The following is a 72,089-nucleotide window of genomic DNA, read 5'->3' as shown; positions in this document are numbered from 1 at the left end:
GAATAACACCTTAAACAATGGGTATACGCATGTGCTTTCTACTTGTAAGCATGTGTTGCTCCACTGGTGAAAATCATCGTGCTATTTATACACTATCTAATTCCTTAAATAATTGAATGCTTCTTTTTGAAATTTATTTTGGCGTAAAATCGTTGACCGAAGTACATTTTGTATGAAGCGTCATTCCATTGAAAAACGCAGGGTCAACGCTTTTACAACCCCTTTAAATTCAATAAAGGAAGCATTCAATACTAGTAACTACAGATGTTTGCTAGGAATATAAAACACGAGTTCTATCAAGTTTTTCCTTCATGTTCTTTATTGCGGAAGCTCTTGTCATCATTATGGTTACATTTCATTTTGAAATGATTACATGCATTTATGTTTCATTCTTATACGTTATTTTGATTGGCCTACAGCAATCTCGCATCCTTCTGAAATTAACATTCATTACACAATGAAATGTAACACTCATGATGACACGAGTTCACACGATAAAGTGCACAAGTAAATTATAGACAAAAACTGTATAGAAATCGTGTTTCCATGATCTACGTAAAAATGTAATCATAAGTATTGTTTGTATCTTTTAGTAATTTCATAGGGTTGTAAAAGCGTTGACTGTTCGTGAATATTTAGAATGAAGCTTCAACACTTTATACAAAATGTACGTCTGTCAACGCGTTAACACGCTAATGAATTTTCAAAAAGAAGCATACAATTCTTAATTGAATGTTAATTTCACAATGATCCAGTATTACTGTTAGCCAATCAAAATAACGTATCATAATGCATTCTGTACATTGCCTTCCCATAAACCTCTTCATGAAATAATAGTACTTTAGTCCACTGCTAATTAGAAGTCTCTACTATCAGACTTTGAGTTATATATTGAAAACGTTGACAAAGTAACGTTTCAATATAAAGCTCGAAGTATGATCGATGGTAGGGATATTGAGTTTATAGTCTGTTGTAAAAAGTAAATTAACAAAAATCCCGAACTCTCATGAAATTTCAAATCGGAAAGTCCCTGGTTAAATTACACACCATAAGCCCAAACAAAAAACGAAGTGAATATTATTCTAAGTATGTTCACGGACATGATAAAAAAATTCAAATTCCATTTCTTCATGAAGACGAAGAAGTTAAATAATTTTGATTAGCGGTGAAGTCGAATGTTTTAAACCACTGCATGAGAAAAAATAGATGTAAGTACTATTACAGATTTATATATAAGGTTATGCATACCAATTAACAAACCAACAATATTACATTTTTGTAAGGAAGTGTATTCGTCTGGATATTCATTGGGGTAAAGGAACATCAAATTCAACTTTTAAATACTCAAAGGTATAAGTTGAAGAGAATTCGTTCAGTTTAATTTAGAAATAAAATATTGATTTTTGGAATTAAGTTTTAAATATCAAACTGTATATAAAGATGCTATATCAAAAATAAAATCAATTGTATACAGTAAATAATGTATACATAATAAATACCTGATATTGTCGAAGAAACCAAGAGATAAATGACCACTGTAATCGAATAACAAAAGAAAGTCTTAAAATTCATTCTGAATATCTCAGTTGAGAAATCTCATCTGGCTGACGAAATGTAACCAGACAAGTATTTTATACCATATGAGACACTCACTATGGTCGGAGTTCAAAGGTGAATCTCACCATATGTTGACAGAACTCAACATGTGTTTTGAATAATAAGTTTGTTATTAGTATGAAGGTAAATATATGAATAAGACTGTTACATATTTGTCGAAGAAAACTTAAGAAAGAAAAACAAGCATAAACCTTAGGTGAAAGCTTTCCCGCTGGATAAATGTGTTAAACGATTTTAATGTTATTTGATAACTTTATGAGTAAAAAATCAACTCAGCCAAGGAAAAAGTCGGTTTAAAGTTTAAGTTTGGTTCACTGACATATTTCTTAATTTGGGTTAACTGACATATCTGTTTTTGTAAGATATGCTGAGTGCTTTAAAAATATTCAAACGAAATTAAATTTTATTTATTTTTTTCCATGGGGTAATTTAATTTGATGTCTCTTCTATCAGACTTTGGGATATATATATGAAAAAAACCAGGTTGTCACACCAAGATGCATTGTAGTGTTTTAGTTTTATCGCTCGAAGTATGATGGCAGAAATATCAAGTAGTTTATTATTGTAGTATGTCGTGAAAAGAAAAGAAAAATAATGATATCTTAGGAAAATTTAAATCGGAAAAAAATCGATCAAATGACTAAATCTAGACTGAGACATTAAACAAATAGAAAACTTGCTTGATGAGGGTAAAAATACATTAAGTTGTAATACTCTTACAGATTCTTTTGAATATTTCTACAGCTGACGCTTACAGTATGTTCTTTCATAGTTAGTTTAAAGGTCGCTTTTGATTTGTGACATGCAAAAGATGCTTACAACTTCAAACGAGTTTTTGAATACAATTTTACAGACCTAGAAATATAGCATTTACTTAAGGGAAAATATTAATTCTTTTACTGTGAAGGAACACCAAAATTTGACATCATTAGTTAAAAATTCAAAGGAACGTCGTTGACAAAATTCATTTGGTTAGGTTTAAAATCAAAACTCTATGAAACCTTTAATCTAAAAAAACGGAAATCATTTATATACAGTAAATAGTTATATATAACACAACAAGTCACATGTTACTGTCGAAAACACCAAGAGTTAAATGACAACTGTCATCGACTTATAAAGGTAAATCTTGAAACTCATTCGAAATGTCTCTATAGATAAATCTCATCTGAATTAAGGAATGTCATCAGGAAAATTTGTATACCATAAGTTACACTCACCATTATCGGAGTTCAAAGGTGAATCTAACCATATTTTGGCAGATGTTAACAAGTTTTTTTTTAAATAGAACACATAAAAATAAAAATTGTAACTCACACTATAATCGTAGTTCAAGGATATATTGCACCATATGTTGACAGATGTCTACATATTTAAAAAAAAAATGTTTTTATCATTAGTGTAAAAATAAAAATATGAAGAATGATGCTTTTTTTGCGACGGAAAATTAAGAAACGAAACATTCATTAAACGATAAAAATGACAGTTGATAACATAAGCAACTGAGTATTTGAAGAAATATCAATTCATCTATAAAACAAATCAGTTTGACGTGAAAAGATCTTAATATTCGATCACTTAAATTAAAAGGTTACTCTCAGATTTTAAAAACATTTAAAAAAACGTAAGGCAATATATACTACGGAACGTTTAAAATGTTTCTTAAAACATTGCATTGACGTCATTCTTTTCTTTTACCTGTTCTTTATTTCAGTGATTGGACTATCATTTACCTGTAAGAATCCATTATGTTACATTTAGCTCTCCAATATCTTTCAAAATAGCCCTCTTCTTTCGTAAAAATATTGGACAGCTAAAGAAAGCATATCTGGTTCTGACTGGTAAATGATAGTTCAATCACTGTAATGAAAAAAAATGTTAATTTTCTTAAGGGCATATCATACAGTTTATTTTTGACGGTGATAAATTTTCCCTTAAAGATATTTCATTCTTCCATTGACAGAGAATAAAATTTTGCCAAACAAAATATATGCCGTCGATTTTGATTTGGCAAAAACATTTTTGGAAGAAACAGAGGTTTTTTGATAAAAAAAAATAAATATGATTTTTTAATAAACATATACTGATATAATGGGGATCAAATTGAAGCAAAATATTTCGAGATGGTTTGAAAAATCTAACTTTACCATTTAAAGAATTGATTCTTACTAAAAAAAGAGCCATAAACGTTATAATTTCCCCCCAAAACAGCAAGAAATGAACATTTGAAATGCACATTTTAGATTTTTTTTAAAATATTTTAAACGGTGTAGATTTGACCAATGTAAGATGTGTTATTCTGTGATAAAAAGGAACGTCATAACGTTTTACAACATATTTGTCACCATACTTGTTTATAAGAAAAATGGAGTAAGGTTGCTGTCGTATTAATCACATTAAGGTATACATCTTAAATCTTTTTCATAAAAAAAGAATTGATTGGGTATAGAAATATTGCGACCGGTTAGCTGCTCGGATGTATACATTTGCAGCCTCGTTTAGTCGAAATAAATAATTGACACAGTATTTGTCCATCTAAACGAGCCTGACTGCCGTGGTTTTACACTTGAAAATATATGAGTTATTGCATATATGCACAATGGAGATTGTTTTCTGTTCTACTGCCCTCTACATAGTTTGGCTGCATACAATGTAACCACTGATGTAGACTACTATATTATTATTGATTGACAAACAAATGAATTCAAAGAGAAAGATGCGGAAAGAAATTCTCTAAAATTTAAAAAATAAAATATAAAATAAAAATAAAATACCAAAACTGGAAAACTGTTTGAGACAATTAGCAGTTGAGAACTGATGGTTATGTATCACTATATGAAACTGATGAATTGATTGCTTCCGTGCTCCAGTGGCAAGTATATCACGCATATTTACGACGAGGCAAAAGTGGATCTGAAATAAATGATGGATACACTATCAAGATATAAAGAGTTTGCTAGCGGTAAAACGTATGCCGTACTAGATTAAGTTGAATTATGATCAAAATCTAGAATTAAGCTATTAGCCCCCTACCCCTATTTCCATTGCTGGTTTTTTTCTATCCTCAAGAAGGCGTGTCTAGTATGTCAAGACCTACATTTTTTTTTGTTAAATTATATATTTGTTTCCTCATACATACGTAAACACCAACATCGTCAGTGTATATATTACAATGTTTACCAATTTCAATATTTTTTTATTACTGTGTCATCTTTTGTTTTACATTGTTTACCGGTTAGAGGTCGTATTCATTTAAAGAGCTACTGTAAATATTAGCACTTCAACGCACAGCTAGATGCATGATAAATGTAAGTTTACGCCGTATTTAATTTTCCCCAAGAAACCATTTTTGTCATCTTTTTCATGAAAAACCAAACTTTGAGTTTTCTATCCTGAATGACAAAATCTCGGAAAAGTTTGGTAAAGAACTAATTACAGTTTGTGTTCTAATGCAATCATAAATCATTACGTATTTGCTTTCGTTGTTTTCTACTGTATTGAAGATAATTTTAATAAAACGGAAACTTAAGTGAGTATGGTCCAGTAATGATCAAGATAATTGCAGTTCTTTTATAAGAGACCAAGAGGACAAAGATATCTTAAGTTTTAAGTTCTAGTTCTGTTAATATTCTGTATGAGTTTTTTGCCGATTCCTTTCGTGTCCTTTCTATTGAGGAAAGAAACCGCCCGTTCCAGACGGTAATCATGACGTCGTTGAAACACCGTGAAATTACGGGAAACTGTTGGATATGCACTTGTAGACAATTTCTCTCTACATTGAAGACCTGTTGGTGACCTTCTGCTGTTGTTTTTTTATTTGGTCGGGTTGTTGTCTCTTTGACACATTCCCCATTTCCATTCTCAATTTTACTTAACTGTTTTCATCATGTATAGAATTAATTTTATATTAAAGTCAAGCTTCAATACAATAATTTTGTCACTCATCAAAACTGTTTCTTGAGGAAAAATCACTTTCAAATTGATTTTTTTTCTCTTGGATTTCAGAAACAGAATTGTAATATACGCGTCTTCCGTCATTGCTAAATATTCCATAAGTCTCGTGGGAAAAAGTTACAGTTTACGACAACGTGACCTTTTTGATAGATAAGGATGAAAAAAGTATCACATTAGGTGCAATTCGGGACCCTCGCGTTACATTGGTGCTGATAACGTCTATACAAAGCAATTTTTTTAAATCGATAAATTGAATTATGAAACAAATATCTATGTCATTCAATACTTAAACAAGAAAGTACGATGCCCAATTTAAAAACAAATATCTGGAAAAATTACTAAGTACACAACAAATCACTAAACTGAATTTTTAGGATGTGTAGTTAATCTTAAGCGCAGTTTATGTACTTCTGATAACTGATTCTTTGATCGTTTGCGGATGGTACAAAACAATGTTTTTGATTCAGTGTAACTTAAAAATTTAATCTCTTGATTATATAGTGTATACATCTACTAAAAACAGAACGGTATGTTATCTATTATTTTTAGATAGATAAGCATGGAAAAACTGTCACATTAGGTGCATTTCGGGAACCCTTACGTTACACTGGTGCTTAAAACAGAATTTGAGACAACATATTTATGTTATTTGACTGAAAACCACAAAAAAGAAATCTCTAACTTTTAGCCAAATATTCACACAATTTTTTTTTACATAAATGTGTTCAACGCAAACTTAAAACTTGACAAAACAAATGTCAACCTGTGTCATAATATTTTTTTGTGGACACATGTTTTCTTTTTATTCAAAAGATTTGATTGCAATGACTGATTGTTTGTTATTATGCAAGTGGTATCTTCCTATTTGTTGTTTCATTTGAAAAAGGAATAGATATCATCAAATCAAATATCGATATCAACACATGTAAATGGATAGAGATTTTTTTTATAAAAAGTAGGAAGGTAATAAAGAGTCATCAGCAACTTATAGTAGAATAAAGAAAGAAAAAAACAAGACGGAACAAAAAAAGATGCAAGATAAGAAAAGAAAAACAGAACTAAGAAAACCAGTCGACACCCCAAATCTTCTCAATTTCGGTTTGATCCTTGCATTTTTTACAAAAAGTTTTCCCTTAAATTAAATCGTATCTTAATATAAAAAAAAGCTTATACTAATAAACAAAATGTAAATTCTTGTAGATCTACATCTTGTCTAGACACACTTTTAGCATTTTACAGGATCATGCTTTTCTCGAACTGCTTATGACGTCCTTAAAGTAATCCCTCAGATGTGTACTAATTCATATTTAAGTTCGAAAATATTTTTTATCTTATAAGATGAAATAAAATATGCACCAGATTTTAATATCTTCGTCCTTATCATTTCGTTGTTAACCGTTACATATCTCCTTATTCCTATAGATATGGAATGTTCAGTGCGATGGGAATTTTTTTACAATATTTCAAAAAGTCAAAAGGAAGCTGAAATCGATAAATATTTTATATACAGGATAAAGCTGTCGCCCGTTCTCTTCTATCCAGCAGTGTAATTACTGATAAAATAAGTTTGTTCGGTTGTGTGGCATGTATAATTACAGTCGGTGTTTTGGTCGTATAATCCGATCCTTCGTGTAAGGAGACTGTCCCTATAAAACACATACTTTTTTAAAAATCAGTCTGAGTTTATTGTCGCCTATTTTCATGGACCTACATGATGAACTTTGAATCAATTACTCATTTGTTTTCGTCCATACCATTCGTGAAATATTCGTCCATGGATTTTGGGAAAATTCCGATCAAACATCGAACTAACATTAAATTTAAAGACTGATTAGATCCAAATAATAATGAATGATATATTTTAGAAGTTGATGGAAAAAATGGGGTTCACACGTTTGAAAACATAAACAACGTATGAGAACACAAACACTTTACAACCAAAAGTTAAAATATAAATCTTTACTCTTATTGAAGATAATTTGTGACAGAATAAGACTTCACTTGCCTGTTTAAATGACAATTTTTTTCACAATAAACACTGAAACTGGCAAACTAATTATTTTCACATCATCAACATAGCTCAATGGGAAGCAGAATATTTTTAACCTGTTTTTTTTTTATGTCGAAAGCTCTAATGAGGCTATCTAAAATAACACAAAGAAATTAACTAACGCGGTTATGAGGACCCATAGGAAATTATGTGTAATTATCTCTGGATAATAACAATTTATCAATGGTTTATGGGGGTAAATAACAGAATAAAGAAAGCATTAACATTTAAGGGCACTTAGATTTTTGCATTCGATGCATTAGAAAACGTATCAATTCTTAAGTAAGGTTACGTGTATTCGTTGAAGTGGTGTCAAGATATACATTTTACAGTAAAACCTGACAGGTTTGTACCTCGAGAAAAGCTCGGGATCAAACTTATTATTATAAGTGCTTGTAAGACTTCATATTCAAGTACCATTATTAATATTTATAGTGACGGGTAAATGTATTTTTTCGAAATTCTTAATTCTTGATTAACATCCTTCTGTCAAATGTTATAGATAATAATGAATTGGAAAAACTTTGAATTACCAAGCAAAATAGTGCAGCATAAACAGCTTAAAAACTTATTAAACCGTTGTTTTATTATCTCAAACTGTTCTAGCGTGATTGCCAACTTTCTGTCAGATGCTAACGTTTATAAGCAGCACATTGATTAGCTTCCATTAGACAGGTTTATTGATATATAACACAATTTGTCTAAAACAATTCTGATGATTGCTACATGACCTTGTACTGTACCATTATTCATTTTGTAAAAACTGGTTTTTTTTTACATTATCTAATATATATTTTATCACAAATTAAAACATCAACTACGCGAAAATCCAATAATACGCCTACACATATAATATGCTACTTCTTTACGACGACAGCCCTATACTAATCAAAGAAAGCATCAATATGTTACCAGTCTGAATTATAATAATTTTCAGAATTTGATTTCTGTCAATCATAAACTCATATGGAAATAATACGATGTATATATACATATGTTCACACGGGAACATGTAAGTGAATAAGATTCAATCATTATAATTATGCATTGCATGTCATTCAACAAATGGCAAAGCAAAGGTAAAAAAACATTAGCCGAATTGACAACAGCTGTCTTATTCCTGTCCTTGGTAGGCATTTTCTTATTCAGAAAATGGCAGATTAAATTTTGTTTTAAAGCTTGCGAAACCTCTTACTTGTATGAAGGTTGCCAATTATGTGTGAACAAAACAAACATACATTATAGGTAAAAATGTCAAAAATAAGGTTGTAGCAGTAAACATTGTGCTATAATTTTAAACACTACTGATTTACTAATTTTCACATCATCACTATGATCCACGTGGATCTTAACACACTTTGCTTTTTAATATTTGAATTCCGTATGGGGAATCTCTATTTCAAACAAACTAATTAACCAACGCGGTCATGAGAACATTTAAAGACCAAAAGGAATGTATGTGTAATTATATCTGGATAATACAATTCAATTTACAAATGTTTTATGAGGCAAAGCACAGAATACAGAGAGCATTAGTGATTAGGGACATCTAGGTCTTCGCACTCGAAGCATTATGAAACTTATCTATTCGAAAGTAATGTTGGATTTATTCGTGTAAGTGGTGTCATATTAAACAGTTATACCTTACAGGACTATCACTTGGGAAAAGGTCGGGATCAAATATAAAACTAACCAACTATAATACTCAAAGCAATTAATTAGACGGGTCTATATATTTACAATGCAATAGCAGTTTTATGTATAACTGGACGGGTTTTATTCAAAGTTGCACTTCGAATAACGGATAAAAACGTTTTAAATTACTGAGAAAAAAAGATACTAGTAATTAACATATCAGTGTTGGTTTCGCATTTTTTTTAACAAATATCCAAATAATACTCAGACTAATATTTATCCAATAGGTGGTTCGCAGCGGATATAGAAATAGTGTGAATTTCGAATACCACACAGACAAATGTAAAATCACAAAAATGCTGAAAATTCAAAATGGAAAGACAATAATCAAAAAGCATATTCAAAAGCACAAACGGACCAAACAAAAAGTACTTACAAGTGTGATATGGTTAATTTAAAGGCTATATTATATAGTTCATCTGATTTCAGAAACAAATAGAAAGTGTCCCAGGTATTCATATTTTTTGTGCACTTATTTGAAAGAGACAAATGCATCACTACTGGTGAAGACGATCTTAATACTGTTTCAAAATTATCTTTATGATCTTCTTTAAATATAATATGGTTATGCTCCTTTTCAGTCATTAACCATTAACATGTAAACAAAATCCCAGTTTGAGTGGAGAGCCTGTGAGTATTTAACAAACCAGGGTTACATCTTGAAAAAAGTGCGTTGTCACGGCAAAGGGATTCGATTAGAACGGGGTAACAACCAGAGATTTTTCGACATTAGATTAAGAATTTAAAGTTTTTTTGTAATTTTATTGGAGTTTAATTGCATATTAAACAGTCATTCAGACACATATTTACAATTAAGTATTATGGAGTGTTTCATCAAATAATAAATCTTATGATAACCAGATTATAACCATGGAACTATATGATGATACTACTATGTTTATGTTGACAGTCCTCAACTATATCAAGGAAAGCGTCAATATATCATAAAATTAGCAGTCTTCAGGCTAATTGGGACTTTCCATAAAGAGCGTTGGATTTCTGTCAATTCAAAATTTTCAAAGGACGATATATAAATGTAACGACTGTCTTGAATTCTTCATGCACATATACAAAGTTAAATTACAGAAGGACTCCCCATTTATATATATATTGAAAGGTGTTATTTCGTTTTAACTACAGAAGCATGGATCTAAACATGCATATGGTATCGTTCGGTTTATGTTTACTAGTGGTAATATGTCGTTTTATTTAGTTAAGCCATTTCAATTGATATTGTATGGTGTGTATTTCTATGTTGTGATGTTACACTCTGGTTTCAGATAAGGATGAAGGTTGGTACCTATTGAAACGTTTAAACCAGCTGAATTTGTTTGCACCTTAATCAGGGATAATATAATTTTGATGCACGGTAGATTTATTATTCATCCGATACGATTAAGATATAACAGATTTAAATCCATTAAATATAGAACTTTCCAGATCACATAAACTTAAAGAACATGAACAGAACAACCAAAGGCCCTTTTTGAAGTTGGTCATCCCAAACAAACAACCGAAAACAATTTCAGGTTTGAAGAACATGATTAGATTACTGCCATAAGTTGTAATTGGCTTTGAATTAGTTTTAGGTAACTGCAAATATAATTACACTTATATAGATAGAGACTGTGTGTCTATTGTCTTTATGTGAGGTGTCTTGTGCCTAGTACCGATCTTTTAAGTTAAGAGAATTGCTACTAAATTAAATGTTTGAAGTGTATTCTTTTGTTCTTATAACGTGACTCTGTACTGTAAAAGATCCCTTTAGTATGATATTGTTCTATTATATGGTATTATGGTATATTTCTATTATGAATTACAATATACGTTGAACCACGAACGTCAAAATCATTCAATCGCGTAGTGGAATCAACTATTTTTGGATTCTTAATATAAAGTCTAAATATAACTTTTGGACTAGTTTAAATCTCGGTCTATTTCTGAAATTTATTCTTACATACTTTTGATTTTTTAACCCTGTATGCTAATATTGGTTATGTAAATTTTAAAATTGTTTATATGCACATTGAACGACAAATGTATGTATAAAACATTTTCTGACGTCAGACACTCAAATCAATCAATGTGTTCGTAGATAGCAGACGTTTTTGTGTTCTGTTAGATTGTTCCTTTTGGAATTGTTGTACGATGATGACTGATATGCCCGTATTTTGACTTTTTTATTTATTGTGTATGTTTATTTAACGCATCAATGTAAATATAACGGAATTTGATGAGACTGTCATTAAAGTGAGAGGGTTAGCGCTATAGAACCAGGTTTTATCCACCATTTTTTACATTTGAAAATGCCTGGTCCCAGTCAGGAATAAGACAGTTCTTGTCCATTCGTTTTTGATGCGTTTTGTTATTTGATTTTGCCATGTGATTGTGGACTTTCCGAATTGATTTTCCTCTATGTTCAGTATTTTTCGTAATTTTACTTTTTTCTTATGTTATGCTGTTACCCCATTCTTCACTGTTGGTGTTGCAAAGATGTTTTATTGATCAAATCCTGTATGTGCCTTTCCCAAGTCAGAAGCTAGTAGTTCGGTGGCTGACAATAGTTCAGATCTGTCGTTCCAGTAATTGTTTTTTTTCTGAAACTGTTTTGTTATACATGCTATAAATGAAACTGACATTTTTCTTTTTAACTATGTCAACTGTTCATGTAGAGAACCTTTATTGCCGACTTTACGTTTTTTCTTCTTCTCACTGTTGAAGGTCATATGAATGATTATAATTGCTTACATCAACTTCATATATGAACTCTAGTTGATAGTTGTCTCATTGATATTCATGCCACATCTTCCCATTTAATCAAAAGATTAACGGACAAGGTGACAACAAATAAAATTAAAATAGAAATGCTAATTGCCAGTTTAAAAAAATGTTCTCCAGACCTAAAAAAAAAAAAAGAAATCCGTCAACTTCAGAACCATTTCGATTTAATTTTTTTTGTTTATAATAGAGCATAATCTTAGCTCATTAAATGTATATTTATGGCATTATAAATACATTGACCATAGTATATGTTTTATGAAACAAAATTCAAATCAATTCTTGTTAATTTCTTTTTTGATAGGATAAGGTATATTTCATGTTACAGACATACATGTATATCCAGATGTTAATGGGAAAATGAATTTGATAACTAGTATGCTGATGAGATGTTTGAATTTAAAAAAACGACCTTTGCTTTACGACGTCAATATACTATGAAAAAAACAGTGTATGGCTTATTTTGAGAAAAGTAACTGATTCAGAATTTAATAACATTGTTTACAACTACATGCATCAACATTTATACATCTTCTACGAACTTATCTGGATCTAATTACTTATACTAAGTGATATGTGATGCGATTGGTGTAAGTAGTTAACTGCACATATTTGTAAAATGAGCGTTTTCCTTATGTTCAGTGGAAAATATTACAGTTACTGTAACATATAAAAATTATTCAAGGATCCAGGTGAAATATTGAATACTAGTATTTTAATTATTGGTAGACAAGAAGGCAAATGGTGCTGATCTTTTACTTATTTATCAATTATTCAAGAGCAATGTGTTTTAATTAAATGTGAGATTATTAATTTTCCCTTTGCATGATGAAGTGCAATATGTCCCACCACAGGTGGCACGGGACCCGTTTGGTGTTAAGAGATGTATTATAAATGAAATATCTTTATATTGTTTCTTTAATCAATACCAGGAAATTGTTGAATTCCATGTTCCGAATTCAATATTGATAATTTTAGGAGGTTTTTCTATATGAATGGGATCTTGATTAAATAAGCATATTCACCTACGGAAAACGTATATTTACCGCGCAAAACGTCGCCGGCTTTTGCGTGCATAAGGTTGGTTAAAAACATTGATGATCAATTGGTCTTGGTAATGCCCGCGTCACACTGTCCCGAATTTAACGCCGATGACAACACGATTATGGAAATTTTCAAAATCGGGAATGATCGTATCCAGATCAGGCTATTTGTAGTGCCATCTTTAACCATCGTAGAACCATCGGCCACTTTGTCTAGCCTTCGGGGACAACTTCAGGAAGGGTTCTAAATTTTTTAATATGTTAAAAAAAAACCGAAGGTGCGTCCGATGTTGAGGTTCGTATTGAGTTCGTATCACCATTCTCACCATCGTAATGTCACCGGGAATGCATCTTTGAACATCGTATTGCATTCGTGTTTCCATCGTTTTCATCGGGCAGAATGGACATTACGATGTCAACACGAATGAATCACGAAGCTACCCGAAGGTCTAACGATGGCAACACGACTTGACCTCGTAATCCCGTCGTGTTGCCATCGAATAAAAGTACGAAGGCGACAAGATGGAACTACGACGGTAATAAATCCAGCTAAATGTAAGTTAATTTTCGCGCTAAAATACATTTAAAGTGTCACGTGCGATATGCACTGGTCAGTCTTATAAGAGAGTTAAGAAATACGTTCACAAAACATGAAGCTCATATCCTATGATTCTATGAGAACAAGAAAGGCGACAGCGTTGTTTCTATTAATTCAAATGGAACAAGAAGAGCAGTTATTACAGGCTCAGGATTTACTTTTACAAGTAAAATATTATTTTTTGTCAATTTTTCATATCAAGTAACATAGTGAAAATCATAAACGCGCCTCGTATACAAACACTGCAGGTACACGTAAATAGGGAAACCAACTTTTTCTGCATTATTCTGATTTTTTTATGTATCGTCTGAGTTGTTGTCACACAAATGTTGACTCCATAACCTTTTGTTTTTTTATGTCATATTTTGCCGCATTTGTTGCTTTCCCCACATCCTTCCTTTTGTCTATATTATTATGATATTCTCCTGGAAAGAGCTCTTTTTGAAAAAAAGGGATCAACGAACCCATTACCTTACCTTTAGATAGATCAGTAAACATGGGCATAATTACTATGGGTGATTATTCAGACACATTTTACAGTTCAAACAAGGCAATGTCGGGCGTGGCATCTTCTCGTATGTAACATATTTGGGACACATATGGACACTTTATTTGTATATGACACATGCAGATAATGGTAAATTGAATATGCATATTTGATACATTAACTATTTTCCCAGTCCCCCCCTTCTCCCTGATGTTGGTGGCATTATATGCAGAGACTCAGAGTCAAGTTTTACACTTCAAGCTCACGGCCTTCTGTCTTATGATTAAACCAGAAATGAAATGTACAATATAATATATATTCATATTGATCAAACAATTTAAAACGCGTGATGCCTTTGGTATATAATCTAAATGCATCGTAAGCTGTACACGACGTCTTTTAGACATCGTATGGCCATCGCGCCATCATCGTAATCCATCGTGTAGCCCTTGTAATCCATCGTGTAGCCTTCGTGATCCATCGTGTAGCCTTCGTGATCCATCGTGTAGTCTTCGGCTGAGATATGAAGCTTAAATACCCGTCTTCGGATAACCTTCGTATGTTCATCTTTTGCTATCGTATATAATTTCGGCACCATCGTATAGACTTTGTTATTCATCGTACTTTGGTCACTTTTTGGTATTTTAACGAGATCGGGACCAACTTCGTACGAACTTATATTTTTCGCATTCGGGTGTCCATCGTATATACAAATCGGGACAGGGTGACGCGGGCATGAATAATTGCCATTACATACATTGTACATCTGGGAATATGATACTAAACAAATACTGTCTTTTGTTTCGGTAAATATGTGGTTTAATTGAATTTTGAAAAAAAACTGATATTCACTTCGGACGTTAGCCTCAGTGAAAGATTAACCCTTTCCGGATCCTTGAATTCTTTTTTCGAATTTCGGGATGTCGTCGGGATTTAAATTTATTTAAATTCGGGACCTCGGGATTTTGTTTTTTTAAGCCCGGGATTTCGGCATCTGGACCCTCTCACTCCGCCTCTTGAATATCAGTTTTTCAAAAGTCAATAAAACTACGTATTCACCTCATCAAAAGACAGCAATTGTATAATGTTGTTTATTCTTGTATAGAACAAATTATAAATAATATTATGCAACCAATTACAAGGCAGTGACAATTTTAATAATATGATATATTTTACATCCATCCATGTAGGTATTATAGGACACATTACATAGGCGTTGTCGTTTTTGTTTATTGCAGTACAAGATTCTATTTAGACAATGCTCATATGTACACACTCTTTTACCCTTTATTGAATTTTTACAATGCCATTAGTTGGCATCAATTATGTTATTACACGAATCGAAAATAAGCAGGGCACATATCACGTTGCTGTGTGTGTACTTTGATTTTTAGCTAGTGATGTAACTTCTATATACTTAGTTTGTTATATGTAACAGTCAGAGTGACATAGCATCAACTTTTCGCTTAACTTAATGTTATTATTTCGTTATTGACGATCAATACTTAAATTGAGTGTGAGAACTATAATACACTACAATAGCGCATACAAACGGTCGATAATACTATTGAAGCTATAAGTACGTCTCCTCGCAATTAACTACAATTACTGATTCAAGAGGATGGATATAAGTGTTATTATTGTTTTCTTTGTGTGCTTAGTAAATGTAGAACCCAAACTATCAAGGTAAGTTATAATTAATTTAATTATCCAATTATATTGTATTCGATATACGTATAAATGATATACAGTAAATGTAACAGATGTTATGAAAATTACATATAATTATATCTGGAATGTTTGATCCATAATATAATTTACATTTCCTGTTCTTTGCGCTGTAGAATCTATGTGTGTTATGTATGACAAAATTTCACGTCGAATACTGAAAGAGAATTTCACATCTAATAACCAGAATACATATCTAACTTACAATTATAGACATGACTATAGCCTTGAAATATTATATCTATGATAGTAGCTGCTCAAAATATAATAATACCTTTAGCTTGCTTTTTTTTAAATTCTGAAACAAGTCCTAGTATATCGATGAAATATCTGTTATGGAGAAACCCAAAGTTCTTGTATGTTAAAACGAGACAGCAAATTTAAGTGCAGTTTACGTATTCTTTGACAATAATTTACACTTCCTTTCTAAAATTGACTATAATAATTTACCTTCACCAAGTTCATCAAGTCTGTACACCTTGATTTTTTTTAATATGTTTTTTTTAATTTTTTGCTTGAAATATTTTCGAGGAGATGTAAAATTAATTGTATGTAAATAAATCATTAAGTTCGTGTTATGTGAATGAAATACAACAACAATGTGTCCATAGTAGGCAACACACCACAATGTATTCATTTATTAGTTCTTTTTTGTCGCAGAAAAAAAAATCTTTTTTGTTTTTTTGTCAAATATTTTGTGTGTGTAATGTACAGTACAAATTCCAAAACATATCTAACTTTCAGAAAAAAAATGCATGTTTATATCATACAAATTTGGCCAATACACATCCATTCCCCTATAGAGAAGTCAAGAAACGTTCCGAAAACTGTAAATATTCAGTGACCGTTTTGCACCTGGCTTAATCACTCGTTCCATATCTCGATCAGTTAGAATAAAACATTCAAATCTTCATTTCAGCTTTTCTTTTATTTTCATCCCTTAAAAACTAAGAAATGTATTCGAAAGGGAAAGAAAAAAAATATACTTTAATTAAAGGGAACTATATGGACAACGAAAAGCGGTATCATTGATTATTGTGGTCTGATGCCCCACTCACACTATCATTTTCGATGTTCAGTGGACCGTGAAATTGGGATAAAAACTATAATTTGGAATTGATGCATTTAGAAAGATTATATCATAGGGAAATTATGTACCAAGTTTCAAGTTGATTGAACTTCAACTTTATTAAAAGTACCTTGACCAAAAACTTTAACCTGAAAAACTACAGACTAGAGCAGGGCAGACGGACGAACGAACAAACGAATGAACGGACGCCAGACCGAAAAAAACATAATGCCCATATCTTGGACAGAAAAACTGTTGAGATCGGTTTTGATCTCTCTTAAATATAACAGTAGACCATTTCTTATTATACCTTTAACACAGTTTATAACAAGAATGTGTTCCCAGTACACAGATGCCCCACTCCCACTATCATTTTCTATATTAGGTGGACCGTGCAATTGGCGTCAGAACTCTAATTTGGCATTACAATTAGAAGGATCATATCATATTAAGGAACATATATACTAAGTTTCAGGTTGATTGGACTTCAACTTCATCAAAAACTACCTCGACCGAAAACTTTAACCTGAAGTTGGACAGAGGAACGAACGAACGGACGGACGAACGCACGCACAGACCAGAAAACATAATGCCCCTCTACTGTCGTAGGTGGAGCATAAAAATAAGAAGCTGTTTTACACTACAACAGGTTGTAAAAAGTTATCAAAAGTACCAGGATTATAACACTTCCATTCTATAGTCGATTTGACAATCCTACAATGGAACAGATTATTCACGTACTCTCCAAAACGTTTTACTATGATAGTTTTATCTGAAAACAGATAGTCTGGACAGTACTACCATTGTGGACAGTTTTATCCTATATCCAATTCTGACAGATCTACTCCAAAAACAGATTTTGACAGTTGAAGCTAAAAACAGTTAAACTATTCAAAATATTCTGACATGTCCAACCTAGGTAAAATCTTGGAAAAGATCTTATATCTTTTGTATTACAAACTAAACTTATCACCTGTGCTCGCATCAAAATATTTAGAAGGCCAAATCAATAACGAGCATTGGAATGATAATAGAATGTGGGGTTGTCGATTAGGGTATAGAATGTGTTAAAATAGTTATCCGACATATTAATTTAATTGTTCATAAATAATTTATATTTCATGTGCACTAAGGTAACACTATAAGAAAGACATCGCATGACTTTTGTCATTTAAAATGTAAATTATGCATGCATTTATTGCCATCGATCTTCAATCTTTTTCTCAATATAGAAGAGTAATAATGAATATGTTATTTATGCATGAGTCGTCATTTACCTAGATGCATATCGTCAGTGAGCTAAAAAAAAAAAAAGAGAAAAGAACAATAGGAATATCGTCTATTATTTAATAATTATCAGGTTATAAGACAACAAACGTAATCAAAATGTTCAAAGGTACATGTACAACCATCATTTTACATTTGTGAATTTGGGGTATCTATAGCTGACTAATTGGTACGGGCTTCGCTCATTATTGAAGGCCGTACGGTGATCTATAGTTGTTAATGTCTGTGTTACATGGTCTCTTGTTGAGATTTGTCCAATTGGTAATCATACCACATCTTCTTTTTATAAAGAAAAAAAACCACTTAAAATCTCGATAAGAAAGTAATATAAAAAGTCACAAAATTTACCATACATCTGATTTTGGACGCCAGACTTCTGGCAGAATTATCTATAAACGATATGGCAAAACAATTATAACCCTAAAAAAGAGCAATGATTCTAATAATCGTTCAACACAAAAATGCGGAAAATAAAAACGAACTTATAGCTGGTGCCGATATATTTGTTATCAACTCCCTGGGTGACGATGCATGCATTAGAAAAAAAGACGAGCAATGTATATATTTACCCAAATGGGAGCGATGTATTTATTTCTCTCAATCAGTCACAAAATATAGTAAGGCTGATCTCACAATGTTCCATACATAACGTTTCACCCTCCGGGAAATTAACTTTCATTGGTATCAGAATCAATTATAAAATATTACTATTTTGATTTAACATTATATAGACAATACTCGTAAACAATTGGATGCATTTTATATATGACACTTTTTTTTTATTAAAACAGAATGAAATTTGACCTTTCTGTCATTTATTTGTGTTTTTTTTATCGTTTTCATCATGATGATAACAACTGTTACATTGTTCGGAATCATACAAGTACAATGCATTCATAAGTTGATTTGTAAGAGATTTCCAATGTCCGATATCTTAAAGTCTCAATCCAACAACGATTCTAGTACATTTTTGTCGACATGGTATTTTAATTGCCATCCAAACTATCAATTTTCACAGGTTTTCATGTTTACATACTTGATGCATTCCCTTCGCAGTGTCATCATATGCGCTAGAATGGTAACTCCTAGACATTCAAGTTCATTTTTTGAAAGCATGCTGACAAAATTTTGTGTTATTTTTTCTTTATCAAACATTTTCCGCACACAGAACAAGCCAATATTCCGAAGAACTTTCAACATTTTTGATTCTGCCATTTTTCTTTGAGTTTGATCTTTAATCTCTTAATTTCCCATGATTCCCTTATAACAGTTCATGATAATAGAGAAAACCTATCATAAAGAAAAACCTCATCATAATAGAGAAAAAGCTCATCATAATTAAGAAAAAGCTCATAATAATAAAGAAAAAGCTCATCATAATAGAGAAAAAGCTCATCATAATAGAGAAAAAGCTCATCATAATAAAGAAAAATCTCATCATAATAAAGAAAAACCTCATCATAATAAAGAAAAAACCTCATCATAATAGAGAAAAAGCTCATCAAAATAAAGAAAAAGCTCATCTTAATAGAGAAAAAGCTCATCATAATAAAGAAAAAGCTCATCATAATAGAGAAAAAGCTCATCATAATAGAGAAAAACCTCATCATGATAAAGAATGAAGTACCATAAGGCAGTTACGGCGTTCCATAAAGCATACTTATTTTATTTCTTTATATATAAAATGGTTGACTATTTAAAAAACGTGTGAAGTATAAGGATGTCATCATGGTCATACCAAAAATTTATATTTCAACATCACTTACCTACTAAGGTAAAGAAGAGTATAGCACCTTGATTTTTTTATACGACCGTCAAAATTTTGACGAGACATATAATGTTATACAAAATTTTAATGTCCGATGCCCGTCCGTCCGTCCGTCCGTCTGTCGTCTGTCTGTCCGGCGTAAACATGTTGCACCGTAACTTGAGAACGATTTATTAAAATTTCACGAAACTTATCATAGTTGTTTCATATGATGGTCAAATGATCTGTATACTTTTTGGTGAAAATAAGATTAAAACTTTTTGAGTTACGGCACTTTATAACTATGATAGGGGTGTGTTTTTTTTCACATGTCGCACCGTATATTGCTTAAAATTTTACACACTTCTTAGATAAATTAATCTTAAGATCTGTATACTTTTTGGTGATGATTCAAAATTTTATTTTTCAGTTATTTAGTATTTTGTAAAAAAGGGGGAGGGTTTTTTTACATGTCGCGCCGTATCTCAAAAATAATTTATGATTATAGCTTAAATATTTACACTCTTCTTTGTTATATTAATATAAAGATCTGTATACTTTTTGGTTTTGATTTAAAATTTTATTTTGGTAATATTTAGTTTTTTTGAAGACAAAAAAAGAGGAGGGGTTTCATATGTCCTCCGTATCTCAGAAACAATATAATATGGTTATTTCTTAAAACTTGTTCAGAAACTAATTATGATTTTTGCATAAAACTTTCACACAAGACGACGGGCGTATCATGCGCTCGTGACGCAGCTGTTTATTAATTCATTCGGTAGGATTGATTTCTATTATTTTCCGTCACAAGTGATAATACTTTAATTTCATGGTCCTCGTTCGTGGAAAAACTTTTTTTTGGGAAAGATTGTTTCGTCGGCAGCAACTTTACGGAATTATTGCGACGGAACCGACATGACTTATAACATACATTTCGAAACCTTCTATTGAATAGAAAATACTGAAGAAAGTAGTTTCCTCGCATTGTAATTTTATTTACTCTCTTTTATATTATTTTATTGCGAATGCCGCAAACAGAATTAATAAACACATAATTGTTACACATTGATTACAGTGAATATCTATTACAACTGCAAAATAAATGTCTTTTTCTTATCAGGATACAGACATTTTCAATTATCTCCAAAAAGTTCTCAAATGAGTTTCTCAGTTTTATTATATATGATTGATAATTGAGAAAATGTACTCTAGATTTTTATTGGGAAGTCAGTTCTTTTCCTTAAGCGTGTGGTTTAAAAAAATGATTAATGTTAAAAATATTACACAAAACATGTACGTGATATTTCCGTTACAAGGGGTGGCATCCATTGAAGTAACGACAAGGGCTACTATTTGCAAAAAGAAATCGGTTCATTGTAATATAAAGTTTACAGCATTCAACAACTAAATAGAATACATTATTGCTTGTAAACATTTTAAAATGTTACTTGTCCATTTCAATATAGATAAAATGATGTTGGAATGCTTATGTCAAAAGAAAAGCAACTAAACGACCCAAAACTAAAATAAAGCAAGAGATCAGCATTTGCAATAAATATATGTATCTACAATGTATAGTAGGCACGTCTCGACCTGATCATGAAGTATTTGCCACTGGACATTAATTTTATGTAACAAATAATTATTTAATGGCCTTACGTTCTTTTCATAAGCTATCAGATTGTGTCTCTTGTTTTTGTATCAGTAGCTCCTTCTAACATCGATGGGCCTGTATTATGAACTTATTATAATTGAAATTGATTTATAAAGTCTAAAAGATGTAGGTCAGAGTATTTGGCTAGACGAGGCATAATACCATTTAGGTATAATAAACGCGTCAGAGCGACGCTATGTTTCAGTATCTCACATTGCCGCAATCTGAAAATTGCAGAGCGTATAAAATAATTAGTTTATATTAACAAATATAAATAATGACTTTTACCAATAAGCAAAACATTATAAAAGAAATAAATTGTGCACTGACTGCTCTTGTGATAATTGCATTTTTTTCTCTTTGATTTATACAAAATATTATATTGAAAACCCTAAATTACCACAGCTCTGACTGCAAAATGTATAATTGACAAGATAATGATATAAATAGTTGCACAATCTTATTCTGACAAAATAATAGATTTTTAAAACTATATAGCTATGGAGTAAAAATATACAGAGAAAAAAAGTACATAAAATAATTAATTAAAGAGAAACAATAGTAGAAAATTACATGTTTATGTCTAGTTCATGATTTGAAAGAAAAATCTATTTCTTCATATATTGAACACCATCACAAATTGGTTGACCGTTATTGAATATCTTTGTCTAATGACCACGAATATGTTTTCATGAGTGTGACTTCACCCAATGAGACGTAGCGCCGATCGCAAATTGTTGTTTAACACGAGATACATAACAGATGCATATGTGCAGAAGCATTTCTTTCCCTTCCGGAGTACCTCAGATTTACACCAGTTTTAATGAGGTTCTTATTGCTTAGTCATTATGGTTTCTAGGTAGTGTTTTGCGGACTCTATTTTGGATTCGTTTTGAGAGATGACTTTTTAGATTTTTTAGATGAACGTAATGATGCATCTATGTATTACGGGTAAATTATAATGTCAGGGCTTTTTGTTACCACAAATTACTTAAAGCTTTCACTTCATTTTTCCATAAATATAAAACTTTGGTTTTGAAATTCGGTTGTACATGTAGAAAATTAATTTTTCATATCCCATCATATTGTGTGTGGAGATTTTGTTCACCGTGCCTGCAAATTTAGAATCGATCTTGGTAAAGTAATCGATCCTTTAAAAAAACTTTTTCTAAAATGTTACCAAATCAACACTGTCATTAGATCTTTGAATATTGTTTTTATTAATATTAGCAATGGTTTTGTGTTTAGTAAATTAAAAGCAAACTAAACATTATTGTTATGTACATAATTATGCATTTTAATGGATCCAATACAATCTCCCGACTCCTGTATCTGGGCATTGCACAAGGTCGTGCTTTTCTCTGACTGTATATGACGTCTTTGCACTCAATCTATTTAATGTTGGGTGTGTACTTATCAATAATAAAGTCTTGGATGCACGATCTAATAGTCTTTGTTATTGGCTTTGAAATAGCTGTCCGTATATATTTTTATCAATCTGCTGGATCAGGATGTACACCTCTGAGGAGCCATACATTTCTAGAATTCAACTTTTTGTCTTAGCCCGATTTATGGGTTTAACTTAACATGACTGAATTGGTGAAGAAAAAATCATATTGTGGTGCACTTCTTTTTTTACTACAACCCTTTAAAAATACCCAATTTGTGAAAAAATCACAGTTCCACATTTACTTTGTTTCATACTTTCAATAAAGATGAAGTGGACCAATCTGTAATAAGAAAGTGTCGTCATATGTTGAAGTCTTTTTGTGTCAAATTTACTTTGCTGTCAATTTTGTAAATTCGTGATTTTTCAATTTTTTTAGAACAAAATGCATATTATGTATTTCAAGTTTTTTGTTTAAAATGATTGAAATAATATATCTTAGAAATTTAATAAGACAACAATGATATGGAATGTACATGATTCTTGTAAAATCATATTTACCACTTGTATCACATGTTTTGGAAATAATTCTTGAACGAGACCGAAACGTCAGAAGAATACATTCTTAAGGATGTACACCTCTGAGGAGTCAAACATTTCTAGAATTAAACTTTTTCTCTTATTCTCATTTTTAGATTTATAAGACTTTAAAAAAATAATTGGCAAAGAAAAAATCTTATGGAAGTGCACTTCTTTTTGTTGCTACGGCCCTTTGAAAATACTCAATTTTGATGTTTTCTCTATTTTACATTCATTTTTGTATATTTTGGCTATTATCGTAAAAAAATCATAGTTCAACAATTTAACTTGTTTTCATACTTTCAATAAAGATGAAGTGGACCAATCTGAATAAATTTAACTTAAAAAAAATGTTGGTGTAAATATAAGAAAGTTTTATCATATTTTGATGTTTTCTTTTGTCAAATTTGCCATGCTGTCAATTTTGTCAATTTGTGATTTTTCTCAATTTTAAAAACAAAATGCATATTATTTCAACTTTTCTATTATAAATGATTGAAGAAATATGCATCTAAGAAATTTGAAAAGACAAAATTGATATGGGATGTACATGATTCTTGTAAAATAATTTGTTGTACCCCTCACCTATTTTCTCAAAATAATGACTAAAACGACTGACTTGATTGGTCGTAAAATTTGAAAACGGTATTACACAAAAACCATTCATTGTAAATCCACAACTCTTGACAGAGTTATGTTTTATTATAATATTTTTAAAATTCATTGATATTTTTTACTTGTACCACATTTTTTGGAAATAATTCCAGAACAAGATTTCAACGAGACTGAAACGTCAGAAGAATACATTCATAAGGTGGTTCGGGAATCTCCTCCATCTTAGATTTTGAACTTGCAGAGATCATTAGGTCTTTATCTTTGATGAAATGATAGATAACTCCGATAAAGTAAATTTTATAATAGAAAGTGTTGTGAATTTACTTATTTTAATAAATAGAAAGAAAACAAGTTCGCTGACCCCGTTTTTTCAAATTTTTTTTTATCTGAAAGCTTGTTTTAAGTTTGAACTATCTTCTCACATTTTATCGTTAACCTTAACCTCCTTAAAGTTTTCTTTTTATCACACAAAATTGGATTTTACATGAAGAATTCATTTATTTTTGACAACTTTTCACAACCTGTACCGTGAAAAAAGTCCTGTGACTCATACTTTTTATTATATTTTGAAAAAATCATAATTAAACATTCAATTTGACAATTTGATAAAAGAAAACTCATTGATTTTAAATAAGATTTTAATCTCTTTTCAATTAATTGGTGTTACACCACTGTCCCAGATTTAGGGGAGGGGTGGTGGGTCCCACGAAAATGTTTAACCCGCAACGTCTTCTTTGTGTGTGTCTGTCCCAAATCAGGAGTCTGTTATTCAGTAGTTGTCGTTTGTTGCTGTGTTACATAATTATTTTTCGTTCATTTTTTTAAACATTAATTAGGCCGTTATGTGTCTCAATTAAATTGTTTTACACATGGGATTTCGGCGCCTTTACTAGCTGATTATACATTATGGGATTGTCATTGTTGCAGGTCGTATGGTGTCCTTTATAGCTATTACTTTCTGTTTTGTTTAGTCTCTTTTAGAAGTTGACACATTGGCAATCCTACCATACATGTTTTTATCTTCTTTTTTATATTGTCAGTTTCTTTTCGACTGATAAATTTTTAAAGCCTCCTTGATGTTTTTTTTTATTCTTATGGATATACAGAGTTTCTTCGACTCTGGTCACTTTAAAAATTCCATTTGACTTTGACATTTGACTTTTTTATTTCTATTTTGACGTTATGCGAGTTAATTAATTCGTAACAAGTGCATATTGTTCATATAGTGCCTATTATCGAACAATTCCTCCTGAAAAAAAAATTGACCCAGTTCCAATATCGTGACTACTGAAAAGTACTTTCACACATACCAATCTATCAATGTTATTGTACAATTAGTGGTGGAATAATTAATACATGTACACTAAAGACACTGAATCCGAAAAAAATAAAAACAAAAACGAACAATTACCAATTGAAGAAAACCACATGAGTGTAAGGTATCTGAAAGAGCCAACAAATCAGTTTCAGTAAGGAGACATTATTTGTGCATATGGGTATTTGCGTATGTAATTTAATAAATATTTTGAGGTGCGTATAAATGTCAGATATTCATCTATTATTTTTATTATAGAATAACAGATATATAGTCTTTTTCGATTTGTGGATGTTTTGCGTTATTTTGTTTGTTATTTGGTACTTTTCTTTATGTTTTTGTTTGGTGAGATTAATTTTATTTACTGAAAATGATTTATGTGTCTTGTGATTTTTTGTTTTAATTTTGAAGTCCTATAGCTTGATATTTTACAAGCTATGTTCACAGATTTCACATTCGCATGTTTGCTGAATAGGAGAGAGTTGTTTAACCCCTTCGTAATTTGCGTCTGTTCCAAGTCAGAAGCCTGTTGCCTTTGTTTATCTTGTTTGATTTCTAATTTAAGTTCTATTGTATGTTTTCGGGTGATGATTTTCTCATTGTATATCCATTTGTGACTTTTGTCTGTTTTCTGCTCTTTGGTCGGGTGAGTTTCTCTTTGACACATCACCACTTGCGTTAACAATTTTATTTGAACTTTAAACTTATGGTACTGCCGACCTCTCACGTGTGTTTAATCTAATTTGTTTAGATAAAGATAACAGATGGTCAAGGATAAAATAAGTTCATAAGTGTAATGACAGAATGACTGTGTAGACAGCACGCATGTATTAACGTATTGTTTAGCGTTCTTCTCAAATGAAAAAAAAAAATAGTGAAGACTCTAATTGTACAATAATAGGTTTGTAAGAAAAATGAAGAAATTAAATGCTTAAAGCTATATTTTTTTCCAAAATTTGTTTGTTCCTTCCTGAAAGGTTTAACTTAGATGATTCTGACTAATTTATATTAAAATATCTATTGAACAACAGTTTTGTATATGTTGTATACCAGATAAAGTAGTCGATGTTAAAAATTGTATTATATCCCATATTATTTTATTTGTTGTGAATATTTTCATATTTCATATTTTACAAAACTAAGAATACCCTTTTTTATACACGACTAAGATATTTTTTATATTCCAAACATCCAAAGCACCTATTATCTAGTCCTCTTTAGATTCATTTCACTGAGAAACAAACTTCCCAACTGTATATAGTTATTGACTACTGTTATATGAATATTGCTTAGCTAAATACCGAAATCACAGAATCACAGGTATAATTGTAAAATTCAAATTAGAATGGATTGATGATGTAATTGTGTGCATTATTGTTGTGATAACAGAGTCCGGATGATTTTATATTTGAAAATGAATGCATATTTGTTCTCATCCAAGTTTTACAGAAGCATTTTATAAGCCGCACAAAGGTGACCATGGTAACCAGGCTTAACAGTTGTTTAAATAGTTTATTCTATAGTATTAGCCTCTGAATTAAATAAGTATACATGGAACTGCACAAAAAGGTAGTTTTCGAGTAAATTATGTCTAACACTAAAAGGAAAAACTAACGTTATCGAAATTAGAGTGTTCTTTCAAATAAGACAAAATCGTATCCCACGTTAAAAATCTAATATTCAAACTATAATAAGACCGTATGCATATTTAGTTCACTATGTGTGATTTTTAATTCGAATTGTGTGCATTTTGTTATCCATACTGGCTTCTTGGTTAAATGTCACCTGAAACACAGTTGAAACCAGTTAACACTGACGGCTTAAATTCATATTGGACCGGAGATATATAGAGGATAATACATGGCAAAATCCGTATCATATGTCGTATCATCCCGAGACACCAATATCAGCCCAAGGACCTTTAGGCCATGTTTTATACGCTTTATCATATATTTCAATAGGAGAGTATTATATTATATGAACTGTTTTCTGATCCATAACACTAGGTTACCTTCAGTTCTACTTTTGTCTAGTTTCAAAAGCCTTAAAAGAACTGCTAACTTATCCGAAGCACCTGGGTTACCTTACAATTTGTGTGCTGTTGTTTTACAAATTAGGGAAGGGTGTGATAAAGGGTATGCGATTAAGGGTGCGCTTCAAATGTGGCGCGATATGGATTAAACAGCAGGCTATTTTTCAAATATGCAAAACTACTGTATTTACTACTTAACATATGATAAATTGTAATTATCGAGGAAAACAAGAATAAATTTAGAAATATTTCATTCTGTTATACTAGTATCGTAGAATATTTTCATCTTGATCTGTCTGTAAAAATATTTTTGTAGTTCATTAAGATGAAGCCGTGTAAAACAATATGTTTTTTTAAATCTGAAATTATTTCCAGACTAGACGTTCTTTTATTCGTTTTTAATGTGAGACTCTCATAAACAAATTATATGTATTTAATCTTCATCATGAGGACATATTTATAGTTGATTTAGAGTATCATATGTTTAATATACACTCAAGTTTGTCAATTCAAACGGAATTTCAATCATACAGAATTATGGTATTTCATCAGATTGCTGTCCAACTTTGGCATGCATTAATGAATTTACAGCCATACACTTAATGAACGCATATCGTTATAATTGTTTCAGACATTGAAGGCATCACACAACCCTTTGTTATGATTTTATGTTTATTTATTGACAGTTTATGGACTGTCAAATGACGCCATGCGATTATAAACAACTCAAATGAGACTTTGCCAAGTCGAGTTATAAGTTACGCAATATACAACAGTACTTTATATCCTTATGTACCAGGGGAGCACTTATTATTCCATTTAACTTCCAACACACATGGGGTTTAATGTGATAAAAGAATGATGTCAACAAGCATAACAAAACACGAAATATCGAGTCAAGTCTGTATTATAGTTTTCATTGATAGAAGTCACTGTTTGAACACTACATTAATTCATAGACTTTATAAGTTTACTGACAGAAAAGTAAACGAAAGATATAACGTGTTGTTCCTATTATTTTGAAGGGATCTCGATTGCCGAATGGTCTAATTCGTTTTATTATACATCACGTTAACATCTCATATTTTGATTGGCTGATACGAGGGTGTTAGTTTATTCTATCACATGGCTGAGATGGTTACATTTTTTTAATGTAACCGTCTCGTTTAGACCAATCAAAAATCGGTAGTTTAAAGGACAGTGAATTAAATCAACATCAAGTAATTAAAACATATGCTAAAGTAAGTTCTACGTTTTGGCTCATATTTTATTATTTGTCTGTCAAAAAATACAAAAAAAAGCTTTTTTTCTATTACCCGTAACGTTGTTTTGTATGTGACGTCATAGAAAAGACTTTTAAAATAGAATGTATCTGTAAAAGACTATAATGATAGGACATTCAGAACAATAAACTGAATAACACAAAGCTGAGAAGGTGATGGAGAAGATTGATACCCCTTGAAAAAGCATTGTCAACCTTGGCTTCTCGGGTTAACAATCTGCTCTATCACCCTCTCCGATGTGTGCTGTGGCTTCGCCGAGGTTGACAATGTTTTCTTGGGGTAAAAATCTACTCTATATCTATCACCCTCTCCGCTACGTGTTATTTATATAATGTTGCATGATTAGCATGTCAACTCTGAACATGACACAAAGCAAACACGTAAGGTTTTAATCTTAATTACCAAGACAGTTTGACAGCCAAAGGTATTTGGTTCTCTCTTGACACTCCGGTTGCATCAACTTAAATAAGCTGGATACCAATAAATTTTATAGTGACGCGAAACACCAACAGCCAACCATTATCTTGAACGTTTGTTGGTTTGGCATTAAGGTTAATGACCGCTTCTGTAGCCATTTTTTTACGATTTTTTTTTTACTTCAATTGTATCAAAACCACAGAAGAAATTAATAATAGAGATAAACCATTTTGTACATTTACCAAGGGGAAACTTGATGCAAAGCATTCTTATTTATTATGTCATTGCATTTCATAGAAAAACAGTACTTTGTGGCAAATAAACCAATATTTTCATAGAAAATCCACAGTATTTAATACAGAAAATTTGTTACATTTGAAACATAGATTACTCACTTGCTTTTCTATGATGTGCTTGTGTGTATTTTTACCTAAAGTTCTAACCAACCTGTAAATTTTGAAATACCTCGTGCTGAGTCACTCAAGTACAGCGCACCCTAAAAGGTGTACTTGATTTGGTCCAGATTTTAATTTGTTTTAACCAATAGCTAAATTAATAAACTCGTTTTAAGGAAATCAATGCTAGCCCTGCATGCAATAAACTTATATCTAACAGTCCTGCAATTGCCAAATATGAGAGTACAAATATAAATGCTTTGGATTTTTTTTTTTAACATTTTCATATGTTTAGCATTTAATCAACACAAGGGTACATAATCCTTAAACACAAGATAGATGTTAGAGTTTATCGAACACTTTCGATTGTTCGACTGTTCGTTTTCGATAGAATAATTCAAATGTTTGTGACTTGTAATTCAGATCTATGTTTATGTATACGTATTTGCATATGCTCATACTGCAGTTTTTATTGAAAAAAAAAATATAAAAATCAAGCATTACGTACTACAAATCCATGGAAAAATGCGACTTAATTTCAAAATGATGTTGATGAAAGTTGAGCATGAGTTTTCGGAAGTATGCATTACACTTATTTCCAACCACCACATGTATGTGTGGTTATAATGTTACTGTATAGTATACAAAGCTTAAATTATGCTATATATTCTAGAATTTAAACAGAAATTTAGATGTTTAGGTTTTAGACACTTTAAAGCAATAGTAAAGGATCCGAGTTTTTCCTCATTAACAAATATCTTGAAAATCAGTTTTTCATTATAACCACGTTCACGTGAGAATTGCTATATTCTTTCTGAATTTTGGTGAGGTTTGTGTTACTCAGTTTATGTATTGCCATGGCAATGTCATTTTGTATTCGCCTTTAATTACAAAAACCCGTTTTCAGTATGGGAAGTATGAATTAACGAATCAAGGACGGTTGACGTTTATTATGATAGGTTATAAAACAATATCTGAGAATAGTTCTCCTTCAACATGTTTAATGGAGTAATTCATACAAAATTTATATTAAAATGACAAGTGAGTAGCTGGTTGTCCCTGTTAGGTGTCGGTAAAAGATCGCAGATTCAACATTGTTTCGTCAACAACTCATATCTCAATATCACACTACCACCTTCCGAAAATTGTAGATCGTTTACAATGTGTAATAAACATTATTAATGTATAATTAACTCTTTATAATTTGAATACATTTATACAGATGTAAGGCCGATTATAAATGGCTAGACGAGTCATAATTCTATAAGGAATAATGTACGTGTCTGAACAACGCGTTACGTTTGGAAATCACACTACCGCCATCCGAAAATTGCAGAGCGTTTACAATAATTATTTTATCTCATAAATAGTATGTAAACATACGAACTCTAATATAATAATATACCAAAAATAAGATACACTAAATGTCCTAGTGGAAAGTGATCTATTTTCTACTTGATTTTTGTACAAAATATATTTAGAAAAAAAAACTAAATTGACTAAAATGACTCTGCATAGTTGAAAAGATAATGAATTAACTAGTTTATCCTGGAAATTTAAAATAACCCAGGCATAATCTTTATCTGACACATAAAACAGCTATGGAGTAACATTGTATAGAGAAAGAAATGTACATCAAATTATAAATTAGAGATGAAAGTAATTGGGAAATGGTTTTCTTATTCTGCTTACTTAATGATTTGACATAGAATCCATTTCTCTGTATATTGAATGTCATTTCGAGTTAATTGACTGTTATTGAATATCTGTGTCAAATGAGTACTTCGGATATGTTTAAATTGTCGTTCCCACAACTCGGTCTCATTTTTCTGAAGTGTGATTTTACAAATTTAGACTTATCGCTGAATGCGTGCTTACCACTAGGAACATAACAGGTTAATTAGTGCAGCAGTATTTCTTTCCCTTCCGGGGTTCCTAAGAACAAAACAGGGTTTTGATAAGGTTCATGTTGCTTAGTCCTTGGGTTTCTATGTAGTGTTTTGTTGACTTTTGTAATTCCTGTTTTGAGATGGTGTCGTCAATTTCATTTCGACGAAGGATTTGTATAGTAAGAACCTTCTAACTATACAAATCCTTGTTTCGACTGATAAATTTTTATTATTATTAAAAGTCATCTAAAAAACATACAGAAAACTAAAGTTCTGACCACTTTTGAAATTCCATTAAACTGTGTCATTTGATATATAACAGTTTATGATTCAATTCCTATTAATATATTTTTTCAACTTGTTCTGTGACATATCAAGAATTAACAAATTTCGAAACAAGTACAAACTGTTCATGTATTGATTATTATTGAAAAAACACATCCAAGGAAAACAAATCTATCAAAGGGGGATGTAATTGCACAACTAGTAGTGTATTAATGAATAAATCACACTACAGAAACAGATTCTATAAATACCAAAAAGAAACAATGAGCAAACAAAGAAAACAACATAATATTCGTGGAAGGCCAAAACATCATTTTTAATCAGAAGATATTGTTTGTTCAAATGTGTTTTTAACTTGATTTTGATTTGAGTGCATAAACTCGCTGTTTTTTTATTTGTTTTCATATAAGATTTGGGATTATACTTATATGTCTTTCTTTTTGGTGTTGTTGTTTCTTAATTTTTTGTTTGTTCGTTTGTTAATTTGGTATATATATTTGTGTTTTGTCTTGGTTGTTTTCAAATATTGTAGTGTTTTTTGAAGTTGTGTTTAATTAAGATTCCGTAAGTTATTATTTTATAAATGTATGTGTTTTCACTGTTTTTCAAAAACTATTTTTACCAGATTTCATATACACTTGTGCTCTTTGAAATTTGAACGTTTGGCATTGCCGACCTCTCCCAAATGTTTTATTTGTGTAAATAAATATTAAAGAATTTAAAGGAAAATACGCGTACATCTTGCCACTCTTACATTGGTACTGGCATTGTACGGATAACATTTATATCATATACATTGTATATTAGTTTAATCATTCGAAGCTCATGGAAGGTATTTTCACAGATTTCACATTCATATGTGTGGTTTGAACTTTTCATTTTCGATATTTACAATCTCCCATATGTTTGATAAAATATATTAAGTTGAATATAGATAATTTCAAGCATAACATAAGTTGATCCCATGACAGTGTAGACAGCACACGCGAATGAAAGTATTGGTAAGCGTTTTCACAATAAACCTTGAAAACATAGCAGAGTCTATAATTGAAGAAACAATACGCTGTTAAGACGAATAAAGAAGAATTGAATGCTTCAACCTCAATTGTTTGCAAATTTAAAGTATTTCAACCTGAAACATAAAAAGAATGCATAGCGCTTTCTAAATCATACGCCACAGAAGGACAAAAGAAGCAACTAAAAAGAATAAAAGTCAAACCACAACCATTCAACAGTACACACTTTTGAAAATTTATATTCAGAATTATAACCTCCCCCATCCCTCCACTTATTTAGACAATTTACCGATTTTATGTTAAAATTTATAATGTTTTTCTTTCCTCTGTGAATTATCATGAACTGATAAAATTGTTAAAAGTGCAAAACGTTTATGAATGGGATACAATGGACAAATATCATAGCTGATAAAATAAAATGAACAAGTTCTAATATATATATTGTGAATACTATATAAATGAGGAGATGCGGTGTGATAATCAATGAGACAACCAACCACATCAGTTCAAATGAAGTTGCTGCAAGCAGTTTTAGGTAACTGGACATCACGAATGACAAAAAAATCATGAATTATAGTCAGTAATAAAGGCTCTGACATTAAAAATATGAAACAATTTAACTGTGAAAATTTAACGGCCTAATTTATAACACACAATTTTCGAAAAACAGATTTGACAGACATAAACCAATGACAACCACTGAACTACAGACTCCTGACATGGAATGGGCATATAAAAATCATAGCAGGAATACACTCGTTTGTAAGCGCTCAACCCCCTCCCCCATAACGTAACAATTCAACTTAGGAAGTAACTATAAAAGGCAATCGAAAAATGCATAGCTTTAGATGGACACATATCAGTCAAGCAACAATTCATTCTACAGTACACTTTAAATTAAATTTAATTCAGAATTTTAATGAGTTAACCAAGATCGTGTTTTAATTTCCCAGCTCGGTTTAGAGCAACACTATATATTAACATAACACTGCTTGTAAAACAATATATATCAATTTTGTTGAAGAATTAGCGGTTGAGAAATCACAATGCGCATCATAGACATATAGTACATAATAAACAAAATTAAACAATGGTCAAGCAAAGGCAACAAAATTACATACTCGGCAAAGCCAATAAATTCTTCTGGAATTTTATCTATTTCTTGGGGTTGCTTATACATTTTGAATATCTATTTTGGTTGTGTCTTTGGTAGATTGGGGAAAACAGATATTTTCTTTCGATTGGTGATTGTTTGTGTTTTATTTTGTTCATTTGGAACAGGTTTTTTTAAGTTTCCATTCCGTTTTATTTTTATAGATTTCTTCAATTTCCTGACAATGATTTGTGTGTCTTGTGAGGTTGCTTTAAATTAAAAATTTCTTTAATTACATATTTTACAAACGTATGATTTTCAACTGGTATTCGAAACGCATGTCAACCACCTCTCAGGTTTCACATACACATGCGTGCTTTGAACTTTGAACCCATGGCATGGTATTTCTAACCTCTCAATCTTATTTTTACAAAATCTGTTCATATAATATAAATGAAGTTCAAGGATACAATAAGGTCATAAGTTTATTGACAGTGTCATCATCGTGAATTAAAGTATTATTTTGCGTTCTTCAAAATGGAATATAAAAAAGAAAATTCACACAAATACTGAACTCCGAGGAAAATTCCACACGGAAAGTCTCAAATTAAATGGCCAAATCAAAGGATAAAAAACATCAAACGAATAAACAACAACTATCACATTCCTGATTTGGTACAGGCATTTACAAGTGTAGAAAATGGTGGGTTGAACCTGGTATTAAAATATGCTTCTTAGACAAACAAAATTGAATTGAACGCTGAAACTTAAAGTGTTTGCAAATTCAAATTATGTTACCCCTCAGTGTAAGAAAATGCATCGGGGTAGCTTATATCACACGCCACAGAAGGTAAGACGTGGTTATTAATTTAAGTCTAAAAATCAAACAAAAATCAATGTTAAAGTACACACTTTTTAAGCAAAGTTAAGATTCAGCAACAAACACCCGTTCCAGCTCTTTCACTTTCACAAACTTTGCTGATAGAACGGTTTAATAGTTTTCTTTTTTCTTTGACATATCATGGGTAATGAAATTCGTAATTAGTGTAAAATGTTCATGGATTGATTAACATCTAACAGAAAATATCGTAGAAGAGAAACAAAATGACAACGCCGTAAGTTCGTGAATACTGAACAGTACTTTCACATAACAATCTACCAATTCAATTCCACCATTAGTGATCATTGAGTAGTTAGAATGAATCCATTAATACAAGCAGAAAACATACCTGGCAGAACCAAACAAATATTTTTGAACGAGCTATATATATGATCATATATTTTGTGTTGCTTACTTACGTTTTAAATTTGATTTATTGTTTTGGCTGCATAAAAATGTCGGATATTCATCTTTTATTTTTAGAGATATGGAATAACAGATATATTCCTTTCGGTTTGTGGATGTTTTGTTGTTTTATTGTTGGTATTGTGGTACTTTTCGTTGTGCTTTTGTTTGGTGAGATTTATTGGATTTACTGCTTAGGATTTATGTGTCTTTTGAGTTTTGGTTTTATTTCAACGTCCTATAGGTAGATAATTTACAAAAATATATAATTCCGTTAGCAAAATGTTTAGATTCGGAACTGATGGAATATATTTTCAAAGTTATCACATTCGCATGTTTGCTATATACCTGCGTCTGGCGTAGATTTAAAAGTTTAATCCTGGTATTTATGATGAGTTTATTTATGAATAGACAGCGGGTTGAGATCTCCAAAAGCAAGTTAAACCCCACTGTATTTTTGCTCCTCTTCCAAGTCAGAATCCTGTCGTCTTTGTTACATGTAGACTTGAGTGATTTCAAATCTTAGTTCCTTTATAATATGTTTTCGAGTTCCGTATGACGTCCATACCGGTTCGTTCAGGGGCCAGTTTTAGCTCGCCTCCGAGTGATAATTTTCCCACTAGTGGCCCTCAGTGTTTCGATCCGGTTGTTGTCCCGTAGACACATTCCCTACTTCATCTCTTAATTATTTATTTGAACTTTAAACTTATGGTACTGCCGACCTTTCACATATGTTTCATAAAATCTGTTTAGATAAAGATAACAAAATTCAAGGATAAAAGTTTATGAATGTATTAACAGCATGACAGTGTAGACAGCACGCATATATTCAAGTATTTTTTAGTGGTCTTCTCAAATGAAAGACTCTTATTGTACAATAATTGGTTTGTAAGAAGAATGAAGAATTGATTGCTTAAAATTAAATTTTTCAATAATTATTATGTTTCTTCTCGAAATGTGTAAAAGAACACAGGATATCACCATAGAAACACAGATGTACTAAAAGTCAAACAACAAGTCATTTAACAGAGCACATTGTTAAAAAATTAACATTCAGTCATATACACCAAAACACCAGCCAACCAACCACTTTCAACCTTTTTTCCCAAATTGACCGGTAAAACTAAGTGCTGTATTATGTTTAACAATGCTGCGCAACAAAGACATGCTTCATTGTACTGATTAATTAATATAAAAAATATATTGAACAACAGCCTTGTATATGTTATATACGAAATAAGGTAGTCGATGTTGAAATGTATTATATCCCATATTATTATATTTGTTGTGAATATTTATATATTTTATATTTTACAAAACTAAAAATTCTCCTGTTCATGCACGGCTTAGATATGTTTTTTATTCTAAGCATCCTAAGCCCCTATTATCTAGTCCTCAGAAACAAAATTCCCAACTATAATTATTGATGACTAGTGTTATATGAAAATTGTTTTGCTTAGTTAAATACCGAAATCACAGCTACTTATGTAGAATCCAAATTAGAATAGATTGATGATGTAATAGTGTGCATTTTCACTAGAAGCCCGATTTCAGTCTGAAACGGCCATTTTGGTCTGATCACATCTTGATTGACTGGATTTACCGCTAGAGAAATTCGTCCAGATATTTCAGATCGTTTTAGATCGATAGCCTCATCAGGTAAATCAGTTCGTTAAGGCGTATCAAGACGGAAAAGACTGAATCATCAAGCGGGTTGTTTAGACCCGTTAAGACCGTGTCAGACCAAAACAGACCATGGATACAAAGTTACGTCAAGATGTTGTCAGACCGTGTCCAGTCGTGTTCAGATTTTAATCATTTGGACACAAAACGAGTGAAACTTTCCCATTGTTTATCAGGGGTTGCTCCCCTTTTAAAAATAAAATAAAAGTTAGAAAGAAGACGGTTTATGTTAACTGAAAGTCTACCACGTCCCTTTAATCATGTTAATTAAATAAAAAAAATATTCAATTTGAATTCTTACTACATCCTATTTAACATGTTTTGTATATATTTTAAAAAATAGCTCAAAGTCATACTGCTGAACAAACCGCCGCGAAATGACTAAAAAAAATCAACAGATTGCCGAAATAACATTTATTTATTGAATGTAAGCACCTGAACCTTTATATTAAAGGTTTACAAGTGATTACAATACATGTTTTTGCAATTACAGACTGTCGTGGGTGGTGAAAAATTTGTCATGTTGACGCAATAGATAATTTTTACACCCGTATTAAATAATTACGGATGTCGGCCGTGAACACACAGGCACTAGTTTTTTTTTCTGAGACAGGTGCCAAAAAATTTCCTATATACCTTATTATAATAAGGTATATAGGAATTTTTTTTTCTGAGACAAGTGCCTGTGCGTGAACACTTGAAAACGCGTGATCTTAATAATTATGTTTAATTAAATTTAAGATGTAACATTTTTTAATATTGTAAATGAATGCATTCATTTAACTTTTAATGTTGGCTATATAAATTGCATTTGAGTGAGGCAGGGAAAAATATATATATATATAACTAGAATCTATGTCTTTTCTCGTTTTCCGTTTACTGTCATGCCATTGTCCGTTCATTTTTGCCAGACTCATGCGTTTGACTTTCCATCTTTATTTTTCACTTAGTCTATAATTCGAGAGCCTTTTATAAAAAAAATATTACACACCAGAAGACTTTGTTAAAAGATAAAGTTTGAATATTATAGCAGAAAAAGGACAGTGTACCTGAAGTACATTTGAAGACCAGGTTATATATATTACATGAATACAGCATAATAAAGCTCAGGGGCGTGTCCAGGATATTTGAAAGGGGGGGCGTAGAAAAAAATATTTCGCCGAGCGAAGCGAGGCGAAAACTTTTTTGGACCTTTTTTTGGCTTAAAAACATAAAATAATAGAGAATTACACTAATGTAACGGTTCCTGACTTGGAGCATGTATATTTTATAGTTAAAGTGTCCGGGTGTGACACTTTAACTATAAAATTAATTGTCTACGGTATATTAAAATGATTGGATGGATCTTAACAGCAGTAGACCAATAACGAGAAATTCCAAACTCAAGGGTATAAGGAGTTACTTAACATTTCAATTCCTAGGCCAGGATTTTATGAACAGAGGGGTGATTACGGTTGAGGGTCCACAGGGAAGCTCAGAAGCTCCTGAATTTCAACAATTTAGCATCGAATTATGAAGTAATCCCTCTATTTTTGATTAAGTTCGGGTTTCGTTGAACGACACACATGATACAAGACAAATAAACACTGAAGAATAAAGTTCTTTCGTTCTGAGTATTGCTTTAATGTGGAAATATACATATTTCTAGTATACATGTGCAAACCCTAAAATGAACACAGAAAAATACTGACGGACTCTCATTTTCAATTACTAGAGTGGATTGATTAGAACCATTTTACGTGGATTTCTCATGGCGTAATCTAAGATCTAAGACACCCTGATACGATTTAAAGGTTTTTTGACGGGTTTTTTTTGGACATCGACATCTTTGGCAAATTCTTTAACACATCACCAACAATGGATACTAATCGCATAGTCGAACACGCCGGACTCCGAGAAACGAAATTTTACGGTTGATGATGACCCATCAAATTGGGGAATCAGTATAAAAAGAAATCAGAGTATGTATGATAAATTGCCATTATTCAATACAATACTAGCAGATAATAAAGAAAGTTTTTTTTTTTTTTTTTTTTTTTTTTTTTAAAGGGGGGGCGTACGCCCATTACGCCCTTACCTGGACCCGCCCCTGAAGCTGGTTTAATTTGAATTACTATCCATTAGGGACATTTTCTGACGATAATTAATCAAATCTGACAAGTTTGATTAAAAACGGAAAATAAGCCCGTAAACGATTTAACGTTACCGTACCCTCTTTACTTGTCGCATGTCGGCATCTTCAAATGGCAAATTTATTTTACACAAATTCGTTGACATGCCATGATGGTAGATGGACACTACAGCACAATATAAGCTGAGCTGGAAATTACAATTGGTGAGTAGAAATGAATAACATTTTAAAACATGCCTATCAGACATGAGAATAATCATTGATCCGGCCAAGAGTTTGAAGGAAAGATGTTTACATTTGTTACATTTGTGCATACAGGTATGAATTGACTATCTAATACACCACATTCTTGTACAGTAACTTGTTCAAATGCAAAGTAAGAATTTGGGCTTGTAAAAAAAATTATTCCTGTGATTGGACCCCCCCCCCCTTTTTGGAAGATCAATGCATGATTTGAAAAAGGTACATATAAACTATGGTTTAAATCCTCCCTTTTAAAAAGGGCTGGATACACACCTGTTTATTGCCTAAACCATTGTGTGTATTCACAATGGTTTGGTTGGAGGGGGGAGGGGGGTCTATTACCAGACCTAACCCCCTGATGGAGTAACCCTAGTCCAAAGAATTATGACGTCTGGCAAGGCTATTTTATTTTTTTTCTGAGACGCCTTCCTAGGACGTTGTAGGAAGGCGTCCCAGAAAAAAATTTAAATAGCCTTGCCAAACGTCATAATTATTTGGACTAGAGTAACCCTACATATTCATATTTATTGTATGTTTAATAATGTATTGATAATTGTCACGTCCTAAAATTTGCATGAAATATCTGTCACTGGATTTTTTATAACTCATAACCAACCAATCTTCACATGTATGTTACAATGATGATGCACCTATTTATATAGCCACTGGTGGGTGATGTACAATAATTATAATTTATCACATATTTGTTATGAATACCTTCAAGGCTTGGGTTTGCATATGCAATAACCTCTAAATTGCCGGGGGCAAAAAAAAGAGTATATTGATATTGTGCCCTGATTCCAAATGATGTGACAGCATTGCGTCCTTAACGACAATTTTTTACACTTTTGTGATAAGAAATTTAAGATAATTTTACAGGCATGTTTCATTAAATTGCAGGCGCGGATCCAGAGGGGGGTTCCAGGGGTTGGAACCCTTTCTGTTTTTGAGGATCAATGCATTTGAATTGGGACATGTAATTGGAACCCCCCTTTGTCCTGGTTTTTAAAATGGCTGGACTCTCCCCTGAATTGTTATCAATGATTTGTTTTGCTCTAAATTTTGTAGAACTTAAATATAGCATGTTATAATCTATGCATACCATTGCTTTGTCATGTATGTAGTAATATTCTACAAATTCTATTTTTTTTTCTAATAAAAAAGTATTATTAAAAGAATTTGTTGAATTATTATTACTACAAATATCACAAATCAAATACATGTAGTTACTGTAAATTCAGAAATTATTGCTTGCAAATTATTGCGAATTTTTCATTTTAGACTTAAATGCGATTTTAATTTTTACGATTTTGTGAAAAATCCTGTTTAATTCATATAAAATATCACAAAATGTGCGTTTAAGTTATTGCGTTTACAACTCAGTCGCATTTTTCGCAATAATAAAAACCTCACATTAATTTCTGAATTGACAGTAGTATATAAAATAGTATTAATGCTATTGACTTATTTAATTTTATACATGTTATAGAAGTCGCATGTAATACAAGTTATAAACACTTAATTCTTAATGTAAATTTTTTTTGTAGATAAGATATCACATTGGTTTGAGCATGATTCCCAGCAAGATTATGAAAGGGCATATATATCATATATACATAGGAAATATATAGTGTCACTAAATTACTCTCATACGGTACCTCACCTCTGTAGCTGTAAATTGCGAAACGGTGGATTCATTCATAATTTTGAGTTACTTATTGCAATTGGAAATAACGTTGATAAAGCTAACAGCATTATGCCATGATGTTGATGGGATGTTCTGATTGGACAAAAAGGAAATTGTGAATTGAACAAATAGCAAACTTGAAATTCATAGGAAAAAAAGTAGGAAATTGGAATAATGAAAATTCATAGTTTCAGTGATTATCTTACAATCATCATGATCATTGTCAATACTACAAGTGCATCATCATGATCATATATATCTGAATTCACCTTGGATAATTATACATTTAAAATAAGAATTTGGATATAATAAGAATTTCTGTGCTGGCGTTGCTACTGTTGGCTTCATGTACCACCAGCTGGGAGTGTTAAACCTTTTTGACCTTTCGTGAGGGTCTGTCACGGTCCGTCACAATTGGTTAGTGTCATATATGCATGATTATGGAAGTTTCACCAACCTAGACAAGCTTTACAGCCCTGGCACGGTTGTTGGTTGCACTTAGAGTCAAATGACAGCTTGCTGTATACATTTGTAGTTCAAATAGTCTGAATGAATCTACATGTATGGTGACAATCTTCTAAATTACTGTTCATTCTGAAACTGGCATTTTATACTAGTACATGTAGTAGTCGAACATATTAAACAATACATGTACTTCAAAGTATCAATTTATTTTGTCTCGCCTTACATGAAAGTCATGAAAGTTGGTTGTATATATGCAAGAAATATGTATTTCAGTCTTGGGGTGATGATGTAAGCTATTTTTAATAGAGCTTTACATTTATAAAAGCTAAAAGAGCTGGTTCAAGGAATGAGTGTAAAATATACTGTTACATTTTATTACATGTAATTGGATACATTTTATTGTATATGAGTATCTTGCAAGGTCTACTTGTCTATCAGGTTAGGTTGACCTGACCTTAATTTTATTTCATGGATAATCTAAGTGATTTAGGTTATTTCAGTTTAATACAATGTTAACATGGTTAGGTTTGTTTCTCAGATACTTCGTAATGAAATTAGAGACTGGAAATGGGGAATGTGCCAATAAGACAACAACCTGACTACAGAGCAGACAACAGCAGAAGGTCATCAATGTTTGAATTGTTTCTCAGAAGCTGTAACATGTTGGAAACAAACATAATTTTTGTTTTGCCTAAGGAGATATGGTATCAGGGGTGAATCCAGCCATTTAAAAAAGGGGGGGTTCCCAACCCAAGACAAAAGGGGGGGTTCCAACTATATGTCCCCATTCCATGATCGTCCAAAAAAGGGGGGTTCCAACCCCCTGAACCCTCCCCCTGGATCCACCACTGGGTATGAATTTTGATGAGACGACTTGCATTACTTAAACTATAAACCATGTAGACCAAGTGATTTTCTTTTTAGTCACTATATAATAGGTCACTGCACACCCTTCAGCAAAGACCAAAAACTTAAACTTCATGATGAGCACCCTATAAATGGCTCTGCTTGGAAAGAGCTAGGCTTCTAACAGAGTTAATGTAAAAAATTCAGACGAGAACCCAACAGTGATGACAAACAAATATGTGATAAACAGCAATCAACAAAAACACTACAAACAAAAAATTAAGGGGAGACTATTTAAATATAAAAAAGAAGATGTGGTATGATTGCCAATGAGACAACTCTCCACAAAAGACCAAAATGACACAAACATTAACAATTATAGGTCACCGTACAGCTTTCAACAATGAGCAAAGCCCATACCGCCTAGTCAGCTATAAAAGGCCCCGATAAGAAAAAGTAAAACGATTCAAACCAGAAAACTGACGGCCTTATTTATGAAAATATATGAACAAAAACAAATATGTAACCAAGGATTTGTATAGTGTCTCACTATACAAATCCTTGATGTAACACAAAAACAAACGACAACCACTTAATAACAGGCTCCTGACTTGGGTTTATTTACTTTAATGTAAAGTAAATAAAATTAACTAATGTCTTGTACAAGTATTACCCTGACGTTCCGTGAAAATTGTTTTCAAAAATCTAATGCATAATTCTTTTATGTAATAAACTTATTTAAATAAATTCAGACCTTCACCTGTCTGATCACCAGCATGGCTAAAGGTATTACTCCCAGATGTATTGGCAGGTGACACCTCCAGGTATTCAAGCGATTTCCTGTCGGACTTGCAAGTTCATGCATTATTTCACTTCTGTCAGTGTACACGACCGAAAACTTGAATCTTTCCATTTTAAACTTTCAGGTGCATAGGTAATCATTTGATTATATACATCTCTGTCCTGCGTGTCCGATAGTGATACACTAGTCATTACTGTTTATAAATAACATTTCTGGTGTAAAGAATATTATTCATAAAAATTTAAATAATTCCAAAAAAGAGATTTGATAAAATAAAAATTTGCTTACACATTTTTTCCAATGGTAAATTTGGGGAAATGTAAGTACTCGTTGTCAAAAGTGAAGGCCAGTTTGAAACATACAAGAAAAATTGATTTAACAAAAATATATATATACGCACTTAACGACCATTCTTTTATACGCCTTGATAGAAAGTTACGGAACTATAGATAGTTGCAATTTAAAATTATATACATTTTTACATTGAACATAAGAAAGAAATAAAATTGAGAATGGAAATGGGGAATGTATCGAAGAGGAAGCGGAAGGTCACCAACAGGTCTTCAATGCAATGTAACGAGAAATTCCCGCTCCTGGAGGTGTCCTTTAGCTGGCCCCTAAACAAATATATACAAGTTCAGTGATAATGAACACCATACTAATTTCCAAATTGTACACAAGAAACTAAAATTTAATAATACAAGACTAACAAAGACCAGAGGCTTCTGACTTGGGACAGGCGCAAAAAATGCGGCGGGGTTAAACATGTTTATGAGATCTCAACCCTCCCCCTATACCTCTAGCCAATGTAGTAAAGTAAACGCATAACAATACGTACATTTAAAATTCATTCAATTCAAGAAAAGTCCGAGTCTGATGTCAGAAGATGTAACCAAAGAAAATAAGCAAAATGACAATTAAACATAAATAAACATGCAATTTGCCCCCTCCCTTTTTGGGAAAAAAATTGGTTGCTTATATAGGGAATCACTGAACCGTGACTGGAGCGGTCCCTCTCTTAGGTCAACCGATCGTGCAAGGGCTGTATAGCCAGTCAAGGTCGTTAAAAACTTCCATTTGTTTGTCTCTTAGGTCAGTCAGTGGGCCATCACTTACGAAAATTCCTGGATCCGCCACTGAGCATGTTATCATGGGATGTCGATGGACTATTGTATACCAAAAGAAGAAGAAGAGAACCAATTTGAATTAAAAACAGGTCGATATTTAACCTGCTCTGGTTCGTCGAAGTAATGGTCAAAGTAAAATCACAGATTTCTATTTAAATAAAATTGTTCTCGAACAAAGGAAGAAATTCGTCATCACAATTGTTGGGTATAATGTATTATAATGTAAACATCGTTCTGAAGTACTGTATGCCAAATTTTCTGTTCCAACATGCACGTTATATATATGCTACTGGACGTCCCAAGAGAATTTTCTGTTCCGACATGCATGTTACCAAGAGATGTGAATATTTTCTTGGAAAAGTATTCAGTAACAAAGTTTCAAATTAATATCGGGATTTATTTTCTTTCTTGATATATTCAGTAACAGCAAAAAGAATAACTTGACTGCTTGTCCGCTAAATTGGGCTGTTCTTGCCAGATAAAAGACTTATAGTTATATAACTCGAAAAACTTTTAATTTGTATTTTTTTTTTTAATTTATTTTCATCACTAGATAGCTGAAATTTATTGGGAAACTTGCATTTCGGGCATATTCTTTGCTTCTTAGCTCGAATTAAAGAGTGTTATAAACTTTTTCAAATGTTGAATACGCAACCAACAAATGGAAGTTTTTAACGACCTTGACTGGCTATACAGCCCTTGCACGGTCGGCCCTGGCTTGCGCCTTTTTGGGCATTAAATAATTTAATATGTTTACCATGTGGTAATTTAAATAATTTAGAATAATAAGAAAGTTTAATAAAAACAAAAATTTAAAAGCAAAAATTTGGATAAATAAATGAATAAAAAAAGTAAAAAATTTAAGATTAAGTAAATAATAAAATAATAAAAGAATATAATACGCAACCAAATCTCCAAGTATTATTTATGTTTCTGGTAAAGGCGTTTGATTGGGTATTAGTTTGAGGTAGGCGTGTTTTCGGAAACATTCCTCCAATCAGACCTATTTGACATACATGTGTGCGCTGATGCGTGTACACTGGCTATTGTAACGGCACGTGTGACTGTCTCATATCGAAATCTGTCGAGCGTGACCAATGTTTATTGTAGAATTTTTTGGTCAAATTATTTGACATACAAGTTTTAAATTTGCATTTTGAAAGATTATTTTCGGAAGTTGTCCCGTATATACTATTCTAAAGTGTTAGAGAGAAAAAAACAAGACTTTAAAGGAAAGATACATATCAACGGAGAATATAACCTGAGAAAACTATACTAGTCTACTAGCATAATAGTCAAAGATATAAAACATGTATTATATGGCTCTGATATTAAATTTAACGTGTTCTGGAAAATTTTGACAAAATATAATTGCACGAATTTTTAATCGATCGCTGACCTTTAATTCTAGAAGTGACTTGTGACTGTTATAAACATGCAGAGACAATTCTATGCATTATGGTTTAAGTTTACAATGAACACACTATAGTTATACATTTTCCTTTTAAATATCAAATAGACAATCACCTTTCGGATAGACTTGCTTTTTCTTTCTTTTCGTAAAAATTATCATTCGTCCATTTAGAGACATAAATTACAAGTTATATATGTCTCTGGTTTATTATATTTGATTACTTCAAAAATGCTTCAAAATACTATGAGCCTGTATTGGGGTCCCAACCGATCACACAAAAAAAAGGGGCGAGTTCCAACTATATGTCCCCGTTCAAATGCATTGATCGTCTTATAAGTTTATGACTCAACGGTTTCCTCCAACAATATGGTTTGATAAATTTCTTTCGAAGTTCATTACTTTTCACATACTAAAATAAAATGATATTCATCTTCAATTACTTGTTTATCACACATAATACAAAATCTCGGATATGTCTCAATATTATAAAATCGACAAGTTTCTATATTCAAACAGTGAGCAGATATATGCGGTATTTACAAATGAATGGTTTTATAAATATAATTTACAGCATGATCTTAATAAAATTGTTGGGGTCAAATACATCTATCCAACATACATTTAGGCGAGTCTTCAAAAAATAGTACATTTCACTATTAAAGCTACCGTTTAATCTATCTTTGAATTCAAATTAAAACAAATTCACTTTTTTTTACACCCTGATGTAACCGTATTTTTAAAGTGTTGTCATCCGTATCAATAAATTGTTTAATAAAATTGAAGTGCATGAGTATTATTAACGTCTAGGATAAGTGTGAGATTTCTCTGTTGATGGGAATAAACAAAATTTAGCTGAATTTGTATTATTTGAATTAATGAAAAGGCAAGCTAGTGTGTGTTTGAAATGATATTGTTGAAATGGATTTATAGCATGAAAAATGTGTGTAACTGATTTTACGTTGACTTGGACTGCGAATTTGAAAATAATATATTTGTGAAATCACATTCTACAAGATGACATATTTTGTAAGTACGTTTATTATACTCTATAACCTTTCATTCTAATTATAGTATCTTTGAAATGCATTTTATAGCGGACTATGCGGTATGGGCTTTGCTCATTGTTGACGGCCGTACGGTGACATAAAGTTGTTAATGTCTGTGTAATTTTGGTTTCTTTTGGACAGTTGTCTCATTCGCAATCATACCACATCTTCTCTTTTATATTTATATAGCTATTACTTGCAACTGCCACATGTACATGTTCTAGACTCGTGTCGCTGAAAGAGGCCTCCTTTCAAGTTTGAAAATAGGTGGAAAAAAGCCACACCCACTTATAAGATATATACATGCTCTCAGTCTGACTGTTGCATTTTGAACAAACGAGTGAAAGTCCAGCGCCATGTAGAACAAAATAGTTTCAACATTCATTTATCATTATCATGATCTTGACCTGCATGGATATATGCATTTAACTTGCAACTGTACGGTTAAACAAACCGGTTATTGATGGCTGCACAAAAATCTTTAACCTCAGACAAAACATGAAATTAACTGTTCAGGAAAAACGAAGTCCTTCTAGTAGTAAAATACGGAAAAATGAAAATAAATATATGCAAAATTTTCCCCTGGATACTGTGTGTTGGACATAAAGAAGCCAATGTCCCAATTTCCCGAAATTCCATTATGTTTGACAACGATTTTGATGTAAAACAAAACTTTAACCACAGACTGAACCTACATGCTGAATTAGTCGGCGTGAATGCTGACGACGGAACCTTTATTTTTTACCAATTAATTAAATGAAATTGCGCCATATTTACCTGTAAATATTTTTTTACCTATAGCAAAAGAAAAGCAAATGGTATGTTGTCAGAGCTACCTTAAAAAAATAATAAATCCAGAGCTCTTCAAAATTGAAGAAGAAAACTAAGAAAAGAAAGATTTAAAATATGTGCGTCAGTAAATGTATATAGAGAGAAGAAAACTTCACCGGCTCAACTTAAATTCCAGCCGAATTTCACTGAATAGTGGATGCTATTGGTGTTGTTACAAACAAAGATGATGACTTTGTATTGTGTAACGATCCAGAAAGCGGGATCATTTTATTAGGATGCAAAGCTAATTTAAAATTTAAAGTTTCTGTGTACAATTTCAGAGGAAGTTTTTGCTGGTATCTATAAAATTTGTCCAAAACATTTCAAACAACTTTATACTATACATGCATGGCTTCAAGATAGGACATTATATATGTGTCTATTCTCAACTACAAATACCAGCCTTTAGTTCAATGATGTACAGAGACATTTTAAGGTGTAACGTGTATATTTATACAAGTGAACGTTTTAATTCAGCATACTTTTTGTTATTAAAATGACTTTAACTCCGCCAGTCGGTAAACTGCCGATCCCGAGCGTGGATAAAGAAGGAGGGAAGTCAATCATTTAGTTATTTTATATAAATAAAAAAAAAATGGCGCAATTAGATGATTATTTTATTGGCGCAAATGATACCTATAGTTTTGAAAATTAAGTGGCGCCAAAGAAGTATTGGCGCAATTAAGTTGTGGCGCAAATGAGTTACTTTTTGGCACAAATAGATATCGCCCGAAATAATAGCTTAAACCCTTTCAAACTATTCTATTAATCTCTCCATGCCATATGGCATAGGTTATGATTAGCCCTAGGGGAAAAACAGTCAAATGAATGGATAATTATTACAAGTACGTGTATTCCCGACAAACAATGACAATTACCAAATTCGTTCATTACGTGTAAATGAATGCATTTTGTAAAAACATTAAATCTGTATTTATATAACTGTACAAATCACCCATGCAGAAACATATATACACATGGAAAAAAGTATTGCAACACCTTATTTTTTTAAAACATGAAAAATTAACACATGGCAAGAGTAAAATCTCTTTGTTCTTACTGTGGTATAATCTGGATAATGCAGAGCTAAGGTGTGCATTAACTACCTCAGATAACTGCACAGTTCAAATCTATTTTTACCTTAAGGGGCGGTTCTTGGATTTTGAAAGGGGCGTTATTCTATCAAATTAAAAAAAAATCCCCGAGTGTAGCGAGACTAAAGACAATATTGACGTTTTGAAGCTAAAACACGATACTTTGTCAAATCCAAGGGTTAACGACCTGTTCGCCCCCACCCCTGAGTCTGCCATCTGCCTTGAAATTACGACAAAGATAAACTTCGTGCAAACATCGTAGTTTCAAAATAGGAAAAAGAAATGTTTCTCATTCCTTCAATTTTTTTTTATCTTAAAGCTGGGACATAAACTATTTTATTATATTTTGTGTACAACGTAAATCTATATCAGTGTTTTAAAGTAAAAAAGAAAGTTAAAACAATTTTTGTTAATTTCTGCCCAAAAAGAATTGTATATAAGAATATCCGAATATAAATAAATCAATCTGATTTGATTAGTTTCAGACTCAATGGAATTTATAACGACTTTTTGAATATCCGAATATAAAGGAACTATTTTTGGATCGAATTTAAGGAGGACCATATTTCAGTTTGTTTTAAAACAGGGGGATTAGCTGGAGATCAATCAGACTTCATTTAGACTGACGTGTCTTAAAAAGCAATACAGAAGATAAAAAGAGAATGGGGGGAAGGGGGGGGGGGGGACGGGGTTGCGGGGAGTAAAAGGTTTTGAAAGAGAAACGTATTTTCTGTTTATTATACATTTTAAATTTAGGTAATATAATATCTTCCTCGTTTCTTTTTCTCTCTAAGCATATCATTGAGAAATTCAAAAGCAATTATTCTGATTTAAACTCAATAACCCTTGCAGTTATGTTTTTTTTTTATTCATACACCGAAAGAACACAGTTTGTGAAAGTCTTAATCGTCACCAATTACATGAAAATGGGGAATCGATGTAAAAAAATATACCATTAAATCCCAATTTTAGAATGAGTCTAAATATGAAAAAAAAATATAAATTTTAAACTTACCAAAGTCGTATTTTCGCCTTGCTTTACCCTACAAGAAATTTTCCTAGGATCCGTGGATTGCGGAATGACGTCAACATTTCTAAAACGTTCACGTAAATTGATTGCGTCATGTGTTAAAACAGTTATTGGCCAATCAAATCGGTATATGGAATTTAATCTGCACAGCACGAGATGACCCAATAACCCGAACTCCTACGTCGTTCGGGTTATTGTGTCATCTCGTGCTGTGCAGATTAAATCCCATATACCGACTTGCTTGGTCAATAACTATAACTTAGTCTCTTATTTTGGATGGAATATGATAAAATATTTGTAAAATAATATTGAAACGTAGTTAATGATAACATTGGCTTTAAATCGAACAAAAAATGTATGAAAAAAAAGTTTTTTTCGAACTAAAATTTTTATAACAAAATGAAGTGTTTTTTGTACAAAAAAATGCATTTTACAAGTTTTACTGTAGACGAACTTTACAATGTCAGACATTTCAAAATTAATTTTTAGAAGATTGTTCACATCATGGTTGGTCGTTATACGCCAAAGAATTAGTACTTTGAGCGCAGCTTCCATTCAATACGACGAAAGCAAGCGATCCATGGTAAAAAAAAACATTTAAAGGGCACATATTTATCTTTCGTCTGACAGCACGTATACACCGCAGTTATCGTGAATTATATAAACATAACTATAAAAAAAAAAATAAATAACATTATTTTTTTAAGACAAAACAGAGAAAAGAACTGATAAGTGCGGGTATTCCATGCGCCTTGCCTCCTTTATGTTTCGATATTTTAGAAATTAATTATTCTTTTATCTATGATAACACGCGAAAACTACACCGGTGAGTTCCATATATGTCTTCAACTTACAGCTGGTCCTGAAAATGCATGAAATATTTGCCACTGGACTTTTAACAACCAACAATCAATCACACTACAACTTAAAGTATATATAGTAGTGAAATACAAAATGAATATTATAATGATACAATTAGCAAAATAAATAGAATACAAATACACACTACTTTATTTAACTGACATAATTTAAAGGAATACTCTGTAAACTATATAAGTAGAGAAGCGAAAAGTTTCTTTTGAATACTTAACAAACTTCCGAACAGTTCATGTTTTTTTGCTCAATTTAAAATCTTGAAAACATAAGCATGTATATTAAAAACTGACGATCAGACATCACTAATACGTGTATACACAAATTCATTAATTCTTTATTAACGTTTAGCCCTACGGCACCTTTCTATTAAGAATGATGATGAGAGTAATTGTAATATATAATAGGCATGTACTTTCTTACGTTACGGATCATTGATTTTGTTACCTGTTGACCCGGTTGATTTCTAGCACGTGCCATCGAACTCAACCATTTTAACTAAAATAGATTTTGTTTAAGTTAACGCCATATGTATACTTGTTTAAGTTAACGCCATATGTATACTAAGTACAGTATACCTATCATATGGATTAGAAAATGCATATTATACGGTGATACTTTAACACTGTCCCGACAGAGACTGAATGAATGCAGTATGATGATCAGGTTTCGGGATCCGAGAAGTCTTTTTTCGAATTTCCGGATGTCGGGAATATTTTTTTCCAACTTAAATAGAGTAAATCTCACTAAATTAATACAAATGCAAACAAAAAGCAACAGCTTCAACGGTTAACTAGGACATATATCAACAGAAAACGAATTAAAGCAAATGTCATACATAAAACCAAAATATGCATGTGTTAATTTGCCTCCGGTGCATTTCTGTGGATCCTTAACTTTTTTAGGTTACGTTAAGAATTTTCCGTTACTAATCTTCAAATACGAAAAACATTTTCACCGGTGTTCACAACATTTTAAGGTTTATGGCATACATTCTGGTGTGTATACAATTAACATACGTCCTTGCATTTAATAACCAATATACATTTATATAAACTAACATTTATTAAAAAATAAACAACATATATAGACGAATAATTTATTAGTTCCTCGACAAAACAAGAAAAGAAATAAAGAATCAACAGAAGATTTAATTTTTCTTTGTAATTAATCAAAATAATACTTCAAACAAATCCTAATATAAAAAAAAACCATATATACAAATTAATCTAAAATGCATTATCGAGTAGAAGGGGCGCAACTCGTGTTATCAAACCGGTATACTAAACGGATCTAAACAGGGTCTGAACATGTTGAACGTAATTTTGTATCAATGGTCTGTTTTGGTCTGACACGGTCTTAACGGGTCTAAACAACCCGCTAGACGATTCAGTCTTTTCCGTCTTGATACGCCTTAACGAACTGATTTACCTGATGAGGCTATCGATCTGAACGGCGACTAAACGATCTGAAATATCTGGACGAATTTCTCTAGCGGTAAATCCAGTCAATCAAGATGTGATCAGACCAAAATGGCCGTTTCAGACTGAAATCGGGCTTCTAGTGTTTTGTTGTGATAGCTATAATTAATATGTCGGAACGATAGATGTTAGGTATTACATAAGTCATCTTGTTGTGCTTTTCTTTCTCTGTTTTGGGTGATTCTATTCTTGGAAATGCATACATACAATATAATTATCTTAGTTTAACAGAAACTTTTTATTAGCTGCACAAGGGTGACGATGGTGACTATGTTTGAAAGCTGTTAAAAATTCATTCTTATTAACAGGAGGGTATTGTATCGAGTCTAATCATTTGTAAATCAGTTACAGCACACCAAGTCATATCCCCTAAATGTAATTGAAATACATGACACTGCACCAAAATGTAGTTTTTGATGCATCTTTGTCTGTAACACTAAAAGGAATAATATTGCGTTATCGAAAATAGAGTGTTCTTTCATAAAAGACAAACTTGTATCCAACGTTAAAAATCTATGTATGTCTTAATACTAGATTTTTAACGTTAATTTGAATATTAACACACCCATAGTTAACGAAATATGAAGACCGTATTCATATTTCGTTAATTATGGGTGTGTTAATATTCAAATTTCACTTGAAACAAAACCAGTTAAAACAGACGGCTTCAATTCACATTGGACCGTAAATATATTGTTAAGTTCGAAGAAAACAAATATAAATTTAGAAATATTTAATTCTGTTAACGTTATATCTTTCATCTTGATCTGTCTGAAAAAACTATTGTTATAATTGATTAAGAAGGAGCCGTGTAATTTTTTGTTGAATTATTCTGAATTTATTACTAGACTAGATTTTCTGTTATTCGTTTTTAATGTAATACTCATAAATAAATTATATGTATTTAATCTTCATCATCAAGACACAAGAAATGTAGCATATGTTTAATATATACCCAAGTTTATGAATTATAACGGAATTTCAATCATACAGATTGAATTAATTAACAGGCATACATTTTTTGAGAGTATTTCATTATAATTGTTTCAGACTTCAGAAGCATCATACAACCCTTTGTTAAGCTTGAATGTTTATGTATTGACAGTTTATGGACTGTCAAATGACGGCACGTGATTTTACACAACTCAAATGAGACCTTGCCATGCCAACTTTTAAAGTTACGAAATATACAATAGTACTTTGTACACCAATGCACCGAGGGAGCACTTATTATTCCATTGAACTCCCATCATACATGGCTTTTAATGTGATAAAAGAATGATGTAGATAGGCATAACAAAACATGAAATATCGAGCCAAGTCTGTATGATAGATACATTGACGGGAGTCACTGTATGCTGATAATGATAACGGTTTGAACACAACATTATTTTTACAAAATTTATACGTTTATTGACAGAAAAGTAGACAATGGTTATAACGTATTTTCCTATTGTTTTGAAGGGGTCTCGATTGCCGAGTGGTTTTATTAGTTCTTCTAATTTAGATTAGCCTGTCATTTGTAAAAAAAATAGATTTGGATTTAACGCGTCTTCTGATTGGCTGACGTTATTTTGTTATTAGCCCATAGACATAATTTAGTCATGTTATCGTGACGTAATAAACGTTTTTTTCATGGTTTACTCCGGTTTTAAATGGAATTTAGAATTAAATTATAAGTAATGACTGTAATATATTTTTCTGTCTATTCGAAATAATATAAAAAATGTGGTGCACACTGTTAAATAACCCACTATGCGCGTTATTCAGTGTGCACCACATTTTTTATGTTATTTGTTCATAGACAGAAAAAAATATTACAGTCATTCCTTAAATATGACACATTGCAAACACGTTCGAGTTTAATCTTATTTACCGAGATTTGCCAGTTTTTCACCAACAGTAGATGGTTCTTCCCGTATTTCCGGTTGCATCGAATAAAATAAGCTGACCAACAATAGAGTTGATCGTGACGTAAAACACCGCCAGCCAAAACTTATCTTAAACGTGTGTGAGTTTGACATTAAACACAAAGTTTATGTGCGAGTTTCCTCAAACACTTTTTTCTTTTGTTTTCGATCGGATTGTTGTATCTTTGACACATTCTCCGTTTCTTTCTCGATTTAATTTGAACTTAACACTTTTGATACTGTCTGCCAACCTCTAACATGTGTTTGATACAATCTGTATAGATAATGATAACAGATGTTCAAGGACGAAATAAGTTTATAACTTAACTGACAGCATGACAGTGTAGACAGCACGCGTATATTTAAGTATTGTTAAGCTGTTTTTTTTTTCAAATGAAAAAAGAAATTAGTTAAGTCTCTAATTGAAAGTACAATTTTTTAACATGAATGAAGAATTGAATGCCGAAAGTTATGTTGTTTCCAAAATTATTGTGTTTGAAGGACTGATTGACTAAAAGTCAAGCAACAAGTTATTAAACAAACCACATTGTTGCAAAATTCAGATTCAGTGCTGTGTTAGAATAACAATGCTGCACAATAAAGGCATGAGTCATTGTGCTGACTAGTTAATATCAAAACTCGAATGAACAACAACCTTGTACATGTTTAATACAAGATAAGGTAGTCGATGTTAAAATGGATTTTATCCTATATAATAATATTTGTTGTGATTATTTACCTATTTCATATTTTACCATTATTGATCACATACGCATAGCTAACTTAGAATCTTCCTTTTCATTAACGGCTAATTATTTATTATCTTCCAAACATCTTAAGCCCTGTAACTTGTCCTCTTTAGATTAATTTCAATACGAATCAAACTACTCAACTAAAGTGATTGATAACTTACATTATATAAACATTACGTAGCTTTATACCGAAATTACATTTAAGGTATAACTGTATTTTTTTGTATATGTCTATGAAGAAACAACATAAAAAATGTGGTGTACACTGAATAACCTCGTAGTGCGTTATTTTAAATTATGCACCACATTTTTTATGTTATTTCGAATTTAATTTAATTCTAAATCCCATTTTAAACCGGGGTAATCCATAAAAAAAAACGTTGACGACTTCACGGTCACATGACTAGAATATGTCTATGAGCTGATAAGCAAAACAACTTCAGCCAATCACAAGACGCGTTACATCCAAAAAAAAAATTATTCAGAATTTTAAAAGACGAATTCGAAGGAATTGATGTAATTATGTGCATCATTGTTATGATAGCTATAATTAATATGTCGAAACAATAGATGTTAGGTATTGCATAATTCATCTTGTGTTCTCTTTCTCGTCCTAGCTAAATACATCGTTTGAATAATTCTATACTTGAAAATGCATACATTCTAATTTTCATCTCATTTTAACAGAAACTTTTTTTATAAGCTTAACTAGGAAGACCAAGGTTTTCATATTTGAAAGTTGATAATAGTTCATTCATATAATTAGGAGGGAATTGCATCCAAGTCTTTTTTGTAAAAACAAATTGGGGAAACACAGTACTTCAATTAAGTCATAGCCAATTAATTGAAATTAAAACATGTAGTATTGATGTGTTTTTATTTGTGCGTGTTTTTTTTTTCCATACTGACTGGATGGTTTATCATAAAACTTGAAACAAAACAAGTTTAAACCAATGTCATTAAAATCCAATGATCTGAATAGGGGAGTGTAGCTTATCAGAACATCGGATTTTAATGAAATTGAGTTCAAACAGACGGCCAAAGAGCATACCGAACGGATGTATATTGTTATTATCGAAGAAAAGATAAATTTAGAAATATATAAATGTTTTATATTTTAGATTACTCTCATCTTAATCTTTCTGTATAACTATTGATGTAGTTGATTAGGAAGAAGTAGTTTATATTCATATGTTTTTCTAATTATGAAATTATTTCTTGACTTAATGTTTTCTGATTTGTTTTTTATGTTCCACTCTCATTAATATACTATATTTAACCAATGTTGATCATTAATGCATACGAATAGTTGAGTTAATGAAGCATATGTTTAATATACACTCAAGTTTATAAATATAAACGGAATTCCAATCATAGAGTTATAGGATTGAATCAGATTGCTTTCCTATTTTTGCATGCATTAATAGATTAACAGCCGTTCATTTGATAATTGAAAGCATATCGTTATATTTATATCAGACTTCATACAACCCTGTGTCAAATGACGACAAGTGATTATGAACAACTCAAATCAAACTTGCCTAGCCGAGTTTGAAAATAACGCAATGAATATATATATAGTGCTGTGTACACCAATGTACCAAGTGAGCACTTAATATTCCATTGAACTTCCAACATAAATGACTTTTAATGTGATAAAAGAATGATATAGGCAAGCATAACAAAACATGAAATATCAAGCCAAAACATTGACGGGAGTCGCTGTTTGCATATAAAGACAAATGTTTGAAAACTACATTAACTTGCAAAATTTATATATATTACTGACAGAAAAGTAGACAATAAATATAACGTATTGTTCCTATTATTTGAAGGAGTCGATTGCTGCGTGGTTTATTAGTTCTTCCATTGTATAATAAGCCGGTCAACTCTGATCATGACACGTAGCAAACACGTTTGATTTTAATATAATTTATCCAGATTTGACAGTTGTCCCGCCAAAAGTAGATGGTGCTCCCCGTATTTCCGATTGAATCCACTAAAATAAGCTGACCAACAATTGAGTTAATCGTGACGTCAAACACCGACAGCCAACCATTATTTTGAATGTCGGTGAGTTTGACATTTTATTATTTGAATACTTTTAGACAATTGTTCGGCTTTCCGTTTTCGTTAAAAGTTATTCAAATGCTTGTTACATTTAATTATACTAGAACACACCCGCGATATCGAGGGCATTCATTGAGTGGTTGTAAGTATGTTAAGTGTTGAAGGATGAGTTTTTGTAAAAAAAAATAATGAAAGGTATTAAAAGTCATAGGTACATGTATTTGGAGACAGGATAATTGTTTTTCTACTTTTCCTTTTATTTTCCAAAATTCCCAGTTTGTTGTTTTTTATTCAGGAAAGGTATCAAAAGTCATAGATACTCGAAGACAGGACATTTGTTTTTTCTACCCTTCCCTTCCAAAATTCCATATTTTTCGTTTTCTATTAATTTCAATATGAACATACTATACATAAAGATTGTTAGCTTTTTACTATAAATTCTCAGTTTACAAATCAATATCCCAGATCTCCATTGAGTATAGGTTTTTGTTAGCCTTTCGCCAGTATTCGAAGCTTCTGCAAGTCTATGCTAAACTTTAAACTGAAAACTTGGTTGTCTTGTTGACTCCGCCCACCTTCAACTATATAATTGTTGTCATCGATACATTAATGTCCAAAATTTAGTTCACCTAGCCTGTAAACAGTAAAATCAAAATACCGAATTCCGAGGAAAATTGTAAACGGAACCTCCCTAAGCAAATGACACATAAAAAACTCAAATACATCAAACATAAAACCTCTCTTTTACAATCGCTTGACGCCATCCTTCAGATTGACTACTCACATTTAATGTCTAACAAATTCGCATTAAAATCAAACTAAGAAAGAATGAGGTATGGGAGGTTCTTGATATTCGACCCAAAGCATAACGGAAAATATGGCAACATGCTTCATATAGACCGTTAATTTGTACACAGAAGGGTTCATTACCACGTCATATCAATGTTCTCGTCATCATTTGCATTTAATGTTTGTCACCAATCTATTCATTGTTATCATTTACATGCATGAGTAGTGGGCACAGCTTTTATTAAAAAAAAAACACACAATCTGCGGTATGTAGTTTTATTAAGTATTCCATCGAGAAAAAAAAGCCGCTCCTCATTTAGACGAAATATCTTTCTGAATATATTATTTTATCAATTGTTTATATTTGACTCTCATGGACACGAGGTATATGTTAAATAAACACTTAAGAAGATAAATCTAAACGCTAAACGGAACCTTAATTATTTAGATTTATGGTACAACACTAGATCGCTGTATTGCATGCACTAATAGATTTCCGGTCGAAAATTTGATAATTGATAGAAAACCTATGTAATTGTTTTAAACAGTGAATGCATCATACAACCTTTGTTATGTTTTAATATGTTTATGTATTGAATTTTTCAAACGGACACTGACACCATAAAGTAACAAAAACTCACATTACACTTAGCCAACCTGAACTTAGAAGTTATGCAATATACATAGTATTTTGTACCCTGGGAGTATTAAATATGTCATGAAACTTCCATCGTAAGGATCTTTCATTGTTAATAAATGATAAAGGAATGATATTGGCAAGTATAACAACACTTGAAATATAGAGTATGTTTATGACATCGTGTTCAGTAATGATTAAAATAAATGTTTGACACTACAGAAAATAAGATAACAAATATAACGTCCGTTTCCCAATTATCTTCGATGAACTTTTCTGTATCACATTCACCTAATGTTTAAGTTTAAAACCTTATGATATGAAAGTAGCCCAAAAGTTATTGGTTATCTTATAAACTCTCATAATTTTTTTAATCTTTAATAGTTCCTCGATAAAGTAATACTAGTTCTGCTTCCATTAATTAAAATTTCATTATTAATGAAGCATTATATCAGATCCGATGAGTTTAAGATCAGATCTGAAATTTAATTTATAGTGATTAATCTAACAAATATGTTTGGCAAACATATTTACTTTAAATAGTGAAGACGATATAGCTAGTTTGGGAATCTGTGATAGACACTATCCGAGAACACTTTAACTACATGTACAAGTAACAAAATCTCCAGGGGAAATCTTTGATTTCTAGTACTAATTGCGGACAAATAGTAATAGGATATGAACCATCAACCAAAGACACAGAAGACATAGGTATAATTCAGTACAAACAAACATACAATTGTTATCAGTGAATGTCGCTTATTCAATTGCTTTCGAAATATGTTCGATGTCTTGCAAAAAATAATTAAAGTATTTAACTTCGGACTTAATTTTTGTTCTCATTTTCGTCGTTTTCATTTTTTGTCGTTGTGTTGTCAGATTTTGTTCTATTATATGAGTTTTGAATGTTCCCTTGGAATTTTTCACCGCTTTTTATGTGATGTTTTATTTATCCTTCGATTGTTTTAAAGAAAATTGATTTTTAAAACATACCAAGAGATTTACATCAATGGTAAATCAATGATCCATAATATGAATGCAATTAATTCAAACAAAGTATCGTTGCAAACAAAGCATACACGATTATGGCATAGTATTTGTCTCAGTGGTGCCATTAATAAGATGTATTATTTAAACATCACCGCGATACTGACGGTTTGAACTGGTTATAACAGGTTTCTTCCTGATACCTTATTTTTTTCTTGTGTCAATAATGACTTTATTTTAAGAATACAAAACGATCGTTATATAGATATTAAAAGATGTTATATGAGTGCCAATGAGACAACTCTCAATGCAAGTCACAATATGTAGGATAAACCCATGATGCAGCATTAATAAAGCACACCTGGCCCGTAAATACTTTTTATGTCTATCAAACCTTCCCAAATCGTTCCTTTCTGGACATTGTATGAAATAACAGGTCTTAGTATTGCATTTATTATAGGATAACACGCGTTTCTAAAGGAATTTATTGGTGTATGAACTTGACTAAATCACTCACAAACATATATATATGATATGTTTGTGAGTGACTTCATCCAGTTTATAAACCAATAAGTGCCTTTAAAAAGTGTTTAATCCATATAATTCTTTGAAATACTCTTTCACACGTGAATTGTACATTTGTGTCATTAAACAGGCCTGGCGTGTGAATATATAAGTAGGTTAACGCAAAAATATGTACTCAATGAAATAAAAATAATAAAGTACAAAAACACTTATTATCATTTAAACGAATGTTTTTGTGTTTATTATTTAATTTAATGATTAACGTGCAGTAGAAATAAATTTTGTTAACATCGGAGTTATTATCGCGGCCTTCTTGATTACATTAGTTCCGAAAAGAGTTTCGGTCAACGTCGTCTATCGAAAAATAAACAGCGTCAAGATTAGCTACCAGACGTCCTCTCGACCATTTATATTAATGTATTCCCACATATGCAAATTATATAAGAATTATTGATAAAAAGATGTGGTTAGTTAAGTTTGTGTGAGAAAATATAAAGAAATACAATTAATGATTTACTGGCCGGGGGAGGGGATACAACTTGATAAAGGGTGTTGACAGAATAGGTATGATATGAAATATAGTATAAATATTTGGCTTTCGAAAAGTTATAATTTTATTCTTAAATTTTCAGACAAGAAGTGCTGAAGAATTTGATGAACAACACAACATATGATGCAACTATTGCTCCAGACTTTGAAAAAGGTAAAAAGATAGCAAATTTATAGAAAAGCTATATATATTTTTATGAATGAAAATGAAAACATAGTCGGTAGATATTTTCTGAATCAAAAGAATATTCGATCAAATACAAACAGGAAGTATACAATTTCTAATATAACTTAACTGGAAACACATTGTTAAAGTGATTTCAGTTTTTCAATGCGGTCTTATTAAAAATAAGGAGGTACATGTACATTATATAAAGGTGTTAGTGTAATGATTGCATTGATATTATTATCTACAAGCATTAAATATAACAATCAGTATAATTTGAATTCTTGACAAACTCATGTCAGTATTTATTTAATAAAATAACATAACATAAAACTTAACATAAAATAGACACCAAAAAGGTCTGTTCGAACATTTTCGATCTTTAGAAGATGTATTTGCAAATTTGAGGTAACTGCATTGAATTAAGTCAGTTTAAAAACCCTTTATCTTTGTATTTATGTGGCTTTTTGACTCTTTTTATCTGAGCGTCACCGATGAGTCTTATGTAGACGAAACGAGCGCCTGTCGTAGTAAAATTATAACCCTGGTACCTTTGATAACTATTCTTATTCACGTGCACACTATATAGGACAGTGTAGTATCAAATGGATTAACGAGGATATATGAATGTTGTCCTCGGGTATATTAACGTCAGACAGTACAGTACGATAAAATGAATACTAAATGGGCAACGTATTGTATTTGCTGGATACACTGCCACGTTCAGTTTGAAAGTTGACATCAAAACCATAAATCCATGTTAGGAAAATTCCCACATTCTCTGCATTTTAATGACGTTTCTCTTTATTTTCACTGAATCAACGATCTTTTTATCTCATTTTGTAGATCACCCTACTAATGTCACAATTCAGATCAAGTTAACTAATTTACATTCAGTCAGTGAGATTTCGATGGTGAGTAAACTTTATTTTACCAAAGTTCTCTTCTGCTATAAAAACAGAAGGAAAAGATGATTATAGATAACAAAGAAACATTCACTAAAGAGTGTTTTAGTTTATAAAAAAAAATAAAAGAAATAAACCCTTACATTTGTATTTAGGCCAAATACATTTTAACTTTTCTATACCAATACTTTTAAGCTTTATAAGGGCTTTTCACGAGGATATGTTTGCTTGATATGCAACCAACTACCACAAAAATAATTAACAAAAACCAAATGAACTCGACCCAAGTCGTCTGTTATCATATAAAGGTGAGATAACTTATATTTAAGATCCCTACGGAACATATTTTTTGAGTGGCTTAAATGGTATTTTCGTCTGTAATTTGTAACTACTGTAATTGATAGGAAAAAATCGACCAAAGTTAAAGGAACTATGAAAACCTGGATGTATGCATTTCTTATCATCTGTCTATAATTGTATAAATTTCACTTTACATTAGCTGTCAGATGCTACTCTATATAAATAACACATAGCTGAGAGGGTGATAGAGCAGATTGGTATCCCGAGAAAACATTGTCAACCGCGGCGAAGCCTTTTCGAGGGGTTCCAATCTGCTCTATCACCCTTTCAGCTATGTGTTTTTTTAATTTATTATACTGAATGACCTATCATTATTGGCTTTTACAGATTACTTTTGTTTAAGTATTTTCTATGACGTCACATTCATAACAACGTTACGGGCATAAGAGAAGAAAAAAAAAGTCAAGCAAGATGTTTTATTTTATTTGTTTTAACAGTCGATAAAAAAATCTGAGCCAAAACGTAGAACTTAAGCATTGTATTTAATTCCTTGATGTAAATTCAATTCATTGTTCTTTGAACTATCGATTTCTGATTGGTCTAGACGAGTGGGTAATATTAAACAAAATTGTCACCCGCTCAGCCATGTGATAGAGTAAATTGACACCCTCGTCTTAGCCAATCGAAATATTGTATTTTAACGTGAAGTATAATAATAAATAATAACAAACTTGCTTGTTAGTAATGTAACATCATTGTCATTGCACGTTGGTATTTTATCGACTCTGAAACTAGTTGCATCGGATGAACGAAAAATTATTTAGTAACGCTTGACACGATCTTTTTGAAGGATATATTAGTAAAAAATTCTCAAGAGCAACAAAACCTTTCTGCGTATTAATGAATACTTTCATTAGAAAGTGTCTTACTTTTACCTTTGCCTTTGTACTTACAAATCTATCCCTTCTTCTTTTAGTTTTAGTACATTTGTTTCAAGTACAATTATAAAATTACTAAAAAATAACCGTCATCAAACGTACTTGGTATTTATTGCTAGGGTAGAAAAAAGAAGAAGCCCATTGGTCAGCTTACAACCGTTATATTTTTACATACCATTTTAGCATGTCGTTTGACAAAAGTAGGAATAGACAAACATACACATGTAATCCAGTCTAAAGCAATGAATAACACAAATGAATATTACATCTTTAATTTAACCATAAGTATACCGTTAATATGTAAATGCTAAATCAATGTAGATTTAGAATAATAGATTTTGATATTTACCTAGATTAAAACCTTAGATTTACTTGATGTCACTTGTACTTAAATATTATATAAGCGATACATAGTTTTTTTTTATTTATAAAAGAATGAAAATGTGTGGTTTTGTTTTGTTGTTTAATTCCAATACCATTTATGAATTATCCGGTTTTTTTAGAAATGCAATCACAAACAATCTTAGAGCATGATATTGTGAACATAATGACTTGTTAATCTTGATGTCTGATACATATACATTATACCACTGCATCGAGTGTAATACGATATTTTTCCACTCGAGACAGTTAAATTTTCAAATTCAAAATGCGAGGCTTGTCCGAGCGTTTTAAATATTTAAACTATATAAACAATTTAACTGTCGAGAGTGGATAAATATCGTATTACACGAGATTTAGAGGTGGAATCTGTTTCTCTAATGATTTTCTAACAGTATGCAAGCAAACTTATTCCTTCTTTTCGAATGATCTACGTGTTCTTTTTATGTGATGCCATCAGGCATGGTCGCCTTTTTTCATGCCGTCATAATAGGAAGTTCAAAGAAAAGCAAGAAAATTCGACGTCATAATCGGATTTTAACCACTGCATTACTAAGATCAATCGAACCATACTGTAGCGTTTCTGCTGATTATGTTTACCCTATATCCGTTGCTTTGTTTTAGTTATTTTTAGCCGTTTATTTTCTTATTTAAGAATAGTTTAAGAATGCATTTCTCAGTTTTCAACAATTTATGATAATACTACACCATTTTACAGATTCAATCGGATTCTGCAAATAAAATATTTTTTTTTTATTCAAAAATTAATTCTCTTAAAAAATATAAAGAGTTTTAAAATCTTTATTTGCAAATCATACTCGTAAAAAAATACAAAACAATGACTATCTTTTTTGGAAAATCATGTATATTTTTCGCTGAATATAACTCTATCATCGACATTTTTTTGATAAATATAGATTGTTTTATTAATTATATTTCAATGTAATTGACATGATAGAGCAAAAAGATAAGGATTCCCCTTTCATTAGACTAAAGCCACAATTAAAAAAACAAAGTCATCAAAATTTCCGTCATGTTTACATTGTTAAACATGAATTCAAAAACAAAACATTAATATCATTTAATTCATCAATTTTCAAGTTTTGACCACATTTACTAAATTCTTTCATTGATATTTTGAATGCTTTTTGGTTGACAGAAAAACAAGTTCACGTGTGTTGGTCTCTAGAGGATAGTTGAGACATAAACAATCGTACCACATGTCATTATTCCTATTTTTAATCCTTCATTTTGGTATACTTTGTTTTTATGTGTATTTTTTTGTTTGCGTCTAATTCATCTTTTAATTAATTAAAAAAAGATATTTATTGTACAAAATATACACCTAAGGGGTTGTACAAAGGACGACAAATATCTCTTGTGAAGAATGTTGAAAATAATGATGCAGTTACATGTTGTATGCTTGTGTGTGTGATTTATACTATTACTCATCATGTGATATGGATTACGAACATATTTATGTGTTTTATCGTTTTTCAAGAATGCTACTTCCGTCAGATCTAATTATTGTAGATGCTACTTTTTTAAATTGCATGTAAAATAACCATGACAGACGAGCAACATTATGTACTTGCAATCCTTTGACATTTCTTATTCAATTGATATCTAATGACGTACACGTTTCATTTAATTAACAAGATATAATAGTTTTCGCATGTAAACAGAGAAAAATATTACATAAATAGGAACATGCACATGCAGTTGAAGAGAATTATTTCGGTGCACTTTAATGAAACACAAAATATATAACTATACTAGATCTAATGTACAAACAAAAAAAGACGCGGCATAAGAACAAATAATAACAAATTTTTGTTGGCCTCCTTGTACTCCTATTTTCAACCTTTTTCTGTATACAAAGGAATATAAATTGTAGTTGTTGTAGATGCACAAATGCATTTTTTTGATATTACTCACCGAACATGTACTTCACGTCTTTGACGAATAGGCATATTTAATTCTATTGTCTTATTCGCCCGTTAGTTTGCTTATCCGTCAAAAACTTACATAACATCATGATATATTCAGCTTCTGTATTCGGAAATGCTATCAGTTGTGGTTTAGATCTTTGTAATCTTGAGGTTTATATATTTATATTTTATCTATACTATATGTGAAGGTAAAATGGCTAGTGACAAGTATAAATGTATTATAAATTGAAAAAAAAAAATTTTTGTTGTTGAAATTCATCATGACTGTGTTCATTTATATAAGCACTTGAAAATATAAAAATTAGATAGCATAGACAATTTGGAAACCGTGTACACCAGATGATATTTGTTGAAGTTGCCAACAAAGTTTATAACATGTTTATTCAATTTACAATCATAAATATTTTGATCCTTGCAGGATTTTTCAATTGACATATTTCTAAGGCAAAAATGGGTCGACGAGAGGCTGTCATTTGAACATTTAACAGATGACAAATCACTAGAGCTGGATCAAAAAGTAATGGATAAGATATGGGTACCAGATACTTATTTTGCAAATGAAAAGAGAGGATTATTCCATGATATTACTGTTCCGAATAAAATGATGCATCTTTTCCGAAATGGCACTGTTTTCTATAGCTTGAGGTAAATCGAAGGAATTAAATTTGAAACACTACATGAGCTGAATAAAAGATATATTGGTGAATTCACTTCCTTGAAATATAGTCAATTCACAATCACAAAACATATGCTAAATATAAAAATGTTTCCAATAAATCGTATAACGTAATAAAGATGCAATAAAATACGAAATTACATGCACATAGATATATGAAGATGTGGTATGAGTGACAGATAAGTCTCAATTCAAGTCACAATTTTTAAGGGTAAACCATTATATGTGAAAGCAGAACTAAATAGAAAACTGAGTTTTTGCTTATACATTTGGTATTTTTTTCTTATTTTTGTGAACTTATCTAAATACATTCATTTCAAAAAATATTCGTTCAAAAGAAAATATAAGACATGATCGATCTTATAGAACTTATTGACATAGCAATATAATCTTGTAACTTTTGTATATAAGAAAACAAATTATATATAACATATGTTATTCAGGGTTGGATTAACTCTCAGTTGTGTTATGGATTTGTCCAAATATCCATTGGATTCACAGACATGTCCTATACAGATAGAAAGTTGTAAGTTTAGACGTCATTTTTTAAAATCATATGTTTTGATTGTGAATATACGTGTTTTCTATATAAAACGGATTGCTAGCTCTGAAACTATGGGCTTGTTAGCTAGTAGATATTAAATAATTACATGTAAAGCATTATTACATTGAAAATTAATACAACATTTCCCAATTAACTATTGCATGTAATCTCCGATGGACCCTGACCTGACATATGTCTTGTATTTGTTTTTAAATTGGAATTTAATTTATGCAATTTGTCTTGATTTGTACTTTTTAGATGGATATACCGTTGACAATGTCAAATTTAATTGGGAACCCATAGAACCAATCGAATTTGATGAAAAAGAACTTGCACAGTTTACTCTTTTTGACGAATATGATATTAAAAGCTGTTTTAGGCGTACTAATACAAGTAAGTAAACTATTTTTTTCTTTTTACCATTTTGGTAAATATTTAAAAAAAAAGAAAAGACAATTTTTCAAAACACCGTCAGCTAATAAGGCATACGTGCTGCTTGAATATAATAAAATTAAGAAAGGAAATGGAGAATGTATCAAAGCGACAACTACCGGACCATAGAGCAGACAATAGCCGAAGGCTTTTTTATCCAAAGTAGTGAAAATAGAGAAGTTCTCGCTCGGAAGCTTGTTTTGTTAATATAGAGTTTTAATTGCTTATGCCATGGTATTTTGTGAGTCATTTGTCTGTATAAGAGGGGCGAAAATAGCAGAGGGACTGTTAAACTCATAGATAAAAAAAAATGACAACGCCAAGGATTAAAGACAAACAGACACATAATAATAGAACAGAATACACAACATTGACAAGCAGCACGAACCCCACGCAAAATTTAAAGGTGATCCCAGATGCTCCGGAAAAGTAAGAAGATCCTAGTCCACATGTGGCACCAGTCGTGTTGCTCATGTTGTTCGAACCCGATCAATAGTCTTATTTGGTAGGTCGTAGTCGTATAATGTCTACTATTTATGTACTTCAAACCTGATGTATATGCATTTAATTTAGTAGCTGTAACACTAGTTTCTGGTATAAATGTGTAAATGTGATATGGACAAATCTTTTTGTATCTGTAAAATATATCAGATGATAGTTTTTGCTAGTATACCTAGTATATCCAGGTTTTCAACGTGCAGAGCTTTTAAAAAGAGGCGAAATATATATGAAACGGACAAACTCATTAGTTAAAAATAAAATGACAATGCAATGGCAGTAAAAGAAAATTAAAAAGACGACAATTTTCATAGAAAAGTAATTTTATTTAAAAATTGATAAAGCCTGACCAACACGAACCCCAAAAGAAACAGATGGTGATATCAGATGAAAGAGTGAGCAGATCCTGCTCCACCTGTGGTTACATAATTAGACTAAGTACTAGTAGTCATGAGTTGTAACATTATAACCTTTCCATATATTTTTGTTTTATTCCTGATAGTATAGCTTAAAACGAAGTTTCTGTTGTTATCTTTTACTTTACCTCAGCGTTTAGATAGAAACATATATATAAGTGAACATCAAAATAAATCATGATTCAAGACCTGCTTTCTTAATTTAAATATTGGTGTCTTATTCGGAAAAAATCTTATTGTCGCCCTATGGTTCCAATACTGGTTTGGATCAAGCATCAGCTACTGGTTGCAATTTGTTGATTTATTACCCAATTCCTACGATGTTCAACTATACTGTGTATACGTGCATAATGCATATCATTGAATGGTTTCAAAAATATACGGTCGAAGTGTTTCACACAAATTCATATAGATTCTTTTTAAATTGAAAAGGGTCTATATAACTAAATAATAGATAATAATCTTAATCCTTTTCATTTCATTTGAACTGTTCAACATTCTTTTTTGCCTTTTATTTCTTTTTAGCTGGAGAGTTTGCATGTCTGTTAGCCGAACTGCATCTTCAAAGGAACAGGGGATATTATATCATACAAATTTTTGTTCCCAGCATTCTTATTGTCACGTTGTCATGGGTATCATTCTGGTTGGATATTGATGCTATTCCAGCACGAATCTCTCTTGGTGTGCTTACCGTTCTCACCATGACAACACAAAGTGCCGGTGCACGCGAATCTTTACCAAAAGTATCATATGTTAAGGCCATAGATGTCTGGATGTCAGTATGTTTAATCTTTGTGTTTGCTTCATTGCTGGAATTTGCATACGTCAACGTCCAAGCAAGACGAAAAAGCAAAGAAAATTCTACAGATAAGAAACATGTACGTACAAAGAAATATTTCATCTTCTTCTTAATTCTATTTTTGTTATACAATTGTAATCTGAGTTTTTATTCAAAAAGTTAAATTTCAAATTGAAGGAGGGAACTTTTTTCTTCATTTTTCATACTTTTCAGGCTGACAGTTTGTAATAGCAACTTGTGTTAAAAAAGATTAAAGAATTAGATGAGAGTAAAAGTCAACCCAACTTTTGCCTTCGGCTGTTTTCTGTCCATCGGTCGGGTTGTTGTCTCATTTGACACTTCCACATTTCCATTCTCAATTTTAGATTGTGTTTGCATATTTTTTATAAAGAATATGTGATGGTAAAATTACTTAATACTTATTTGGAATAAACAATATACTATACTGAAATAAAAAAAATAATTCATTAAGATACATCAAACTGAATTGTAAAGTCCAGCACATCCTCATTTAATTTAGTATAACTTGTTTAGAAAGAAAAAAAACCGCTTCAATGTACACATTTATAAAACTTTTTTATTTTGTTATTTAGATAAAATTGAATTTTAGATTTTTTTATCTTATAATTCATATGATAAAAAAGTGTTAGATATAATACCATTTGCTATTCTGTCATATGTGTTTTATTTGTTTTATGTATTATCGATTTAATTTGGATGTAGTTCAAAAGATAGGCGAAAATTAACATAAGCACACACAAACTCACAGATCGAAAATACACTGACAACGCCAGGGCTAAAATAGAAAGACACACAGACAAATAATAGTATGCAACACACAACATAGAAAATTAACGACTAAGTAACAAGAAGCGTGAAGCAAATGTGTACTGATGAATAGTAATATATACTTTTGTTATAAATATACAGATATATATTTGGTTATTATGTCCCGATTTGGTTTTTTATTCTTTAGCCATGCAACATGCTTTTATTATGTTTATCCTTATATATCTTTTTTTTCCCTCGTTTGAATTTTTATTTTAAATGAAAAACAAATATATCATAAGAAAATACATTCTAATTCTATTATGTCATTCAAAAATAATTTTTTTTAATGAATAGTGTATTTTGACATGATAACAAATTGAATATTAAATACTTGAATAATATAGGTTATACTCAACAACCTTTGATTGATTAGAACATTATTAATAAGCGTTAATTTGATACTGCTTCTTTATTTCATTTCAGTTCTGTCGTAGTGATAGTGTACTGACAGACAGAGTAAAGGCCCGACAAGTAGACAAACTATCAAGAATTATATTCCCATTGTCATTTATTATATTTAATTTAGTGTTTTGGATTTATTACTTGGTTTAGTAAATAGATTTTTCATTATCCATTTAACATTCCATGTTACATTGAAAACGGTGCCAAAGATGACGAGAAAGATTAAAATGAAAATATAGGTGTGTAAAACTGTGATACTTTGCTATAATTTATTTGCACTTTTGTATACAATTAAATTCAATAAAAAAAACGCACTTTAGAAGTAAAAAAACTGTATGTCTTGGTTTCATATTAATATATTCAGTGTTTTGGGTCTGATTTTAGTGACGGCGATGTTCTTGATCTGCTGGATCACCGCATCTGAAGTTTCATATTCTTTTTAAATTTTATCATGTATCTCTGCTTTTTTTGTCAGTGTCATAGTGGATACATGATAGTCAAAATTTTAGCTGTCTTGAGACTTGAAAGCACACAAAAGGTACAAATTAGTCATACATAACTCATTGTCCAAAGGTAATCTGACAACGCCATTGCAGGTGTTACGGAAAGTGAGAAGATCCTGCTATACACGTGGCAATCGTCGTGTTGTTCATGTTGGTGCACACCCAATGATTAATCTTAGTCGGTAGGCCACTTTTTGGTAAAGGGCTTATAATAGTAGTTTTGAATATTGAAACATATCAGTTGTCATTTTCGAACTGATATTCCATATATGTCATCCAAAACATGATGGCGTACGTTAAATTTATAAAGTGTATATTTTAAGATTTAAAAGGTTTAAAAGCTTCCAAGTGAGCAGCAACCCTCTATCAAGAAATTCATGATAGAAAAAGAACCTGTAATAAGGTATCAACTCAGAGATATATACTCCCTATGCAGGCACTGGTGATATATTGCAACATAGAAAAGAACGTTTATACATGTAATAGGAAAGCTGAAATCGTCTCTTTTGTCGTTAATTGTGGGTTTCAACCGACCCTCATTGTCAAGGTCTAGACGAAAATTAAGATATAAACTGTATTTATTGCATGCATTATTTGAATTTCAATATATGATAGATGTACATTTGTAGATAGACATAAAGACATATAAAAAATGTCAACAAAGAAAAGTAAATAGACATAAAGACAAAACAATCTATATTTTTTACTTGCTAATGAAACAAAATAAAAGCTTGGCAAGACTCACTTTTTTCCTATATCTAAAATTTGTTCAAACTAAATCTGCATTTTCCTATAATGTACGCATTATTTATATATCAAACCTAGCAAAGAAGAGAATTAATTGGAAAGATAAACATGGATTATACAAGATAAAAAATGGTTTCTTACTTTTTAATGACACTAGACTTTCATCTAAATAATAGATGAAACAAGATTAGAAAGAGTTAAAAAGGTTTAATCAATATCGTACCGTTTATCTTAAAATTTTCTAATGACAAACATGATGTAAAGTGCATCAAATCAATTGCTGTTTTAACGTTTGTTTAGCTCACAGATCAAAACTTTCTTGCATTGCTTACAAAAAGAGACAAGTTAACCTACTTAATTGTTGGTCAGTTTGTAGCATGTTTTCCTCCAATGCGGCATAGAGTCGAAACCTCTACCGGGTAAAACAAAAGACGATCTAAAGTAGCACGTCAACACTCTGCTCATCATGTCGACGTCGGTCTAGTACAAACAATGTAAATACATATTTTGCTCCTCCTGAATATGCATTTTAATTACTGTGGGATGTTAAACAGTTGTCCATCATAATCATCGTAGCTTACATTGACAGTATATTTTATGAACCTTTTACCGTATAATTGTATTTACTAATGCAGGATCGATACAACCTAGCTTGCACTATTCGTCCACGAAAATACAATCAGACTAATAGTAAGATCGTTCGCTTCTGATATGATTCAAAATCTTAAACAAATTCTCGAGGATAAGTAATGTTAGAATTATGAATCTGAGATAAAAAAAAAAATCCTTCAGCCAAAATTTACTTTTAATGAATGAATTTCATATAAATTTGTAGCAATTTTGAAGTTTCAGCATTACATAATAAAACGCTTCGAACTTTTGTGTGTGTCACCTCCATATCATTTTGTTCATATTTTTATGATATGGCCTATTATGATGAATCGTACTTGCTGTAGTAGTTTTCTACAAACTTTCAAATTTCTATTAAAAACAGATAACGTTGCAAATTAAAGAGATACAGTATATATACATTGTCTATGTTGACATAAACTATCATTGAAATGGTTCCAAATTTGTATGTCTGCTATATAATAATATATATTTCTATTTTTCTATCCGTGAACAAAATACGACAGCTATGCCCATAAAGTCATTCTTACATTTTTTTAATGTTCCACAGAGGTAGAACAATTTAAAAAGGTTTTAAATAAACTCATCATAGAAACAATTTTTTATATTAAAGCCAGACGCGTTTCGTCTACAAAAGACTCATCAGTGACGCTCGAATCAAAAAAGATTATCTTATTCTAAAACGTCTTTATAAGAGAT

The 72,089-nt window shown here is 31.2% G+C and overlaps 1 protein-coding gene and 1 long non-coding RNA gene across 2 annotated transcripts; both read left to right on the top strand.

Moving 5' to 3' along the window:
- Positions 1 to 15,609: 15,609 nt before the first annotated feature.
- Positions 15,610 to 69,810, top strand: LOC134696441 (glycine receptor subunit alpha-2-like). Its single transcript, XM_063558254.1, has 8 exons — positions 15,610 to 15,908; positions 60,354 to 60,424; positions 61,283 to 61,350; positions 65,331 to 65,557; positions 66,032 to 66,114; positions 66,391 to 66,525; positions 68,004 to 68,356; positions 69,532 to 69,810. Exons 1-8 carry the CDS (start codon positions 15,844 to 15,846, stop codon positions 69,658 to 69,660), a joined length of 1,131 nt encoding a protein of 376 aa, XP_063414324.1. The 5' UTR covers positions 15,610 to 15,843; the 3' UTR covers positions 69,661 to 69,810.
- On the top strand, positions 39,087 to 41,703 carry LOC134696641 (uncharacterized). Its single transcript, XR_010102978.1, has 2 exons — positions 39,087 to 39,316; positions 40,903 to 41,703. It is a non-coding gene; the product is annotated as an uncharacterized LOC134696641 (long non-coding RNA).
- Positions 69,811 to 72,089: the final 2,279 nt, after the last annotated feature.

Source organism: Mytilus trossulus, chromosome 14, assembly GCF_036588685.1.
Source record: "Mytilus trossulus isolate FHL-02 chromosome 14, PNRI_Mtr1.1.1.hap1, whole genome shotgun sequence".
NCBI classification, from domain to species: Eukaryota; Metazoa; Mollusca; class Bivalvia; order Mytilida; family Mytilidae; genus Mytilus; species Mytilus trossulus.
This window is presented reverse-complemented; position numbering and strand designations above follow the sequence as displayed.

Coding starts and splice junctions, on each gene's coding strand:
- LOC134696441 (XM_063558254.1), top strand. CDS start 15,844: ATGGATATAAGTGTTATTATTGTTTTCTTTGTGTGCTTAGTAAATGTA. Junction 65,558..66,031: donor ACTGTTTTCTATAGCTTGAG/GTAAATCGAAGG, acceptor TATGTTATTCAG/GGTTGGATTAACTCTCAGTT. Junction 66,115..66,390: donor TCCTATACAGATAGAAAGTT/GTAAGTTTAGAC, acceptor TGTACTTTTTAG/ATGGATATACCGTTGACAAT.